Below are 72,089 nucleotides of genomic sequence, written 5' to 3'. Positions count from 1 at the left end.
CCACACTCCAGGGGTGGTAGCCAGAGAGAGAGGGAGTAGGAGTAAAAATCCTAATGCTTCCTCTTCTGCGGCAGCCTTGAAGAATCTCTTTTCACTTCAAACAAGCACCCCCTCACAGACATTGCTATGCAAAGATAAAAACAAAACAATTCTTGCATTCCTGGAGATTACATTCTATAGAAAGGCTATAATATGAATACAGACAAGTTTAAAAGAGTATGGGAAGGGTGGGAGAACAAAAGAGAGGTTAGACAAAGAGCCTTATAAAGATTGGAGGTAGGTGAAAGTTCTAACTACAGGGGGATTAGTAAGGACCTTATGCAACAGGGGACACCTGAGCTAAGCCTTAAGAGAAGGTAAGGATCTGAAAGGCAGAGATGAGGAAGGAAAGTATGGCATGATGGAGAGCCTGTGCAAATGCACAGAGGGATGATGTCCACTTTAGGGAAGAGCAAGTAAATCCTCTTTGGCTGGAACATAGAATGAGTATAGGGAAGTCATGTGAAACAATCTTGGAGAGAATTAGAGACAGATTATGAAGGGCTTTAAAAGCCTTCTTAGAACCAGTAGGAGGTCATTGCCAGTTTTTCTTCAGGGAAGTAACATAGTCAAATCTACACCGAAGGATGATTATTTTGGTATCTGGGCAAAGGTTGAAGAACAGAGAGACAGCAAGACTAATTACCATATTTAATCAGTCAACAAGCATCTATTTAGTGCTTCCTATGTGCCAGGAGAGAATATCTAAGAAGTAAGTGTGATCAAAAGTGTCAAATGTTACAGAGAGGTCAAGGAGGATCAGGTAAATGATGCAGTGTAGGCAAAATGTGCTCAAGCCTGAACCACAGGACCTGGCAACTGATTGGGCAGGGGGGGGGGGTGGAGGGGAGAGGGAGGAAGGGGTTTGAAGAGGAGGAAGAGCCAAAGCTGTGTTTGAGATGATGAGTGAAGGGTCCAACTCTATGGTCTTAATTAAGCCTCAATGAAACTAATTGATTTCTTTTTCTTGGATCGAGCTCTGAGGACTTTTGCCCTTTACCCCCTTGGTTTTTTTATTTTCTTAATAAATTCCTCTGACTATGTCCTCTGAAAATGTAACTGAAACATTTTTTTTCCTCTGTATATCCCTGGGTCCTTGAGCTGGATTGGATCTCTAAATTTAGATAGGTACCACACCTGAACCTGAATTATATGTCCCACTTTATCTTCTACTCCGACCATATAGTGGCCATTTCTAGTATTCCTTACCCTCTTTCCATTCTACCCTATTTCCACACACATAAGATCATAAGAATGTATTTGCTATGGTTTATTTAGAGAAAAGACAATATACAAATTTGAAAATGATACAGCAGGGTAAGGGAATTAGAAGTGTGTATAAAGAAATCTACCCAGTCCTAGACTGTATGGCACCAACCAATGCTGCCTAACCGAATCCTTAAGTGAAGTTCCCCAGATCTAGAATAGGTACCAGTACAGTGTGCTGGCCATTGGCTCTTTAGGGTAGGAATCCCACAGCTTGCTCCCTTTTGGTCCCCATGCCCCAGTGGCATATTCATTTGCACAACCACCCTCTCACTTCCCCCACCCCCATGACCACAATGATGAATTTTGTATTTGCCCAACTGGGCTTCCTAGATCGAGCCCATTGGTCCATTCTCCAAATCACTTTTATTCAATCAAATAGACTTCTTTTTGCATGGCAAGCTTTTGGTGCTCCATCAAAATCTTCCTTCCTCCAGGCCTGGCACTCTATCCCCTGGGTCACCTAGATGCAAACCTGAGGCAAAACTGAGGAAAGTACTCTTGCAATGGCAGCAAGAGAAGGCGGAAGGGGTTGTCACCAGGGTTTCCTGGCCAAAGAACTTAAAGTATGAGGTTCTATGGTATAAACCAAACTCCTAGATGCTTGTGTGGGTAGTAGATAGAATGCTAGATTTGGAATCTGGAGGACCTGAGATTGACTCAAACACTAGTTGTGTGACTTTGGGTGAATCCATCCTCTCACTTGTAAATTTCTTATCTGTAAAATGATGATAATTTTAAGACCCACTTCCCAAGGGTTGCTGTGAGGATCAAATGAGAAAATATATATGAAGTGCTTTGCAAACCTTAAAGCAGAATACAAATGTTGACTGTTATTACTATTGCTCAGTTTACATATAAATGTCAAGGACACAGTCTCAGGTTACTATTTCTTTTTTTCATATTCCATTATTTAATATTTTTAGTTTTCAACATTGATTTCCACAAGATTTTGAGTTACAAATTTTCTCCCCATTTCTACCCTCCCCCCCACTCCAAGATGGCATATATTCTGATTGCCCCATTACCCAGTCAGCCCTCCCTTCTGTCACCCCACTCCCCCCACATCCCCTTTCTCCTTACTTTCTTGTAGGGCAAGATAGATTTCTATGCCCCATTGCTTGTATATCGTATTTCCCAGTTGTATGCAAAAACAACTTTTTTTTTTGAGCATCCACTTTTAGAACTTTGAGTTACAAATTCTCTCCCCTCTTCCCTCCCCACCCACTCTCCTAGGAAGGCAAGCAATTCAACATAGGTCACACATGTATCAATATGCAAAACACTTCCACAATAATCATGTTGTGAAAGACTATATTTCCCTCCATCCTAACCTGTCCCCCTTTATTCAATTTTCTCCCTTGACCCTGTCCCTTTTTGAAAGTGTTTGCTTTTGATTACCTCCTGCCCCTATCTGCCCTCCCTTCTGGCATCCCTCCTCTCTTATCTTCTTCCCCCTACTTTCCTGTGGGGTAAGATATCCAATTGAATGTGTATGGTATTCCCTCCTCAAGTCAAATACAATGAGAGCAAGATTCACTCATTCCGCCTCACCTGTCCCCTCTTCCCTTCCAACAGAACTGCTTTTTCTTGCCACTTTTATGTGAGATAATTTACCCCATTCTATCTCTCCCTTTCTCCCTCTCTCAATATATTCCTCTCTCATTTCTTAATTTGATTTTATTTTTTTAGATATCATCCCTTCATATTCAACTCACCCTGTGCCTTCTGTCTATATATATGTATAATCCCTTCAACTACCCTAATACTGAGAAAGGTCTCCTGAATTACAAACATCATCTTTCCTTGTAGGAATGTAAACAAAACAGTTCCACTTTAGTAAGTCCCTTATGATTTCTCTTTATTGTTTACTTTTTCATGCTTCTCTTGATTCTTGTATTTGAAAAATCAAAATTTCTATTCAGCTCTGTGGTCTTTTCATCAAGAAAACTTGAAAGTCCTCTATTTTATTGAAAATCCATATTTTGCCTTGGAGCATTATATTCAGTTTTGCTGGGTAGGTGATTCTTGGTTTTAATCCTAGCTCCTTTGACCTCTGGAATATCATTCCAAGCCTTTCAATACCTTAATGTAGAAGCTGTTAGATCTTGTGTTATCCTGATTGTGTTTCCACAATACTCAAATTGTTTACAGTATTTTCTCCTTGACCTGGGAACTCTGGAATTTGGCTACAATATTCCTAAGAGTTTTCTTTTTGGTGTGTTTTTCAAGAGGTGATCAGTGGATTCTTTCCATTTCTATTTTACCCTCTGGTTCTAGAATATCAGGGCAGTTCTCCTTGATAATTTCTTGAGAGATGATATCTAGGCTCTCTTTTTGATCATGGCTTTCAGGTAGTCCAATAACTTTTAAATTCTCTCTCCTGGATCTATTTTCCAGGTCAGTGGTTTTTCCAATGAGATATTTTACATTGTCTTCCATTTTTTTATTCTTTTGGTTCTGTTTTATATTTTCTTGATTTCTCATAAAGTCACTAGCTTCCACTTGCTCCACTCTAATTTTTAAGGCAGTTTTTTCCTCAGTTGTCTTTTGGACCTCCTTTTCCATTTGTCTAATTCTGCCTTTTAAGGCATTCTTCTCCTCATTGGCTTTTTGGAGCTCTTCTGACATTTGGGTTAGTCTATTTTTTTAAGGTGTTATTTTCTTCAGTATTTTTTGTGTCTCCTTTAGCAAGCCGTTGACTTGTTTTTCTTGATTTTCTTGCATCATTCTCATTTCTCTTCCCAATTTTTCCTCTACTTCTCTTACTTGGTTTTCCAAATCCTTTTTGAGCTCTTCCATGGCCTGAGACCAATTCATATTTTTCTTGGAGTCTTTTGATGTAGGCTCTATGACTTTGTTGACTTCTACTGGCTGTATATTTTGATCTTCTTTGTCACCAAAAAAAAAAGATTCTATAGTCTGAGTCTGAGTCTGAGACCTTTTGCACTGCCTGGTCATGTTCTCAAACAACTAATTGACCTTTGAGCTTTTTGTCAGGGTATGACTGCTTGTACAGTAGAGAGTACTTTGTCCCAAGCTTTAGGGGCTGTGCTGCTGTTTTTGGAGGTATTTCTACTCTACCACGCAAGCTCTGCCACACCTGTGCTCTTCCTCCCCCAAGAATCACCAACCAGGACTGTTATACAGATCCAAGCAGGGCAAAGCAAGAGAACCCTGCCTCTGCTCCAGCAAGGCCCTCCCTGCACTTGTACTCTGATCTTCCACTTGATTCCTCCCACTGTGTGGGCCAGGGACTCTGGAAGCAGCTGATGCTGGAGCTCTGGAAACAGCCACAGGAGCTTCCTGCTGCTGCTGCCACCACCGCTGCCCCCAGGGCTGGGGCTGGGCTGCTCTTACCCTGATCCAGCAGTTTTCCCACTAACCTGCTCCATGGTCTTTGGTGTTTGTGGGTTGAGAAGTCTAGTAATTGCTACTCAGGTTGCTATTTCTATCCCATTTCCCAAAGCTGAGGCTAAGATGAGTCTATGAAGAGAAGATAGAAAGTTGTGTTTCCAAATTTTGATTTTTGAGAGTTTCCCATCCCTCCTGGGCTAACTTGCTCTGCAAAATTTTAGACCACAGGATTTTACCTATCTTTACTGTTACTAGGCCCAACTTTCCTTTCCTTCTCTATTGCATGTTCTGAAATGAAATAGTCCTCTCAAATGAAATAGTCCTTTCTCAAAAATGTGAACTAATGTTTCTTTGTTCTCCCAATCATCCTCCCCAAGGGATCCACACAATATACTTCTTCTAGGGTTGTTAACATCATCTTCTTTTTGGTAGTAGCAAAGTTTGTGGTTTTCCTTGTCATTTGATACCTTTGACTCTTTCAGATACTTTGAGAATTGCAACCAAACACCCTCAAAATTATGTCACCTCCAGTACTTACCTCTTCTGGGTATACCTAGTCTGGTCTAGTTATTTATATCTTTACACTTTAAAAAAAATAGCTCGATGCTTTTTTATATTACTGGGACTTCCCACTAGGTAGGTATGTAGATAGGTAAATAGATAGGTAGATAGATGGATAAATGCATGGATTGATAGATGAATAGATGGATGGAAAGATGGATGGATAGACAGACAGATAGATAGATAGATAGATAGATATGAAAGTGATTCAAGAAAATCATGAAAAATAAGTCTTGGTAAAGGAGACACAAACCCACAAAAATACTGAAGAAAATAACACCTTAAAAAACAGACTAGGCCAAATGGTAAAAGAGGTACAAAAAAAATGAGGAGAAAAATGCATTGAAAAACAGAATTGGCCAAATGGAAAAAGAGGCAAAAAATTCACTGAAGAAAAAATTTCTTTAAAAAGTAGAATTGGTCAAATGGAAAAGGAGGCACAAAAGCTCACTGAAGAAAATAATTCCTTAAAAATTAGAATTGAGCAAGTGGAAGCTAATGACTTTATGAGAAATCAAGAAACAATAAAACCAAACCAAAAAATGAAAAAAAATAGAAGACAATGTAAAATATCTTGTCAGAAAAATAACTGACCTGGAAAATAGATCCAGGAGAGATAATTTTTTTTTTTTGCTTTTAAAGACTTTTTTTAAATTTAAATTTATTTATTTAACATATTTGGTTTTCAGCATTGATTTTCACAACAGTTTGAATTACAAATTTTCTCCCCATTTCTACCCTCCCCCCCCACTCCAAGATGGCATATATTCTGGTTGCCCTGTTCCCCAGTCAGCCCTCCCCTCTATCACCTCCCTCCCCTCTCATCCCCTTTTCCCTTCCTTTCTTGTAGGGCAAGATAAATTGCCCTACAGGAGAGATAATTTTTAAAGTATGGACTACATGAAAGCCAGGATCAAAAAAAGATCCTAGACATCATTCTTCAAGAAATTTTCAAGAAAAACTATTCTGATATTTTAGAACAGAGGCTTCCAAACAAATATGGCCTATCACCCCCTCTAAAAAAATTACTCAGCAGTCCCCTGGAGATCTATTTTCTTTAACCCGTTAATGGTTTTTTAAAAATTGCATCATTTCAAAAAAACATAAAATAGATTTAATAATTAAATCTTAGATTTAATAATTTATTGTAAATTTGTGGGATTTTTTCCTGCCTTGAAATTTTGATGATACAATATTGCGTCACGTATAGTAATGAATTATAAACAAGTCATTAATGCACATATTCCTGCCTATGCATGCTGGACTTCCCAACAATGTGCAACACACTCACCTGCCAACCTTTGCTTGTTAAGACCTGTTGGTGCACTTGACCACTGATTGGTTATAACTTGCATTTTGTGTGTTTATTTGGAAAATAATGTAATCACTATGACTTTAACTCTGTTACACAACAGATGAAACATGTATGAATGGTTTTTCAAAATTTTATTCTCTTTTCTTCTTTCCTTATGCTTCCACTGCCCCTTATTTTTATTCAATGCCCCTAATTGCACCTGAGGCTACTACTGACCCCCTGGATTGTTTCAGTGACTCTCCAGGGGATGGTGTCACCCACTTTGGAAACCTATAAGAACCAGAGGGTAAAAGAGAAATTGGAAGAATCCACCAATCACCTCCTGAAAGAGATCCCAAAATGAAAACTCCCAGGAATATTATAGCCAAATTCCAGAGCTCCCATGTCAAGGAGAAAATATTACAAGCAGCAAAAAAGAACAATTCAAGTATCATGGAGCCATGGTTAGGATAATACAAGATTTAGTAGCTTCTATATTAAAGGATCAGAGGGCTTGGAATATGATATTCTGGAGGGCAAAGGAACTAGGATTACAACCAAGAATCATCTACCCAGCAAAACTAAGTATAATCCTTCAGGGGAAAAAATGAATATTCAATGAACTAGGGGACTTTCAAGCATTCTTGATGAAAAGACAAAAGTAGAATAAAAAAACTTACTTACACATACCAACCTCAAAGGAAGCATAAAAAGGTAAATAGGAAAGAGACGTCATAAGGGACTTAATGAGGTTAAACTGTTTCATTCCTACATGGGAAGATGATACTTGTAACTCATAAGAATTTCTTCATTATTAGGGCAAATAGAAGAAGTATATATAGAGAAGAGGCAGAGATGTGAGTTGAATATGAAGGGATGATATCTAAAAAATAAAATTAAGGGGTTAGAGGGGAACGCATTGGGAGGAAGAGAAAGGGAAGCATAGAATGGGACAAATTATCTCATATAAAAGAGGCAAGAAAATCTTTTTACAGTGGAGAGGAAGTGGAAAGTGAGAGGGAATGAGTGAACCTTACTCTCATTGGAATTGGCTCAAAGAGGGAATAACATACAAACATACAAACTGGGTATAGAAATCCATCTTACCCTACAGGAAAGTAGGAGGGGAATAGGATTAGGAGTGGGGTGTGATAGAGAGGAAGGCAAGTTGGGGGAGGGGGTAGTCAGAAGCAAAACACTTTGGAGGAGGGACAGGGTGAAAGGAGATAGAGAATAGAATAAACAGAGGGGGAATAGAATGGAGGGAAATATATCTAGGAATCATAGCTCTGCAAAAATTTCCAAGCAAGTTTCTCTGATAAAGGTCTCATTTCTCAAATATTAGAGAACTGAGTCAAATTTATAAAAATAAGAGCTATTCCCCACTTAACAAATGATCAAAGGATATGAACAGTTTTCAGATGAAGTAATCAAAGCCATCTATAGCTATATGAAAAAAAATGCTCTAAAGCACTATTGTATGGAGAAATGCAAATAAAAACAATTCTGAGATACTGCCTCATACCTATTAGATTGGCTCATAGGACAGAAAAGAAAAATGACAAATGTTGGGGGAGACGTGGAAAAAATGAGACATTAATGTATTGTTGGTGGAGTTGTGTCCTGATTCAACCATTCTATAGAGCAATTTGAAACCATAAAACCATGCATACATTTTGAGCTAGTAATACCACTACTAGGTCTGCATCACAAAAGAGATAAAAAACAAAAAGGAAAAGGACCTATATGTACAAAAATTTTTATAGCAGCTCTTTTCTGGTGGCAAAGAATCGGAAATTGAGGGGATGCCCATCAATTGGGGAATGGCTGAACAAATTGTGGTATGTGACTGTGATGGAATATTACTGTGCTACAAGAAATGATGAACAGGATGCTCTCAGAAAAACCTGGAAAGACTTACAGAAGCTGATGGAAAGTGACATGTACCATGTACAAAGTAACAGCAACGTTGTAAGATGATCAGCTGTGAGTTATTTAGCTCTTCTCAGCAACGCACAATCTAAGACAACTCTGAAGGACTTAGGATGAAAAATGCTATCCATCCCCAGAGAAATAACTGATGTTTTCTGAATACAGATTGAAGCATACTTTTTTACTTTCTTTATTTTTCTTGAGGTTTTCTTGTCTATGTTTTCTTTCACAACATGACTAATATGGAAATATGTTTTGCATGACTACACATGTATTAGTTATATTGAACTGTTTGTTTTCTCAGTGAGGGGGGTGGGGAAGGAGGAAGGGAGAGAATTTGGAACTCAGTTTTAAAAACAAATCTTAAAAATTGGTTTTATATGTAATAAGGGAAAAATAAAATATTAAATGAACAGACAAGAAAAGGACTATAAATTGTAGAGAAGATGCAGACTAGACTTTCCTTACCTGGTATTTCCTTCCACCAATGAAATCACAGGCTTAGTCTTTATCCCTAAGATAGAGTCAGTTTCATTTTTTTGTGATATTATTTGGTGCTCATCATGCCCAGCCCCTCCCAATTCTCTTCTTGAAGTAAATATTCATGACATATAGATATGAGGAATATGCATGGCCTATGAGCCTTTTGCCTCTATTATTTCTTAATTCTGAAACATTTGCCAACATTTTTTATTTTCCATACTTTATTAATTTTCATATAGACATCTGAGGCCATGGGTGTTATTGCTAGCTCTCTTCTTGGGTATTATCACCTATGAATCACTGACTCCTTCTATTCATATTCTTTCTGTTTTATTCTTGTTCTTTGAGTAAGCAGACATTTGTGATCAGTTTTCCTCTTTCTGTTCTATTTTCAGTTTTAAAGCCTCTTGAGCCGATTATATTAGGAAGGCAGAATTTATGATTTCAAAGAGAATCTCATATGTGCCTAAAAGGTCCGGAACCGCAGGATATAAGGAATTCTCTAGGCAGAAGGCAGGAGAACTAAAGCATGTATTTACACTCCACAGTAACAAGCCCACAAACCAGCGTCCCCATTTTGATATTTTCATCAAAAGCTTCCAGGCCCAATAAGTCCGCCTCACAAGGGTAACCAGGAGGCCACAGAGAAGTGAGATGGTATAAGGCAAAATCGTATACATGCTTCCCCTCTACGGTAAGAAGATTACCCACTAGCCTCCAGTCAGCTCTGCTACCGGCAGCTCAGCTTTGGCTGTAGGCGTCTCTGGCTCCAACCGGAAAAGGAAAAGGGGATCTTCAAGCTGTCCTCTCCCCTCTTATAGAGTTTGTGACATCATCAAGCACCGCCTGAATGACCAGGGCCGATTGGTTCTTGAGTTGGCCCCTCCCCCTAGCGTAGACGTTAACACCTCCCCTCAGCCAGCCCCATGACTTATCACACAGGAAGTTCTGATTCCTGGCATGGTGGCTGGGCTTCCTGCCCCGGAAGAGCAAGCCCCAGTGTCCAGGGAAGCTCCATGAGGTAAGCTGAGTCATTCAAAGAAAACAAAGGCCACTCTGGCTACACCCATTCACAAGATACTAGGCAAACATATATAACGTATAGAATATAGAGTGTGTGTGTGTGTGTGTGTGTGCATGTGTGTGTGTGCTTACTCTACTCCATTTCTGGCCAAGAGTTCATTATTCCTATTTTTTAAAAATTTATCTAGAAAGGCAAAACCCACTCTCAGAGCCTAGCTGTTCACTTTTCCAACATGCATAGCTTCATATGGTCATAGAGTGTCTGAGACTTAAGAAGTTACAGAATCCAAACACTCTCATTTTACAAATTGGAAAATCAAGGCTCACAAAGGAAATGAGGTTTCAGTAGTCAACTAATTTTCAAAGTTTTTTTAGACTAGTGCTTTTTCTGCCACCTTGTACTACCTCTCCCTGATACCTGGACACCCCACTAAAATAAAAGCTTCCATTTTTATACCACTTTAAGTTTTACAAGACATTTAACTTAGAGTGCTGGGAGGTATGTGACATGAGCATTATTATCCGCATTTTGTGGACGAATAAACTGAAATGCAGAGAGTTGAAGGGACTTTTCTGGAGTTGTGAAGCTAGGGAGCATCAGGAGTAGGTCAGAAAGGGCCTCCTGGTCCTCCTCCAGTCCTTTTTACCCTACAATATGCTACCTTTCTGGGGTACGAAGGGGAGAAGAGGCAAAGACGAATGTAGATGCAAAGGGGGAGGGGCTAGAGGAAGTTTCTCCTATAGGATGTTACTTCTCAAAACAACACACACTGATAATCAACAATACATCATCCTGGATGCCCAGATAAGCCAACAAGTGTAGACATGTACATGCAAACAAACGCATGACCACACATATACAGATTGCTGGCAGGCCTGGTCCCTGGTGTCTATTCAGGCCTTGAACAGCAATGTGGCATAGGCTATTGATTTTATGGCGGGCCCATCCTCCCCCAGCCCAGTCTATTGAAAGGCAGCATTAGCTAATGGGTCCTCCAGTGGGTCCTCTGAGCTCTGCTGCCTGTTAAGTCCTGCTGGGGAGAAGGGAGCTGGGCTCCAGGCTTTCAGAGAGATATTCATATGCAAATAGATCCATTCAAGGAGACTTTCCTCACATAATATGTTTCCTTGGCTTCAAAAGACCCTGGGTTTTACTCAGAAAAACAGGTCATTCCCCAACCCCCACCCTCACATACACACATACACACATATGCTCTAGCTTCCCCCACTCCCACCCTGCCAATCCCTGCAATACACACTCAGGATATACATGCTAGCATCAAGGACAAGCTGTCATGAATGTACAAGTTCCAGTTCTAAAAATAATAATAAGCTGATTGGTTTATAGGACTTTATAGTTTGCAAAGTGCTTTCCACACAACACAACTGTGGGTCTTATGATTACCCTTTTATAGAAGATGAAACTGAAGCTCAGAAAGAGGCCTGAAATCATGAAGCCAATAAGTGGCAATTATGGTTTTCTGATTCCCAGTTCAGGGCTCTGGATTTGGTGTCAGAAAACCTGGGTTCAATCCCCAGCTCTTCTGCTTTGGATGACCTTAGATAATTCTCCTCACCTCTCTGGGTCTTAGTATAAATATCAGGGGGTTGTACTAAATAACATCTGAGGTCTCCATCAGCTTTAAATCTCTGACCCTATACCATTTAGTCAGTCAACCAACATTTGTTAAGCCCCTACTATGCATCAAGTACTATGCTAAACTCTGGGGTTACAAAGAATAGCAAAATGAAACAAAACAAAAATAAAAACAAGTCCCTGTTCTCAATTAGCTCACAGAGGGAGACGACATGCACAGCTATGTACAAATAAAATATATACAGATAATTTGAGGGTAGTCTCAGAGGGAAGCCACCAAGATTAAGGAGGACTAAGAAAGGCTTTTGCCAAAAGGTAGGACTTATATAGAGACCTGAAGGAAATCAGGAGGTGAGAAGAGAGGAGCGAGAGTGTTCCAGGCACATGGGACACAGTCAGTGAAAGCCTTGGAGAATGGAGATTGTGTGTGAAGTGGCGAATGTCTCTTGATCACAGAGTATGGGAGGTATAAGAAGATTGGAAAGTAGGAAGAGGACAGGTTATGAAGGACTTTAAAAACGAAATAGAGGATTTTACCTTTGATCCTGGAGGATTATTGGATAATTTATTGAAGAGAGGGACCTGGGGGCAGTTACAGTTAGAGCTGCATTTTATGAGTATCAATTTGACAACTAAGTAAGGGATGGATTGGAGTAGAGTTGAGAGACTGGAGAGATTTGAGTAGGGCTGGGGAGCCTGGGGAGCAACTAGCATTACAGCGACAGCCCAAGTGAGTTGATGAGGGACTGTACCAGTCTGGTTACAACGTCAGAGGAGAGAAGGGGGCATATTCAAGAGATGTTATAAAAGTAGAAATGACAGAACTTATCACTGATTGGATATTAGGGATGAGGGAGAGTGAGGAGTCAAAGATGACACCTTAGTTACCCTCGACAGTAATAGGGAAGTTAGGAAGAGGTAATCAGGAAAATGGGGGGGGGAGATATTAACTTCTGTTTTGGACATGTTGAATTTAAGACATCTACAGGACATCTAGTTTGAGATATCTAAGAGGCAAGTGGAGATGTGAGACTGGATATCCCGGAGAAGTTAGATCTGAGAGCTGTCTTCATAAAAATGATAATTGAAACCATGGGAGCTGATGAGATCACCAAGTGAAACAGTATAGAGGGAGAAGAGAAGAGAGCCCATCACAGAGTCTCGGGGGAATCACACAGTTAGCAGGAATTATTTGTAAGAATATCCAGAAAAGGACACAGAGAAGTCCGACAGATAGGAAAACTGGCAGAGAATGTTGTGAAGACCCAGTGAGAAGAAAGTATCAAGAAGGAGAGGCTCATCAACAGTATCAAAGACTGCAGAGAGTTCTAGGATAAGAACTGAAAAAAGGCCATTAGATGTGGCAATTAAGAGGTCATTAGTAACTTTGGAGAAAACAGTTGATGGAATGATGAGATCAGAAGCCAGACTGCAAAGGGTTAAGGACTAAAGGAAAGGAAGTGGAATCCCCTATCTTTGATGAGCTTCTTAAGAAGTTTAGGTACAAAAGGGGAGGAGAGATATAGGACACTAGCTAGTGGGAATGGACTGTTCAAATGAGGTAAGGAAGGTCATTGTCTTTGGGCCAGTGATTTCCGCCCCCACACACACATATTTTAATGTCTTCCTCAGAGACCTTGCATACAAGGCTATGCCCTTCTCTAATAGGACCATTTCTTCATTCTTGGGGCTTCTTGCCCTATAGATGTCTCTGAAAACTAGGAATTCAGCTTACAAATAAGAGGATACTCTACTTTATCCAGAGTATCCCTATATTGTGAGATAGCATGGTAGCCTCCCCCAAACAATCCCTTGAGGGACAGGACCCTGGGCTGCAAAGGTTATGGACCAACTTAACAATAAATTGTCTAGGAAGGATTAGTGTAGTGGAAAGAGTACTAGATTTGGAGTCAGAGAATCTGGGTTCAAATCTCAACTCTGCTACTTCCTACTTGAGTGATGTTGGGCAAGTCACTTCACCTTTTTGGGTCTCAGTTTCTTTATCTATCAGATGAAGAAATTGGACTTGAAGATCTGTTAGTTCCATTCCAGTTCCAAACCTGTTATTATTCAGTCATTTGGGGGGCGGGGAGTGTCTTGTAGTGAAAAAGATGCTGGACTCAGAATTAGGTTATATGGATCCCATGTTCCAAAATCAATATGGCTGCTCATCAGGTTGTTGTTGTTGCTTGTTCTTCTTCCTAGAAGAGGACCAATGACATCAGGAAAGTGATGTCATGACTTGCAAGTGAGTTGGATTTAAGTGAGACATTATTGTGCAAAGTCACCAGCCTCATTCTCTCCTGTGGAGCCATCTGGGTCCAGTGGCAAGATATAGATCAGGACAATTGGAGATGGCCTCCATTTATTTTGGGAAAGTGCATGGCAAACTTTAAGGTACTGTTGTACCTAAAGTATTATTGTAGTATGAATTTTTATGATAAGAGTGGTGCAAAAAGGGGTGAACCATTCTTGGAATCTTCAGTGTCTCTTTTGCCTATGACCCGAGTCAATAACTGTCATACTGAGAGGAGTGTGGCAGGCATCTGTGAACCATGAGAAATGAACTTATCTAGACACAGAAATAAGGACGATGATACTCTCAGACATTTTTCAAGTTTAGATCTCCATCTGGGGTCCCAACCTGTGATTTCATTTGGTGTCCAAGCTTCCAGTGAAAAAACTCCCTCTACAAATGCAGAGCTCTATCTTCTCCGTAACTTAAAATCGTAAGAAAATCGCTTGGGGCAATGTCCATGTGCAAAGAGCTCTTGAGTATCTGCAAGAGGATTATCTGCATTAAAAAATACCACCCATAGTCTGGGATCTGAATTAATGTCCTCCATGACACTTCTCCTTCATTCATATCAGAAGGAAAAAACCAATCTAATTCCTATTGAGAAAGATGCCCTGTAGAATGTGCAACAACACCAAGAAATGTCAGTGGTTATTGCTCACTTCCCTATTCTATTTGTGTATAGAGTTGAGAGCTGGTTCATTTGTAGTGAGTATGCTCTGACTCACTCTTCCAGAACCAGGCAGGCCACATCTGCCCCACCCCCCCAGGGTTTTAGGATATTTTGGTGGTGTCTCTTTTTTTATCAGTTTGAGCCCCTACCAGCTATGTTTTCCCATTGTTGAGAGCCAGTTTTTAGTGTTCCACTTCCATGTAGTCACTTAAATCAATTAGCTTTTCCAAAATGCTGTTTATTTTCAAGTTATAGTAAGAACAGGTGTAACGTCATTTCTCCTAGTACCTTAAGGACACATTCTCTCCTACACTAACTTGGTCAGTGGGAGAAGGAGGATCACTCTTAGTTCAATCTTTACATAACATTAATCCCACTATCACAAACAAAGGAATTACTGCTGGATGAATCCATGCCTCAGTAATTGCTGGGCTGAGGTCCCCAAAGGTCACTCTGAAGGTCACTCTTTGCTCCTTGAGGTATTACTGTTGCACTGGCTGCAAACCTAAACTCTGAAATACTGGGATGTGAGGCATCCTCCAGACTGTTCAAACTCATAAAGTCAGGGCGGAGCCAAGATGGTGGCATGATAACAAACTCATAAAGTCAGAGGCTCCATTCCATTTACCAAATAGATAAGAACACATGCAGAGACCAAGGACTGAGACCCATTTCTTGGTGCTGCGTGGCCTTGATGGGGAAATGACTCCAAAGCTTCCCTACAGCATTGTCTCTCATCCTGAGATTCTGAGTGCAAATTTGACCACAAACAGAGCAGTCAAAAAGATTGAGGCAAGAGACCCTGGTGGAAGCCAGGTGGAAACCTTTCAAGTGCCTCCACAGCCAGTCTAAGAGGCTTTCATTCACCATGTGGTTAGCAGACTGACACCAGCCACAGAATGTCTACTCATGCTCCACACTCTAACAAAAGAAAGCTCCTTGGATTCTCCATGTGGGAAAGTCGCATCACATACAACCAAGTAAACAGATACATTCAGAGCATGTACCAGAATCCACAACTTCTCCATGAAATGGAGCTGGACACATCTGATATCTAAAGGTCGGGAGTTCACACCACTGGTTCTGGGCAGCTCTTCCCTTACTGTAAGTGGGTCTGAAGCAAGTTACCACTGTGCAAATTTGTTCTTTGGAAAAGTATTCATCTAATTCATTCTAGCATGCATTTATTAACCAACTGCTGTCATGTTCTGGGATATAAAGATAAAATTTATAAAAACAGTCCTTGCATGATTACACATGTATAATCTATGTCAAATTGCTTGCCTTCTCAATGGAGGAGGGAATTTGAAAAAATTTGAAAAAATAAAGTTCAGATTGTTTTTACATGTAATTGGGAGAAAAATAAAATATAAAATCAATAGAAAAAACAGTTGCTACCCTAAATGAGTTTACAGACAATTGATGTAACTAAATAGTTTAAGGAGGAAGGAGAAAATACCAATGCTTGGGAAGAACAGGAAAAGCTTCCTAGGGGAGATGTCTCAAGAGTTGACCCTTAAAGGAATTGAGGAATAAGAATCAATGGTTGGGAGGAAATGTATTTCAGTATTGAATTTGGAGTGTAGTGAAGAAGCCAATTTGGCTAGAATGTAAAGTACTCAAAGAGAAGTAATGTGTTATAAGTCTGGAAAGGTAGGCTGGAGTCTAACTGTAAACAGTTTTAAATGTTAAGCTGAGGTGTCTGCATTTTGTTCTAGAGGCAATAGGGGGTCACTGAAGATCCTTCAAGCAGGGAGGTCAGGCTTGTGTTTTAAGATGATCTTCACATTTAGGTGAAGGATGGATTAGAGAGCATCTGGGCCCAGTTGCAGTGAGGTCTCTATATTCTCCATAAACATATATTGAATGGAATGATTGCTTCTGCTCAGAATGAGATTGAGACAATTAAGAACTCTGTTCACTCTTGAGCAGGATTTCTTATAGAAGGTGATTTTGAACCCAAAGAAGTTGTTAAGCTGAAGCATTGTTGAAAAAATAAAACAGCAGTAAATGTTTTTAAAAATGGTTCATTTAAGTATGTACTTTGCTGGGGCAGCTGGGTTGTGCAATGGATAGCACTGGCCCTGGAATCAGGGAGACCAGAGTTCAAATCCAGTCTCAGACACTAGCTGTGTGACCCTAGGTGAGTCACTTAATGCTGTTTGCCTCAAAGAGAAAAAAAATGTACTTTGCCAGTTATAGCCTTATTTATTTGGCTTTGGATCTAAATTTGAAATCAAACATTAATTCTGAGCAAGAATTTTGACAAACAGCTCCTGGGAATATGTGTATGTTTATAGAAGGCTTTAAAAATCCTTCCAAACCATCTACACATCTTACTAGGTTGGAATGAGATTGAAATGGATGAACTCAAAACACGAGTTCTTTTGGCCTAAAGAACCTGAAGACATTGAGAGGAAGTGAGATTTGTAAAACTTAAAATAGGACTTTGACATTTGGCTTGCCTAGAAGGGAGCTGACCAGTCCAGTTTTGTGGCTCTACCTTGTACCTGTGACAATAGTCTGGACTGAGCTGTACATCTTGAAAATCATAGCAGTCTTTTCTTCCTTGCTTGCAGAGGTAGGGCGCTACGCACATGGAACATTGCATATATTTTGGACTCTCCTGTTAGTTTTGCTGATTTCTTTCTTCTTTATTAAAAGGGATAGTTTACTGGGTGGGGGGATATATTCAAAGAAGAAAGTGATATAAAAACAAAATATATCAATAAACATTTTTAAAGAAAATAAAATAGCAACAGATTTTTTAAAAAGCATCTTTCAACTAACAGAAATGTGTAAGACCAAAAGCCATTCCCAATAAATAAATGTCAAAGAATATAAACATTTCCCAAAAGAACTGCAAATTATTAACAGCCATAACTCCAAATTAATAAGAGAAATTCAAATCAAAGCATACCAAGCAAACTGGCAAAAATGATTAAAAAATGGGAATAGTCAATATCGGAGGCATTATGTCAGATTAACGCATTATTGGTAGAGGCATGAATTGGTCCAACCATTATGCAAAGCAATTTAGAATTCTGCAAAGAAAGTAAGTGAACTGTCCATACCTTTTGACTCAGCTACTGCATTTTACGTGTACCCCAAGGAAGTCAATGAAGAAAATAGAGGCCTCATATATAGTAAAATATTTATAGCAGCACGTTGTGTAGAAAAGAACTAGAAACAAAACAGATGTTTGTTGATTGGGGATTGGATAAAAGAATCAGTTAATATGTATTTATTAAGCACATATAATGTGTCAGGTGTTGTGTCAAGCTAGGGATACATAAAGAGGGAAAAGATAGTCCCTGGACTCAAGTAGCTTACAACCTTCTAGGTTGTGGTACATGAATGCAATGGAATCTTTCTGCGTTGTAAGAAATGCTGAACATGATAAATATAGAGAAGCATAGGAAGACATAGGAATGGATGCAAAGTGATATAGAACCAGAAAAATAATATGTACAATTGCTACAGTAATCTAAATAGAAAGTTGGACAACAATAACAGTAGAAAAACTCTGAGAAATTATAATGACCAAACTTCACTTTGATGAAGAGATATGAAATGACACCTCTTTCTGTTCCTTTGCAGAATGGGGGACCAGGTAAGTAAGATGCTGCATATATCAGATTTTTTTATATACTATTTAGTTTTGCAGGTTTGTTTCTTTTTTTCTTCCTTCCTTCCTTCTCTTCCTTCCTCCTTCCCTCTCTTCCTTTTTGCCTTCCTTTCTTCTTTCCTTCCTTTCTCTTTCCTTCCTTCCTTCCTTCTTTCCTCCCTTCATTCTTCCTTCCCTCCATCTTTTCCTCTCTCCCTGTCTCTCTCCCTCGTTCTTTCCTTCTCTCCCTCCCTCCCTCCTAACTTCCCTCTATTTTTCTTTCTCTCTCTCTCTCTCTCTCTCTCTGTCTCTCTCTCTCTCTCTCTCTCTCTCTCTCTCTCTCTCTCTCTCTCTTTCTTTCATTTTTTCTTTCTTCATAGAAGGATCTCTGAGAGAGGATTGGAGATAAATATACAGTGGGAAATACAGATGTTATCAAATCAGAAGATACCAACAATGTTTTTAAAATGCAAATGTTTTTTGTAAACAATCTGTCTGCACCTCATGTTCATGAACAGGTCTTTCAGTCTTCTTCTGCATTGTTCTGTTGGTCAGGGTCCGAGTGCTACACTGGATGCCAACACTCCATATGACAGACCTGCGGTTCGCTTCCTAAGAGGATGATTTGAAAGCCAGCAGCTCAGTAACAGAATGATTCCACAAAGTCCTTGTGATTCAGACGGGTTTTTCATGTAGAAGGTGGGGCACAGGGGAAAACCACAAACTGTGGTCCCTTCAGAGAACCTGTCATCTAACTAGTCATTACTTTCAAGATTCATGTTCCCAAAAACACACCAAAAACACCTCCCCTCCTCAAAAACCCTTGTAAGACGATGTTGCCGGGGGATTTTGGAGAGTGGAAATGCTTGAAGTGTTGTTGTTGGTGTGGGTGAGAGGGAATTTTCTCTCATTTGCCACAGTGTGCGTTTTTGGATGCAGACACAGAGTATCTCCCAAGCTGGCCAATGCGGTGCCAGTACCTCCCTTGCTCTTAATTTCCTAAGGGGCAGGGGGAGGGGAAATGGTTCGTGGGGCCCTTTTTTAACGTACTGGTTTCTGCATTAGGACTCATGCTGTGATTCCCAGGGTGACGAATACCCTTCTCTATCAGGTGAGAATCAAGCCAGCAAACAAGAAGCATTTATTACGTGTTGACTGTGTGTCAGGCTCTGTGCCAGACTCCGGAGGTACAAAGATAAGAATAGCCCCTGGCCTCATCGAACTTACATTCTATAAGGGGAAACAACAGGTACACCCCAAAGTACCTCCCCATCCATGGGTCCAAAGAGGACCCAGAAGGGGAGGGGGAGGGTTTCAAGAGTGATAAGGTGTTTCTCCTAGTGTGCCTCCTGATTTCCGTCCCCACCTTCCATCCAAATGGGAGCTGTTTAAAGTGTCAGAACCTCCTGCTGTTTGCATGACTAAATTGAGGCCTGTTGTTTTTGTACACTTTTAAGCTGACAGTGGCCAAGAGGCTTTGCATTAGAATAAGAGCTTTCCTCTTTCCATCCTCTGACATGGCCAATAGGGTCTTGAGTGTTGAGATAAAAGAAAAAAACAACCTCGTTCCTTGGGGAAATCTGCTGACTTGGGGCCAATGAATGTAGGCTTGTGTTTTTCTTTTAAAATTCAATTTAATTCTATCTTCATTCTTTCCATCCCATCTCCCCCTTCCTCACATTGAGAAAGCAAGAAAAACAGTACTATTACAAATATATATAGCCAACCTAGCAAATTCCCACAATGGCTATGTTCAAAGAAAATGCCTCAGTCTGCATCCTGAGACCTTCACCTCTCTAACTGAAGGTGGGGAGCATGCTTCTTCCTGAGTCCTTTGGACGTTTGGTTCATCATTGTGTTGATCAGAGTTTCTAAGTCTTTCAAAGCTGTTTTTCTTTACATAGTTGTAATTGTAGAAATTGGTTTTTTTGGTTCATACTTCACTCTACATCAATTCATATAAGTCTTCCCAGGTTTCTCTGAACCATCTCCTTCATAATTTCTTATAGCCCAATAGTATTCCAGTATAGCCATACATCATAAATTATTCAAACCATTCTCCACTTGATGGATACCCTTCAGTTTCCAATTTTTTGGTACCAGAAAAAGTTGCTATAAATATTTTTGTACAGATAGACCATTTTTCTTTTTCTTTGATTTCTTTGGGATATAGATATAGGCTTATATCTTTACTCAGAAATTTTCTTTGCTTCCAAACTTCTCTTCAATGTGTAGAATGACCATCTGGAAGGTCATCCAATTAGGATTACTTCAGTAACAGTCAATTCTGACTTGTAGGAGCATAGCTTTAGAGCTGGAAGGGACCTTAGAGGCCATCTAATCCAAACCTGTCATTTTACAGATAAGGATACTGAGGCCTGAGAGAGAGACTTTCCCAAGGTCACACAACCAGTAAGTGGCAGTCCGGATCTGAACTAGGGTCCTCTTCACTCCACTATATCACACTACCTTTACTTGGGCTTTTTGGGGCCTCAGGACCTGAAAAAAAAAGCCTGATTAATGGTTAAAAGGGCCCAGGACCATAATTAGGAGACCCAGCTTTCTCTCCTATCTCTTTCATTAACTTGCCATATATGGCTTTGGATAAGTGCCCCTCCCCGGACTATATAAAATCCATAAAAATGAGAGGTCGGATTAGCTAATTCACAAGGCTCCTAATTTTAACATCTTATTAATCTGTAATGCTATGAGTGAACATTGGCTAACTATGCTATCCTTTCTCCTAATCTTCCTAGGTGACTCAGTGGATGGCATGAAGGGCCTGGAGTCAGGAAGATGGGAGTTGAAATCTGATCTCAGCTATTTACTAGCTTGTGACCTTGGGGAAGTCACTTTACCTCTGTCTGCAGTATCATCAATTGCAAAATGTTCAAAATCCTACCTCCCAGAGTTGTTGTGAAGATCAAATGAAATGATATTTGTAAAGCATTTTGCATAGTGCCTGGTGCAGAGTAAGTACCTGATAAATGCTTGTTCCTTTCCTTTTATGCTCCCCTAGGAGATATGGATGTTCCCTGGATCCTAGTTCTGATGAAGTTTTGGGGGAGACCATGGTTTTCCTCTCTGATATGACCTCATAGATTGAGGTTGTGTCCCCAGCATGCTGAGGTTCCTTTAAGAACCCATTTGACATCAAAGATAAACAAAATAACAAGCATTCTGTGTGAAACATGAACCACAAAGGAAAAAACAGAATTGTCAACCTCAGAAAAGGCCTTGCTTGGGTGAGGCCACCAGCCAATTTGGAGAACTGATTTTCATTAGCTTTCTCAAAAGCTCAGATGTGGTAGGGGTAGAAATGCATGTAAGACAAACAGCTTCCTTACCTGAGCTGTGGTTCAAAGTGGGGAACTGCCTCATAGGCATGGAGCATGGCTTGGGAGCAAGGCAGGAAACCAGAAGGATGAAAGATACCCACATTTTTGATAGCTCAAGATCAAGTGCTTCGGGAAGGGGGGCCATCCATTAAATTTCTACAGTGTTAAAAAAATTTCTCCTTTCAATAAAATTTTTATTGATGCCTTTTATTCTTTATACCACAGGTATTTCTGAATGCCCCACCCCCACCAACCACAAATAGACCTTCCTTTGTCACAAAGAAAAGCAGTTAAACAACTAACCAACCTTGTGACCTCATCTGACAGCAGATACAACATTTGGCACCTGTTGTTGACCACTGCTTCACAGAGAAAAGGGTCATTAGTTTCATTCTCTGCTCTCCAAGACCGATATTGGGTCATTAATGCAAAGTTTTTTTTTTACATATATACTTAACAATGATTGCCCTTGGCTGAGCTAGGCCTTTCCTGGATTCAGTTTGTGGAAAATGTCTTAGGTTTTCAAAAATTAATCAATCAAAAAACATTTATAAAGTACTTACCGTGTGCCAGGGATTGTGCTAAGCACCGAGGCTACAAAGAAAGACAAAAATGGCGCCTGCCCTCAGTGAACTCACATTCTAAAGGGAAGGACAATATGTAAATAAGTAGGTACAGACAAGATATAGAAAAGAGAGTTAAATCTCAGAAGAGAAGTCCCTAGCTGTTAGGAGGACTAGAAAAGGTTTTCTGCGGAATGTGGGATTTGTGCAGAATCTTGAAGGAAGCTACGGAAACTTAGAGGTAGAGGTGAGGAAGGAAAACATTCCAGGTATTAGAACCAAGTGCAAAATTGGGAGGTGGAATGTTGTGTTCAAGGAGCACCAATGTAGCTCAATTGTAGAATATGTTACAGGGAGTAAAGCTTAAAAAGACTGGAAAGGTAGAAAGGGGCTAGGTGATGAAGAACTTTCAGTACCCAATAGAGAATTCTGTATTTGCTCATGGAGGTAAACAGAAAGCAACTGGAATTTACTGAGTAGGATGGTGTCATGATCAGATGGATGTGTTAGGAAAATCATTTTGGCAGCCATGTAGACTCAACACAGATACAAGTAGAGGGTGGAATGGAGTTAGATGAGACTTCAGGTAAGGAGACCAGTTAGAGGGCTATTACTGTAGTTCCGATGAGAGGTAATGAGGGCCTGAACTAGGGTAGTGGCTGTATGGATGGAGAGAAGTAGGTATATATGAGAAATGTTTTCAATTCACTTTACTATCCGCTTCCATTTTATGGGTGAGTTTATCACATTCACATTCACAGTTATTACTAATTGTATATTTCCCTCCATCCCAGTTTTGTCTTGTTCATCTCTCTCTCTCTCTCTCTCTCTCTCTCTCTCTCTCTCTCTCTCTCTCTCTCTCTCCCCCCTCTTTCTCTCTCCCTCTCTCTCCCTCTCTCTTTCTCCTTTTACCCTGTCCTTCCTCACAAGTACTTTGCTCCTGATCTGCATCTGCCTCCCTCAATCTGCCCTCCCTTCTATCAGTCCCTCCTCTTTTCTTATCTTCCTCCCCTCCTACTTTCCTATTGGGTTAGAGTTCTATACCCAATTAAGTGTGTAACTGATGACACTGTACTGATGACAGTAAGGTTCAAGTGTTGCTTGCCACCCCTACTCCTGCCATCTTTCCCTCCATTGTAATAGATCTTTTGTGCCTCTTCATGTGAGATAATTTACCCCATTCTACCTCTCCCTTCCCTCTTCTGCCAGTGAAATCTTCTTTCTCACCCCTTAATTTTGTTTTTTTATTATCATCCTATCATAGTCAATTTATACTTGTGCTCTCTGTCTATGTATACTCCCTATAACTGCTCTAATAATAATAAAGTTAATAAGTACCATCTTCCCATGGAGGAATGTAAACAGTTTAACCTTATTGAATCCCTTATATTTTATCTTTCCTATTTACCTTTTTATGCTTCTCTTGAGTCTTGTATTGGAAAATCAAATTTTCTGTTCACCTCCAATCTTTTCATCAAGAATGCTTGAAAGTTATCTTATTTGTTGAATGTCCATTTAGGCCCCCTGCCCCAGAAGGATTATACTCAGTTTTGCTGGGCAGGCAATTCTTGATTGTAATTTCATTTTGGGATCTCTTTCAGGAGGTGATTGGTAGATTCTTTTGATTTCTATTTTACTCTATGATTTTAGGATATCAGGGCAGTTTTCCTTAAAAATTTCTTTAAAAATGATGTCCAGGCTCTTTTGTTGATTATGGCTTTCAGGAAGTCCAGTAATTCTTAAATTATCTCTCCTGGATCTATTTTCCAGGTCAGTTGTTTTTTCAATGAGAAGTTTCAGTTTCTTCTACTTTTTCATTCTTTTGATTTTGTTTTATTGTTTTTTGATGTCTCATAGAATCATTAGCTTCCACTAGCCCATTTCTAATTTTTAAGAAATTATTTTCTTCAGTGTGCTTTTGCACTTCTTTCCCCATTTGGCCAATTTTGCTTTTTAAGGAGTTCTTTTCTTCAAATGAAATTTTGTACCTCTTTCTCCATTCTTTGTGCTTTCTTCACCAAGCTATTGCCTCTTTTTTTCATGATTCTCTTGCATGACTCTAATTTCTTTTCCCAATTTTTCTTCTACCTCTCTTATTTGATTTTTTAAATCCTTTTTAAAAATCCTCTTGCAGGATTTCTTTTTGGGGGGCTGAGTACAATTCATACTTTTCTTTGACTCTTTGCATGTAGCCATTTTGACATTGTTGTCCTCTTCTGAAGTTGTGTTTTGATCTTCCCTGTCACCATAGTAACTTTCTATGGTCAGGTTTTGTTACGTTTAATTTAGTTTTTTGTTTTGCTTATTTTTCTAGCCTATTTGATGATTTTTAACTTTATATTAAAGTTGGGCTATACTCCTGGGGTGGAGGAGGCTCTCTCCCCAACTTCTTGCCCAGAGGTGTGGGGCCTTGCTATTGGCTTTCTAGGGCCATAACCTGTTGCTCACTTACCTGGATACCACCTGTACTTTTACCCCTGTGAAACAGACTTTTCTGCTGACCTTCTAAGTTATCTTGGACTGGAAAATTGTTCCACCTCATTCTTTTGTTGGTTCTGCTGCTCCAGAATTCATTTTGAGGCATTATTTTATAGTTGTTTGGAGTAGAATTTGGGAGAATTTAGACAAGTTTTTGCCTTACTCTGCCATCTTGACTCCACTTCCTCTCCCCATACATGAGAAATGTAAAGCTAGAAGTGACAAGATTTAGCAACAAATTGTATATGTAGCATGAGAGTGAGGAGTCAAGGATGACACTGAGGTCGAGAACCTGGGTGACTGTGAGGATAGTGGGGCCCTTGACAGTAATAAGGAAGTTTGGAAGAGGGGAGGTTTTAGAGGATGGGGTGGAGGAAGATAATGAATTCTATTCTAGATATGTTGAGCAGAGAAGTCTATAGGACATTCTATTCAAGATGCCTAAAAGGTATTTGGTGATGCAGGACTGAACCTTAGGAGACAGTTTAGGGCTGGATATATACATCTGGGAATCATCTGCAAGGATAAGATAATTCAACACAAAGGAGCTGATGAAATCACCAAACAAGATAGTATAGAGAAAAGGGGTCTCAGGGTAGAGCCGTGGGAGACACCCATAGTTAGTTGGCATGACATGGTTGAAGAAAGAACCAACAAAGGAAACGGAGATAGGATGATCAGGTATACAGGAAGAGAATCAGGAGAAAGCAGTGTCATGATAACTTAAAGGTGAGAGAAATGATTAACAATGTCAGCGGCTGCAAAGAAGTCAAGAAGAATGAGGATTGAGAAAAGACCATTAGATTCGGTAAGTAAGGAATCATCAGTAACTTTTTCTTCTCTGCTCCAGTCAAGTTTGTTCCTGATAATTCTACAATTACGTAAAAATAATCAGTTTCAGGCTTACTTAGACTAAAATAATAAAGCCAGATCAGGTCATCTAGTCTAACCCTTTCATTTTGAGATGAGGAAACTGAGGCCCAGAGACATAACTGCTTTGCCCAACGAGCTGAGTATCAGAGACAGGACTAGAAATTCGAGTCCTCTCCCTCTCAACCCAGAGCTCTTTTTGCTGTTTCCACTGACCTTCCTATTTTCAGCTTCTTTCTTCTCTAGCCTGCCCTCTACAGAGCAACTAAAGTAACAGCACAATTGCGATCTTCAGTGACTTGCCCATGTTTACGTCAGCCTTTAAAGCCATCACAGTTTGCTTCCAAACTCCCTTTGCAGTCCTGTATTGCTCTAATCTTCATTATAAGCTCTTCATTTTCCTTCCTCAAATTGAGAGGCAGCAAGGTAGCAGATTAGATAGAACACTGGAGTCACAAGGCATGAGTTCCAAATTAGCCTTAGACTCTAGCTGTGTGACCCTGTTCCAGTCACTTAACTTTTGTCTGCCTCAGTTTCCTCATCTGTAAAGTGAAGATTATAGTAGCACTTGCTTCCCAGGGTTGTTGTGAGGATAAAATGAAAAAAATATTTGTAAAGTCCTTTATAAACCTTGAAGACATATAAATGCTAAATATTACTATTCTTAAAAAATTGGAATCCCAACAATTCCATTATATCACTCTTGTTTTGGTGCATCAGTACAGGCCAGCCCTCAATCCCACCCCATGCCAGAAATATATTCCTTTCTCATTGCCACCTATTGAAATTCTTCTCTTCCTTCAAGCCCCAGGGTAAGTGTCATCTCCATGAAGCCTGAAAATTTTCTCCCTCCTTAGATTTTCCTAGATCACTTTGCCTGAAGCTCTCCTTCATCCCCATCACCCTGTCCTTGTATCACACTTGTCCATGGGTTTCATATTTCCCCCTGACCCCAATAGACTATAAATTCCCTGAGAGTACTGTGATGTTAGCCTTTATAATCCCAGTGTCTAATAGGGCACCTTGCACATAGTAGATAATAAATATTTGCTGAGATTAATTTAATTTTATTATGACATTTTAGAAAAATAAATTTTAAGCTGGCTTTTTGTATGATTTTTATAAATCTCTGGAGTCTGCTTGAGAGATGAAAATCTTTGTAACCTGCCTGTGCTTCTGGTGTCAAGTCACTCTGTTCCTGACTTTTTGGTGGGCTTATGTCCTTCGTTCAGAGAACAAGTGAACCTTGGGGATGATTCTATAACCAGTCACCTGTTGTGTCACCTTTGCATCAGACTGAGTAAGAGAGTATCAGAGTTAGGTGCCCCATATGGCTTTGCTAAAAAATCACATCCACATGGACTTTGGTGAAATGCAGGGCATGGTCACAGCAAAATGGACTCAAGGAGATCTTACTGCTTCTGAAGCACACTGACCTATCACTTCTAGGGCAGGATTTTTAACCTTAACAGACCCCTTAGATTTCAGGGAGTTTGAACGGGAACTTGGATGGGAAAAAACCAATATCTTTATTTTCACTATCCTTTGGTTTCCTTTGTAACTCTATGCATTTTATTTTATGCATTGAAAACACTATTCTGAGATAAGGTTCATGGCTTCACCAGACTGCCAAAGGGGTCCATGAAACAGAAAAAACATTTAAAACCCCCTGGTCTTGAGAGAAAGCTTTTTGGACAGAAATTTGCATTGTTAAGCTGTGATGGATAGGTCACTGGCATCATGGTCAGGCAGGACTGAGTTCAAATCCCACCTCAGGCACTGCCTAGCTGTGTTACTCTAAGTCACAACCTCTATTTGCCTCATCTTCCTACCCTGTAAAATGAAGGGGTTAGACTGCATCAGCCCTAAGGCCCCTTCCAGCTTTAGATGTATGGCTTCTTGGACAAAGGAGAATACTAATGGAAAAAGCCTATGGGATTCTGACAAAGAAAGACTCCTTTGGAGGATTCCTGTGCCACTGGGGTTGACAGCAGAGGAGCCAGACAGCCCTGTGAGCCCTTGTATATAGAGATTACAGCTTCCAGGGGAATGGGCCAGCAACTTCTAACATTTCATCGATATTTTTCTTAATTCCCTGCAACAGTTTGGAGTACCCTGGCACGTGAACTCTTTAGGAGTCTAGCATTCAGCTTGCTCCGTGCTGGTTGGTAGGATCAGAGAGAAGTACTGCAGTGACCCATCACTCAATAAGTCAATTAACAAGCACTTATGAAGTGCTTACTATGAGTCAAGCTGTGTGCTGAGCTCTGAAGATACAAACACCACAACAGCAGCAACACTGACAACAACAGTGCCTAGACCACCAGGAGAAGCTACGCAGAAGGTGGGGCGTGTGTGCCTGTTTTATTTTAAGTGAATCTTAATGTGAAATGCAATAACGCTAGATTGGATGACTCTTAATACCCATTCATTCATTTATTTTTTAATTCATCCAGAAAATATTTATTAATCACCTATCACGTACCAAGAGAGAGAAAGCCTGGACGTTGAACAAGACAAAATTTAGACAAGTCAGTCCTTGCTTCATGGAATTTATAATCTAGGATGGGATTATAGCATATACACAGATTATAGAACTACACAGCATTTCCTAACAAGAGCATTAAAGAAATACAAAACGAAAATGCTTTGTGATGTTCCTTTTAGCATTGAAGGTCAAAGCTTCAGTAAAGGCATTTACTCTAATGAGAATCGCTGACAAACTGGCTTGTAAATAGCATTTCAGGGTTTTCAAAGATCTTTTCAAAGCCTCCCATTGGAGCCTCCTAATAATCTAGTGAGGTCGGTTCATTGTTATCACCCCCCAGTTGATTAAGCTGAAGCCCAGAGAAGTAGTGCCAGGACCACAGATCATAAGTTTAGAGCTAGAAGAAATATTAGAGATTGTCTAATTCTCCTACCCTCCCCATTTTACAGATGAAGAAACTAAGGCCAAGATAGGTCGAGTAAAAGTGCATACAGCAAGCATGTGACAGGGACAGGGCTTGGATCCAAATCATCCTGATTCAAAAGTCTGTCTACAGGAAGTTAGTGTTCCCTGAAGCTGGTTGTAGTACATGGTTTAGGATTATTTTAGGTTTATTCAGCATGGGCCAAATTCACTCATCACTTTGGTTGCTTTGTCTGAAAATCCACATCAGCTTAGTTCTAGCTTAACCTTGGTCCCCCTCAGCCTTAAATGTTCCCCTCAGTCACCTTTGGTAACATCATAAACTTTTTTAAGACAAGAGAAAAAAATTTTAAGGCTCACATAATCAATACAACATTTTAGACAGCTGGCTTTGAGGAAGTTTGGCTGGGGGTGTTGGCTTACTTTCATGGTTACCACAAGAAAATGGCTGAGTCTTTTGAAAAATCTAAGAACGCATGGTGAGTGAGATCTTTATGGAGAAATGCTGCTTGGTAATTGTGTCAAGATTGGAAGCAAACTCTAATTCTCCTCCTTGGATAAGAAAGACGAGGCTAGGCACCCCAAGAGCATCCTTGTGCTATCACTCGGGATCGTAGATCACCAAGTCAGGAAAGACCTCCGAGGTCAAGGACTCCAATTCTAGCATTTTACAAAGGAAGAAACTGAGTGCCCAAAATCAAAGTAAGTATCATGGGAGAATTGGAACCCAAGTGTTCTCACTTCAGAGAAGTCATTTTCCTACTGTACCATGCTGACTCCTCCAAGTACAGACATAATCCTGGGTATTACGCCCCATTCCTCCAGGACAAAGAGAAAGAGAGCACTTTGGTTCTGACCCCTGACTTACTTGATCACCTCTCTTCCCCTTGCTTCAGAGGGTCCCCTTCCTGCATGGTGACACCAGTTGGCTGTCACACTGAGGAAAACAGAAGTAAACCTTGACTTTCCCTGGGACGCTCCCTCGGAGTTTCACTTCGTATGCCGAAGCACCTAAATGCTTTGCTGGTTAGTTTCAGAAGAACCCAGAAAGTGCTATCAGAAACTGGAGTTTCTCCTGACTTGGGGGTGGGGAGAGGGTCATAACCACAAGCCTTCAGTCTTGGGAGAATAGGCTAGTGGAGGGAGGGTGTTCAGAGCCTCTCAAGGAAGACTTGCTCAGCTTCTTGAAACCTTGACCTGATTTTACTGAAGTAAACTGAATTGCATCGAATTTATTAGAAGAAAAAGATGCAAAAAACGCATACAAGGAGGAAAGTGAAAAATATATACAAAGTAAGAAAAAAGAGATCGGGTGGAAAGCAGTAACACCTGGGAGAGGGGGGAGGAGGACTGGGATCAGGAAAAGCCTGATCATCATCAGCTTCCTATACTAATAGGAAGTGGTACTTGAGTCTCACTTGTTGAGTATGATGGGCTAGAAGGCTATCCAAACTACCCTTCCTCTCCCCCCCCCCCACAGTGAGTTCAAAGGTTTATTCTCTGAACTTTCCTACCTCAACCATTATAGGCTCCTCAAAAGTGTTTTCGTACTTGTCCATCCATCCTCCTCCCCCCACCCCATGTATCCTTCGTAGCCTTCACATCTTTGCCTAATTGGCTGACATGAGGTTGGTTTGGGTACAACCCTATAATTTGTGACTCATCCTTCTCTCCATGGACCAAGGAGACACAGATCATTCCAATGACTGGTGACTCATTTGGACTTGTCTGTTCTAGCCAAAAACTTTAAAGAAAACTGCCCCCCTCTTGTGTACCTTCTCACTCTGACTCAGGTTGTTATAAGCTATGCTTCTGTCTAAGCCTTTTGGTTGAGGTTGGGAGGCCTGTGGGGAGAGACTCTCGGGTGGTGCCCAAGCTCAGTCAAGGCTGCTGGAGCCAATCTGTCCTTGGTATGGCCATTGCAATACCTACCTGGTGGCAAATGCTTGTGTGGAAGACTGAGGTCAGGGCAGGTGTTATACACATTGGATGATTATAGTGGAGGGGGCCCATTGCCCAGGTGGAGGTTCTCCCCACCCTCCCCTTGCTGGGGTTCGGTAGCAAAACTGCTCTTTATCCCTCACCGTACTCTGGCTTAGATCATCATCATCATGGTCATAATAGGGTTGGGAAAAGATAGAGCACCTTTCTTTCCAGGTGCTGGAAACAATCTTGGCAGACCCAGCCTAATTAGAATAGATCCTGAGGTAAGTAGTATGGAGCATGAGGAGAGTTGCTGTTTTAGATATCACCATTCAGGACTATCAGAGGCAGCAGGTTACTGGACAAGGTCTGTTCCTCTTTAGGGAGGATCTGCTCCTTGAGTACAAGGACTCTTTTCTTTTGGCATTTATACTCCTAGTACCTAGGATGGCTCCCAGTAGATGTTTAATAAATGCTTTTGAAATGGATTTAATCTTCAATTCATAGACTGTCAAAATTGGAAGGAGCCTTAGAGACCACCACATCCAAAACCCTCAATGTATAGATTTAGGAAGCTAAGGCCCAAATATCACATTTTTCTAAGGACTCTTAACTAGTCTGACTAGAGTCAGATCCAAATTCTAGGGTTTCAGTATTATCAGCTGTTTTGCCTCCATCTGAAAGAGCAATGCCCTTGGTAGTAAGGAAAACCTGGGTTGATGTCCTGGTTCTGACATTTATAAGCTGTATGATATGATACAAGCCATGTCACCTCTCTTTGCCTCAGTTTTCTAAATGAATGAATATATGAGTGAATGAATGAGTGGAAAAATATTTATTAATCACTTATTGTGTGCCATGGACTGGGGATACAGATACAAAGTAGAGATGTTCCCTGACATAGTAAGAGGGGATGATGTCATTCCCCAATTAATAAATGGTCAAAGGATATGTACAGATGGTTTTCAGAAATCAAAGCTATCTATAGTCATATTTAAAAATGCTCCAAATCACTATAGATCAGAGAAATGCAAATTAAAACAACTTTGAAAAAACCCTCATGCCTATCAGATTGTCTAATATGACAGAAAAGGAAAATGACAGATGTTGCAGGGGATGTGGTAAAATAGGGACACTATTGCATTGTTGGTGGGGTTGTGAACTGATTTAACCATTCTGGAGATTCATTTGGAACTATGCCCAAAGGGCAATCAAACTGTACATACCCTTTGACCCAGCAATATTAGGTCTATACCCCAAAGAGATCTAAGGAAAAGGAAAAGGATCTACACACACAAAAATACGTTAGCAGCCTTTTTCTGGTGGTAAAATATTGGAAAGTGAGGTGATGCCTATCAAATGGGGAATGGCTGAACAAGTTGTGGTATATGATTGAGGTGAAGTACTATTGTTCTATAAGAAACGATGAGCCAGATGCTTTTATTTATTTTAGTAGCAGTTTATTTTCCCCCTAGTTACATGTCAAGAAAATTTTTAGCATTCATTTCTACAAGATTTTGAGTTCCAAATTTTTCTCCCTCCTTCCCATCCTCTCTTTTGAAAATGGTAGGCAGTTTGATATAATTTATATGTGTACTATCATGTAAAAATATTTCCATATTAGTCACCATTGTAAAAGAAGAAACAGAGCAAAAGGGAAAAAATCCATGAGAAAGAATAAAGTGAAAAAATAAGCTTCGATCTATATTCAGAGTCCATCAGTTTTTTATCTGGATATGGAAAGCTCACGCGTCCTTTGTACTTGTCTTGGATCATTATATTGCTGAGAAGAGCTGTCATTCATAGTTGATCATCATACAATGTTGCTGATACTGTGTAAAAACTGTTTTCTTGGTTCTTTTCATTTCATTTTGCATCAGTTTGTATAAGTCTTTCCAGGTTTTTCTGAAATCTGCCTGTTCATTATTTATTATTGCACAATAGTATTCCATTACATTCATATACCACAGCTTGTTCAGCCATTCCCCAATTAATGGGCATCCCTTCAGGTTCCAACATTTTGCCACCCCAAAAAGGACTGCTATAAATATTTTTGGACGTATAGGTCCTTTCCCCTTTTTTTATGATCTCTTTGGGATACAGACCTAATAGTGGTATTGCTGGATCAAAGAGTATGCACAATTTTAACGCCCTTTGCATATTGTTCCAAATTGCTCTCCAGAATGGTTGTATCCGTTCATAACTCCACCAACAGTGCATTAGAATACTTATTTTCTGGTGGTGGAGTGTTTCTGTGTTTCCCTGGGGCTACACCGAAGCACATGGAAGTCTGGCTGCTGGAGGATGCCTGTTTGCCCAGGGCTACGCTGAAGAACATGGTGGTTCTGGAGAGGGAATTGGCAGGTTCCCTTGCCTGTGCTAAGGTACATGAGGAATCCTGGTGTTGGCATCTCCCTGCTCCACCACACTGGGGCTCAAGATCTCCTGCTGGTTTGCTGAGGTGGGGCTTACTGCTGGCTTGCTGGTATGCTTCCTGTCCTGGATGCAATGCCCTCTACTTTTAGCCAAGTGAGACAGACCTTTCTTGCCAGTCTTCCAAGTTTCTTGGGCTAAAAGATTGTTTCACCCCATCTTTTTATTGGTTTTGCTGTTCCAAAATTTGTTTTGGGGCACTCTTTTGTGGTTGTTTGGAGATGAACATGGAAGAGTTACAGCGATTCTATGCTGGAATTACAGAGAATTGCTCACCAGATGCCCTGGCCACAGTCCAACTCAGATTCCTAATCTATTCTCCAAATCCATTGATATATCAAATCTTATTTATGGAGTTCTTCGCTAGAATGGAATCAGCGCCAAGATCTTTGCCACATGAGAGGAGCCTAATGGTGTTCGATAACTTTTCTTCAGTTGGAAGTTCAGCTAGAGAGGGATTGACTTCACCTGAGGCATTCAATCAGTTGCTTCAGTATTGTTTGATGACAATCTGTTGAGAACACTGTGGAAGTGTTCAGCCCATCTCTCCAGGATCATGTCCTTATCGCTGATCAGTGTGCCTCCATTAACACTGAACAGTTGAGATGTACCAGCAGTTTTTTGCCCATAAATAGCCTTCAGGACATCATAGAAGTGCTTTGGATTGTTGCTCTTGGCAAAAAAAACCTAAATCTCATCTGCCTTCTCACTGAGCCAAGAATCCTTTGTCTCCCTAAGCTTCACTGGCACTTTACTTTTGTTGGAGTGAAATGCTGTCTTAGAGATGGACAAGCTGTCCTGCTGGTAAATCCTGTGGAGGTCTTTTTTTTTTAATTTAGTAGCTTCTGAATTTCCCCCAACATTTTCATCAAACCAGTCCTTATGTTTGTGAGTGTTCTGGCCCAGATGACCAAATGTGATGCTGTACAACAGATCTCTGAAATCTGCCCACTTATTTTCTGTTCCACTGTTGCTAACTGTGTGCTGACTCAGTTTTCCCTCCAGGTCAGCAATAAACTTGAGTCTCCTGATAGCTATCTTGCCTTGGGACTGCTGTTTTTGTTGGATACAAATGTTTAGCTTGGAGATGAGTCTATGATTGGTTCATCACTCTCTTCCACACATTGACTTCATCGCTTTCACATTCTGCCCGTCTCTTCTTGCAATATTGTAGTCTACTAAATGTCAGTGCTTGCTGTGAGGGTGCATCCATGGTATTTTGTTGCATCTAGGTAAATGGAAGATAGTGTTGGTGATGAGTAGGTCTAGAGATGCACAAGTCTTCAGTAGTAAGTAACTGTTGCTGTTGTTTCCTACTCCATTCCTCCTAAAGACTCCTTGCCATATCAGATGGTCTATGCCTACTCTGAGATTAAAGCAGTATGCTTTCCAGGAATGTCCATATAGATGATGAGATCGATACACACATTACCAGAGCTAGCTCAGCGTTTGAGAGGTGCCAAAAGGAAGTATGGGAGAGTAGAGGTATGAGGCTGCATACCAAACTGAATGTCTACAGAGCTGCTGTTCTGATCTCATCATTGTATATGAACCCTGGACGACTGCCAACATCATGCCAGAAAATTGAGCTGCTTCCATTTGGACTGTCTTAGAAAGATTCTGAAGCTCACCTGGCAAAAAAAAGTTCCTAGACACTGAGGTCCTCTCTTGAACTGAATTGCTAAGCATTCAAACTCTACTGCAGGGATCATAACTCTCTGGACAGGCCACACAATCTGTGTGCCAAATTTATGTTTACCTAAAAGACTATTTTGTGAAAAACTCACACAAAGTTAAGTGCTCACACATAGGTGAGAAGAAGTACAAAGACACTCTCAAGGTCTCTCCGAAGAACTTTAGTATTGATTGCAAGACATAGGAGACACTGGCACAGGACCACCCAGCATGGCATGCCTACTTTAAAGAAGGTGCTATGCTCTATGGACAAAGCAGAAGCATAGTAGCACAAAGGAAATGTGAGATGTGCATATGTAGAGACACCTCCATCCCAAATGTTCAAACAGACTATTTCCACCAGACCTGCATAGAGCCTTCCCAGCTTGTATTGGACTGATCAGCCACAGAGGAACATACCTTGACCCCAACATCATGATGTCATTTGTTCCCCTTCAAGTGAAAATGATGAACAACAGCAAGTATGGAGAAGGAAAGTGATGAGGAGTAAGAGCTATTTTGGAGCACTTTTCTGGCTAAATTCATAGTTTTTCCCGATTCCTGAAAAAAAATGCTTTACAATTGCTTCATTTTGGTATAGAAATGACCCTAGGGTGCTTAGTGGTTATAAGGTTAGACTTCATATAAGGAAGACCTAAGTTTGAGTTCTTCCTAAGACATTTACTGGTTATACTACCCTGCAAAAGTTACTCAACCTCTGTCAGTCTCAAATTCCTTTTCTGCAAAATGGGTGTGATAATAACCACCTACCTCACAGGGTTGTTTTGAGGATCAAATGAGGTAATATATGTAAATAGCTTTCTAAACCTTAAAGCACTATGGAAATGCTAGCTATTATTATTTATGAAGGCTATGTCAGAGGAGCAAAAGCTGGACCTAGCCCCTAGATAGGTCCGACCAAGCCAGAAAGACTGGATCTGCTATTAGAAGAATAGCCTGGGGCAGCTAGGTGGCACAGTGAGTAGAGCACAGGCCCTGGAATCAGGAGGACCTGAGTTCAAATTTGGCCTCGGACACTCGAAACACATACCAGCTGTGTGACCTTGGGCAAGTCACTTAACCCTAATTGCCCTGCCCCACCCCCCAAAAAGAATAGCCTACCTAAGCTTTTCACAAAAAGATTGGCTTCTTTTTAGCCATGACAACCCATGATAAATCAACAAATCCAAAATGCCCCTCAGTCCTCTGTGACCTCCTTCCTTTATCACAGAGGTGAAGGAAGAACAGTAGAAAAGTCTCATAGTATCATACATCTATGACTGTTAAAGACCTCAAAGGATGATTACCCCATTTTACAGAGGAGAAAATGGAGGACTAGGAAGGTTAGGAGACTTACCCAAAGTTGCACAAGTAGTTAAGTGTTAGAGAATACCTATAAACATTATTTAACTGTGGGGGCTCTAATTATAGGGTTCTTGTCTAATGACCATTAAGTTGGTATACTGCTGAAGAACTCAACCACATCAATACTGCCATTTACCAGGAATGATGAAGGGGATGGCTTCAGAAAAACCCGGGAAGACTTGTGAATTGATGCAACATGAAGTGAGCAGAAATAGGAGAATAATCTATATAGTAACAAGAACATTGTAAGGATAATCAACTGTGAAAGACGTAGTGACTGATCAATGCAATGAGGCACCACAACTTCAAAGGACTCATGATATAAAATACTATTTGCTCTAGAAAAGAACTGATGAACTCATAGTACAGACTAAAGCATATTTTTTCCTTTATTTTTCTTTCCTTCCTTTTGGGGTAGGGAGGAATCATAACTAATGTGAAAATATGTTATGTATGACTGTATATGTATAATAGGTATTGTATTTCCTGCTTTCTCAGTATGGAATGGGGGAAAGGTAGAAGAAGGGAGAGAATGCGGAACTGAAGAGAAAAATAAAATTTTAAAGAATAAAATAGAAATGATTTTAAAATATTGCCATTTACTCTAAAACTAAAAGCAGAAGGCATAAAGAAGTTGCAGGTAAACTGAAGTCTGACTTCCAGGCTCTCTTTGGAGAGGCATTGACTTCACCATGTGCCCAAAGGCAATGAGCAATGTGATTTCTTGGAACACCTGGCTGTCTCATATTGTAGTCCCCAGGATAAGTAAAGGCAGGAACACTATTTTGCATGTAAATTTGTTTCCACATATGTGCTGATGTGTGTTACTAAAGATGATGGAATAGAGAAATTCCACATTGAAGTTGATAATATACTCAAACCAAATCGACTCATACTTTGATACTCAATGACTTCAATGCAAAAGTGGGCACGAAATGGTTGAGGGGAAGGAGTGTAAATGGTAAAAATCCCAGTATAATTTGGGATTAAGAAAGAGACAAAGGTTTATGGGTCATTTGAAAGCTTGGTGCTTGTATATCATGAATACTATGTCTTGGATGTTCATAGTTACTTGCATGTTGGCTTTCTCATTAGAATGTGAGCTCTTTGAGGGCAAAGATTGTATTTCAATTAATCAATCAAACAAATATTTATTAAATACCTACTATTTGTCAGGCACTATGCTAAGTGCTGGAGATACAAAAAGAGGCAAAAGACAAACCCTGCCCTCATGGAGCTCACAATCAAATGGGGGAGACAATAAACAAATAAATAGAGGCAAACTATACATAGGATAAATAGGAAATAATTGACAGAAAGAAAGACTTCTCATTAAGAGAAGTTGGGAAAGGCCTCCTGTAGAATATAAAATTTTAGTTGGGAAGCCAGGGAAGTCAATAGGCAGAGATGAGGAAGGAGAGCCTCCCAGGCATAATGGACAGCCTGAGAAAATGCCCAGAGCCAAGAGATAAAGCGTCTTGGTTGTAGAACAGCAAGGAGACCATCATCACTGAATTGAAGAGGACATGTCAGGGAGTAAGGTATAAGAAGACTGGAAAAGTAGGAGTGGGCTAGGTTATAAAGGGGTATGCATGCTGAGCAAAAGGTTTTGTAATTGATCCCAGAGGTGATATAGAAGAATTGGAGCTTATTGAATAGGGGGGATGATATGGTCAAACCTGTGCTTTCGGAAAATCACTTTGGTGACTGAATGGAGAGTGGATTGGAGTAGGGACAAGTTTGAGGCAGGCAGACCCAGCATAGAGTATTTCAGTAGTCCAGGTGTAAGGTAATGAGATCCTATACTGGAGTGGTGGCAGCATCAGAGGAGAAAAGGAGGTGTTGCAAAGCTGAAATAGACAGGCCTTGGCAACAGATTGGGTGGGGATATGTGGTGAGAGATAGTAAGGAATCCAGAATGACTCCTAAGTTGTGCTTCTGAGGGACTTTATAGTAACAGGGGAGGTAGGAAGTGGAAAAGGTTTAGGGGAAAAGATAATGAGTTTGTTTTTGAACATATTGAGCTTAAGATGTCTACTAGATCTCCAGTTTGAGATGTCTGAAAGGCACTTGGAGATGTGAGATTAGAGGTCAAGGAGAGAGAGGTTGTGGCTGATACGTAGATTTGAGAATCATCAGCATAGAGATGGTAAGCAAATCTATGAGATCACCAAGTGAAGTAGTACAGAAGTTAAAAAGAAGAGGGCCCAGGACAGAACCCTGTGGAACATTTATGGTTAGCCTGCATGGTCTGGATGAGGATCCGGCAAAGGAGACTGAGAAAGAGTGGTGAAATAGGTAGGAGGAAAAACAGGAGAGAATAGGGCCCTGAAAACCTAGAGAGAAGAGACCATCAAGGGGGAAAGAGTGATCAAGAAGCATGAGGATTAAGAAAAGGCCATTGAATTTGACAACCAAGGGATGAATGGTAACTTCAGCAGTTTTTGTGGAATGATGAAGTTTGAAGTTGGATTGTAAAGGATTAAGAAGAGAGGGAGAAAAGAGAAAGTGGAGGCATCTGTTGTAGAATGCCTTTTTGAGGAGTTTTGCCACGAAAGGGCAGAAGGGATATGTCAATGACTATTAGGGATGGAAGGACCAAATGAGGACTTTTTCAGGTTGAGGGAGATGTGGTAGTAGTGAATGAGTCAGTAGTCAGGGTGAAATTAAAAATTAGTGAGAGAATGGGGGTGGCAGAGGGGGCAATCTGTTGGAGGAGACAGAAAGGAATGGGATCTCTTGAGAAGGTAGAGGGCTTACCCTTGGTAAGGAGTAAGGTCAGCTCATCATGTGAGAAAGGGGTGAAGGAGGAGGTAGTGGTGGAAGGCATCTACGTGATAGGAGATGAGGAAGAGGGGAAAAGAGGGAGCTCACCACGAATGCCCTCCATTTTTTTCTGAAAAAATATGAGGGAAAATTCTCAGCTAAGAGGGTGGGGGGAGGGTGAGCCAGGGGAGGTTTGAAGAGGGATGAAAAGGTTTGGAAGAACCACTATGGAAAGTGAGATAGTGAATTGATAAGGCAGGTATAGAAGGACTGCATAACAGCAATAGGCCCAATTGAGGTCGCATAACATTTATTTGTAGTTGACCCAGACAGAATGATTGCATGACTTCCTTCACTTTAGTGGCTGAATGCAGAATTGATTGGAGTGGGAAGAGACTTGAGGCATGCAGACCCACCAGCAGGCTATTGCAATACTCCAGATGTGAGATGATGAGGGCCTGCACTAGAGTGGTGGCAATGTCAGAGGAGAGAAGGGGCACATTCAAGAGATATTACAAAGGTAAAATCAGCAGGCCTTGGCAACAGCTTGGATGTGAGGAATGAGAGATATGGACAGTGTAAAACTGAATTGATTCACTAAGGGGTCAAGATGAGAAAAAAAAAGGAGAGAGTAACTAGTACAAGAAGGATGGCCTGGGAGACAATTGAAGAGTCAAGGGTTGTGGTTCAAATGAAGAGTAGGGTTTTGTAAGGGAAAGCAGAGGGAGAGGTGAAAAGTCAACAGGTTATATTCAGAAAATGGGATTTTGGAATTCTTGAAAATGGAGGTGATATGTTTTTGGGTGATGGCAAGATCAAAGATGTGACCGTCTTTGTGTGGAACTGAGGTGGGGTGGAAGAATGGGTCATGGGAAGTGAGTTAGTAGAGGAACTAAATAGTTTGGGTGTTTGAGGGAAAGTCAATTTGTATGTTCTTTGTCTCTCCAGTGCTTAGAACAGAGCCTGGTACATAATAGGTGATTAATAAATGCTTGCTGACTGACTGAAAAGAAGAGTTGGAAGTTACTGTGATAGGTACCAAACAACATCATAACAAATGCAGTTGGCTTATATTTTAACAGACAGGAAACACCTGGTTACTGATGTGGGAGCCATTTCAAAATCAGCTGTCTGTGTGCAGTCAGGTTATTGAGTGGTTAGAGCAGAGATAAAAGAAAGGGTAAAGATAAGAAGAAGCAACAGCTCCAATCCAACCTAATTAAATACGTAGCTAACTCTGAAAAATTAGAAGTGGATTAAAGCAGATACTGGCTCTGATTCTTGACATTTCTTAGAGAAAATTAATGAGTGTCAAACAATTGCCACAATGAATAAAAAGAAAAGAGCCAGAAACCACCTTCACCAACAATTACTTGCTTTTCAGGCCAAGCAGAAAGATGGTAGGCAAGGCCAAGAATAGTTTACAATAAAAACTCATTTATAAGATATTATGAAAGAGGATAGAAGAAGCAGGATAGTTAGGTGGATGGAGTACTGGACTAGGAATCAGGGTGACCTGGGCTTGAATCCTTGCCTTAGTCATCTACAAAATTAAGGATTTGAATTTAATTACTTCTAGGGTCCCTTCTAGCTCTAATTTTATAATTCCATGATGACATGATTACAGCAGTATTAGCTTATGAAGCAATGGAAGGGAAAACCAACCTTCATAAAACTTGACACGAAAACCAAAGAGATCACCCTAAGTGCATTTATAGATGAAATTAGAAAGAGGACAATAAATAGATGTATTTTATAGTGGTCTGTATTTGGAAACAGAAATAGTTACTGGACCTGACCAAATACACAAAAAGGAAATCTATACATGAGAAGACAAAATATTAAAGTCTCTACAGTATCAATTTTCAAGATTTCTCAGAGAGGAAGGATTCCCAACTAATGGGAAAGATCACAGATTTTATTATTACCCAAAAAAGTCAACTACTAAGAAAACGGATATGGTTACAGCCACATATGTCTACTTTCTTCTATCTATAAAGTCTTTATTAGACTCATCTACATAAGCATCAAGGATATCATTGATAAAAATATGTGAAGGGAACAGGCAGTCTTCTACAGATGATATTTTTTAGCAGAAATCACACTGAAATACAGAAAATATAAGTATTACCATTTTTCTTTGCTGATTATAAAAAGTAAAGCATTTGACTCAGTAGAGAAAAACAGCTTTTAAAGTCACTTCTAACAAGCCGTCTCTTATCCGTACAGTTAGATCTTACAAGAGTCCTTGGAAGATACAACCCAGACAAAACTTTGCTCAGTGAAGCTCTGATTATCAAGAGTAATAGTGAAATAGACAGGCATGCTTGCCAAAAGCATTAAACACTGTTATGGAGAAGGTCTTACTTAATGTTAAAATGAAAAATGATTCTTTATAAATATGGAATAGGGTTCCCCAGACGTTGCTTTTTGCATATGATATTGTGCTGATTACACAAAGCCCTGGCACATTACAATGCCTCCTTAATGAATTTCAAGACCTCTTTAAAAAGATTAGGATACTAATCCATCCACCCTGGAAAAACCAAATGAATCAAGAATGCATATTTCCCAAATTATGACATACAGAAGCCCATTGAGTTACTCCATCAGTGCATATGTCTTGGACAGACATTATATAGGTGGACAATTACCTGGGCCCGTAATTAAGAAAAAGGCAAAAGTTTGAATCACATTTGGGACATTCTGGAACACTTTCAATGATTATTAACTTACATTTAAGTAGATACTTTAAAGTTTTTTTAATCACTTCACATACATTATCTCATTTGGACTTCATAACACCATATGAGATAGGTACTAACTAGAGAGAATAGGCTCTCAATAAATGTTGATCAAAACTGTGAATGACTTAGCTATTCTTGGCAATACAATGATTTAAGACAACTCTGAAGGACTTAATGATGAAAAGGCTACCCATCCCCAGAGAAAGAACTGATGGGGTCTGAATACAAATTGAAGTATACTTTTTTAAAAAAACTTTACTTTTCTTGGTTTTTTGTCTATGTTTTCTTTTGCAACATGACTAATATGGAGATATGTTTTGCATCACTACGTATGTATAACCTATATTAAACTGCTTGCCTTCTCAATGAGGGGGAGATTTCAGAACTCAAAATTTTAAAAATGAATGTTAAAAATTGTTTTTACACATGATCAGGGAAAAATAAAATACTAAGTAAGAATTTGGCAAATGCTAAAAAAAAAAAGTAGAGGATGGGAGAAGTATGGCATGACTGGACAAGGAGGAGGCATCACTGATACTGAAATGTTGCTAACCTTCAATTGACTACAAGGACTAATGGTGGTCCCAGAGATCAGAATAGGAAATTTGCCACCCTTGGCTCAGTGGAAAAGTGGGGAATTATGGGGGTAGAATGGTGTCTGCCCATTATACACAGTCACTCTATCAGTTTATTTTTCATTAGGGAAGAATAAATGAAAGAGAAGGTACTGGGAAATAATTCTCATATAATAAAAAATAAAATTCATCACTGAAAAAAAATGTTGACCAAATAACCATGGAAATACCTCCCAATCATAAGCTCAAGAGCCAGCAGCTGCTATGTTACCTTCTATTCTCTGTGGCAGATTACTCAGAACTCAGTTAACATGTCTAAAAATAATAAGATCTCAATGAATCAATGGAGAAATATTGTTAGGAAGGTTGTAACTTCCCATAAATTAAAAATAGGAAAGGAAAATTGAATAAAGAATCATTTACTTTCTTATTATGGTGGTGATCATTAATCACAAAACCATTGCTGAGGAGTTAGGACACTAGCCTACCTGTCAGAGGAATTAATAAGAATTGGATCCCTACCATGAAACATTTCAATTGTGGAATTTCTGAAATATCTCTGCTTATTGGTTACAGACGATTGCCAAATATTTCTTGTCATTTCTAAACATGACAACTTCTCAGTATAGTAATTTTCTGAATGAATCTACCTTGAAAAATAAAATCCTCCATTTAGCTTTTAAAGTCCTTCATAACCTGACCGCTTTCTACCTTTGCAGTCTTGGTATTGACTCCTCTCCATGCACTTGACCATCCAGCTACCCTGGTCTCCTTGCTGTTCTTCACACAAGACCCCTCATCTTAGAACTCTAAGTATTTGGGCTCTTCCCTAATGCCTGAAATTCTCTTCTTCTTCTGACTTCCCTGACTTCTTTCAGGGACCAACTAAAATTCCACTTTCTACACAATCCCCCTTAATTCTAGTTACTTCCCTCTGTGATACTCTCCAATTTATTTTGTGCACACCTCGTTTTAAATAATTATTCTCCTGTTGTCTCCCTGATTAGATCAGGAGCTCCTAGAAAGAAAGAAATCGTTTTTGCCTTTGTTCATATCTCCAGTGCCTGGCATATAGTAGGTGCTTAATAATTAACTGTTGCCCTCAGACATTAATTAGTTTGTTTTTAGTGAGTAATTTCATTCTGCCCACATGGTGTCCAGGAGTAGGTGTGTAAGCAGAAAGTCTGGAAAAATAGCAGGGGAAAGTTAATTTGGCTTAGGAAACTGAGTTTCTTTTTCATTTCTATCTCTCTAGAATCAGTCTACCAAGAACCAATGTGTTGTTCAGGGTCTTTGAATTATCCTGCCTTGATCACAGGACTATAGATTTAAAACTAGAAGGAACTTTAAAGGTCATCTGTTCCAAGCCTTTCATTGCACAGAGGAGGAGAGTGAAGTCCAAAGAACTTTAGTGATTCACACAAAGTCACTTGGCAGCTAGGTGGCACAGTGGATAGAGCACCAGGCCTGGAGCCACGAGTTCAAATCTGACCTCATACACTTATTCGCTGTGTGACCCTGGGCAAGTCACTTAACCCTGTTTGTTTCAATTCCTCATCTGTAAAATGAGCTGGAGAATGAAATGGCAAAGTCTTTTAATTGATCTATTTTTAGTTTTCAACATTCACTTCCACAAGGTTTTGGGTTCCAAATTTTCTCCCCATCTCTCCCCTCTCTCCACCCCAAGATGGTATGCATTCTGATTACCCCTTCCCCCAACCTGCCCTCCCTTCTATCACCCCCACCCCCCTTCTCTTATCCCCTTCCCCTCTATTTTCTTGTAGGGCAAGACAGATTTCTATACCCCATTGCCTGTATGTCTTATTTTCCAGTTACATGTAAAAACAATTTTCTTTCCATTGGAGCATTTTGTTGGTATGTTTGTTTTACACCCTTAGAAAAAGAATCCCAGGATTTTTCCTCCTGTGTGTTTTCGTCTTGCTTCCTCATGGTCCATGATGCCACAATAAACCCAAACTGACAGGATGGTAGGAGATTATTCTTCCACTTTTCCAGATCTTTCAATTGAACATCAAATCTGGGGCTGATTACACCACACTTGTTTAATCTGCCCGTGAGGTTCACAACAATTTTCCCTGCTCTGTGATCATCAATGATCTCAAATTCGCCAATATAACCATGCTTAATCATCAGAGTTAAGAACCGGACGATTACTTTGGAGCACGGCCTGATGAGAACCTGGCATCTTCCTCGCTTTTCTGCACTGTTGATGCTTTTGAGAGCATCTGCCAGGACATTCATGCGCACCACGGTGGCAGCGCTGCAAGATGGCGGAAAGAGCTAAAAACAATTTTTGACATTCATTTTTAAAACTTGGATTTCCAAATTCTCACCCTTCCTCCCTCTCCACCCACTCCCATTAAGAAGGCAAGCAATTTGATGTAGGTTATACATGTGTAGTCATGTAAAACACTTCCATAACAGTCATGTTTTAAAAGATTAACTATATTTTCCTCCATCCTATCCTGCCCCCCATTTATTCTATTTTCTCCTTTGACCCTGTCCTTCCTCAAAAATGTTTGCTTCTGATTACCCCCTCCTCCCATTTGCCTCCCTTCTATCATCCCCCCTCTTATCCCCTTCCCCCCTACTTTCCTATAGGGTAAGATGGATTTTCATACCCAATTGGCTACTCCAATATCTTTGCTAAGAAAACTCTAAATGGAGTCACGAAGGGTTGGACATGACTGATAAAGGACTCAACAACAAAACAAGGTCACTCAGGAAGTAAATGGCAGAACTAGGTTTTAAATTTTGGTCCTTTAAATTCAAATCCCACATTCCTTCCATGATGCCGTACTGCCTTACTTCAATGAATCATATCCTTGACATAGGGATTCCCTCCACCAATACAGATAAGAATATATTTACAACTTTTCAATCCTGCAAATCTTGTCCATGTCCTTCCATTCATCCTCCATGAAGGATCTGCTAGTATAAAATGTGGTTGTCTATCTGTTATCTCTCACTTTTGTCGTATGACCAGCACACCTGATTGTCTGGTCATGCAAAGTCAGCTACAGAGTATTTGTGTTTTTTTTTGGAGGGGGGAAGGCAGGGCATTTGGGGTTAAGTGACTTGCCCAAGGTCACACAGCTAGTAAATGTGTCAAGCATCTGAGGTCACATTTAAACTCAGGTCCTCCTGACTCTAGGGCAGATGCTCTACTCGCTACACCACTAAGTATTTGAATCACTAAGCATGTGGTAAGCATTCACAGGTACTGTTCAAAGCACTAGGGATATGAAGAAAAAAAATCAAGTCATCCCTGTTCTCAAGGAGCTTATCTATTGAAGGAAACAACATGTACACATGTATGTATGTAAATATGTGTGTATACATAGATACTCACAAAGTAAATATGAAATAACTTGGGGGACACCAGCAACTGGGGGGCTTCAATTAGGAGATAACACAAGCTTAGATTTTAAGGTACTAAAGAATTTTAAGAGTACAGGTGACGATGGAGTACATTCCAGGAATGGCAGACAACCTGTGCAGAAATACAGTGATGGAATGTCATGAATTAGGACTAGTAAGAAGGCTGGTTTGGTTGGCTAAAGAATGTATCAAGGGAAGTAATGAGTAATAATCCTATAAAAGTAGGTCAGAGTCTGGGCATGTAGTACTTCAAATGCCAAGTAAAGTTTATATTTGATTATAGAGGCGATAGGTAGCTGCTCAAACTTCCTAAACAGGAGAGTGATATGATCAGCTCCGTGGATTAGTCCTTTGGATACTGTGTGGAGCATGGATTGGAGAGGCCAGAGACTTGAGGCAGAGAAACCAATGAGGAGGCTATTGCAATAATTGTGGTGAGAGGAGGTGGAGACTCTGCTAGTGGCCATGTGCAGAGTGCAGAGAAGATGGATCTGAGAGGCGTTTGGAGGTAGAATTGATAGGACTTGGCAACTGAATGAAAATGTCAGACAGAAGAGCGAAGAGTTGAGGGTGATTCTGAAGTGTATCCTAGAAGACTGGAAGGATGGTGATACTCTTGATAGAAATAGGAAAACTAAGAAAAGGGTTATGTTTTGGGGAAAAGAGTTCTGTTTTGGATATATTGAGTTTGAGATGCCTATGAGACTTCCAGTTCAAAATATCCAATAGGCAATTGATGATATGGGACTGGAGGAGAAGTAAAAGATGGAGGAGGAGGAGAAGGAGGAGGAAGAGAAGGAGGAAGAGGAGAAGGAGGAGGAGGAGGAGGAGGAGAGGAGGAGAAGAAGAAGAAGAAGAAGAAGAAGAAGAAGAAGAAGAAGAAGAAGAAGAAGAAGAAGAAGAAGAAGAAGAAGAAGAAGAAGAAGAAGAAGAAGGAGAAGAAGAAGAAGAAGAAGGAGAAGAAGGAGAAGAAGAAAGAGGAGAAGGAGGAGGAGGAGGAAGAGAAGAAAGAGGAAGAGGGTCTTGTAAGCCATATAATTTTATCCACGATTTGGGTTTACGCTCTACTTTTCATGTGCGTAGGTCTTATTTTCCTGAGACTATAAATCCTCAAGGACAAGGACTGTGTCTTCTCTTCTCATATCCTTGCAGTTCCAGCCCAAGCCTGGGCAAATAGCAGACATTCAAAAATGTACTTTTAGATGCTATAGGGTGGTTAGATTGATAAACCAAAAGGGGCTTTAGTAATCTCATCCAATCCTTTTATTTTACAGATGGGGAGCCTGAGGCTCACAGAAAGGATGTTACTTGCTTCAGGTCACAGAATAAGTGAGTGACCAAAATGGGATGGGAATCGATTTATCTTGACTCTCCATCTTAGTCCACAAGACTCCTTTATTGACTCCTCTAATTTGTCTGACTTCAAGCCCTGTACTTGAGAAGGATGTAATGCCTGAAGACTTGAAAGGATAGTTCTTGATCCCACAGAGAGCTTGTACACTTTGCTGGTGAGATGAAGTATGCAGAGAATTGACTCTTAATTAATGTCATTGTTCTGAAAGGCAGAGTGGCACAGACTAGGGTTTTTTTTTGGCTCTCTACCTTTATCCAAATGATCCCAATATAGAACCTACTTCATGGAGAGAAACAATGACTGGGTTATTTTAAGCCTTTCAGCTCCAGGAAGTTTGTCCCAACTTCAGTAACAGACACTAGACATTTTTTCCCCAGGAGAGTGGGAAGAGACAATCAGTTCAGAGGCCTCATCCTGCTGCCAAGGATGTCCAAGTTCCTTCCTGGATGTACCATAAAGAGTTAATAGCTTCAACAACCTTAAAAAAACCACCCGAATCCCAAGATACAAAAGTCAAGTTCTCCCCACTTTTCTTGTGGGTCTATAGCCAGGAAATGATTCTTAAAGAACAGAATGGGGAGGGGGAGAACGAAACAAATACCAATATCATACTGAAGTGCTTCTAGAGAAATGAAGGAGCTAGTTCAAAATATAAACTTCAGGGGGTTGGGAGAAGGAACTGAGTGTTCTACTTTGTATCTCAAGAACTGACTGTTCATTCCACAGTGGCACCACAGACCTGAATCACCTTGCCCAACATAGAGAAATTGAAAGTTGCAATGGACTTTCTGAGTATTGGAGAGTTTTTCTTTTTTCTAGAGAGAAGTACATCCTGGAGATAAGTGTGAGGGAGGGAGATTCTGGTCAAGTGCTTCAAGATGCTGTTGTGTAGAACACATTAATATAAGCACCACATTTGTTCCTCTTAACAGAAACCTCATCTAATTCTTCATAATTTTCATGGAATTTAATCACCCTCAAGGCCCCAAACTAATCCTTGTAACTGTTCTTATGTCCGTAGAAAATGCAGGCCAAAGCCTTCAGAAATTTCCTCCACTTTCCCTCTGAAGCCACTCAGAGTTATTTTGGATGTATTGGGGTTGGAAAAGTATGAGATTCCCCAGAGAAAGCAGCTACCAAGAGACAGGTGCATTGGCACTGCTGTTGAAATGTGCCATGGAGAAAATTGTATACTCAGTTCCCAACAAGGTCTGATCAAAAGAGCTGAGCACTTCACATCCAACAAGTACAGAAGGCAAGGAGATTTTGCATCACTCTTCCTTCTGTGCTTGTTTTGTGACTCTTTCACAGTCAATTAGTGTCAGGATCATTGCTTAAAGTGGAGCCTAGTCTTTCTCCTAGAAGAGAAGATCTGTTTACTTTTTAGATTATTAGGGAGAATGGAGTGTTCCCTGAATAATAAAAGTTCACATTTATGTAGTGCAAGGTTATAAAGTTTTGCAAAGCATTTCCATTGGGGAAAATGGAAGAAGGACTTCAAGGTTAAAACAGAGAAATTAAAAGGAGCTGAAGAAGCAGAAAAAAATACTTGGCTGGTTTTAGGAGATTGGAGGAAAAAAAAGGACAAGACAGAAGAAAAAGGAAGATGATCATTGAAAGCTAAATTATGGATATGGAGCTCTTATGTGAAGAGAGGACTTAGTCAGGAGCAAGCAGACACTTGAAACCCTAGGGGTGATGTTGAGGACCCAGTCATACTGTCAGGAGAGAGATCACAAAGCAATGGTTGGAAAAAGAAGAAGCAAGTGGGGGTAAGTGATGATAGTGACAACTCCCAGCCGAAGGGTGCCAAGGAAGCCACTTGTATACCTGACATCACCAAAGGAGAGGTATGCTGCTTCTGCCATAATGTGACAGAAAACTTCTTGACATACCAAACCTGATAATAGAGTGATGGATCAGTAGAATATATTTAGGTACACAAGACACAGTAAATGGCCACAGTAATCTAGTATTCAATGAACCCAAAGACCCCAGCTTTTGGGACAAGAACTCACTATTTGACAAATCTACTTGGAAAACTGGAAAGGATTATGGCAGGAACTAGGTATAGACTAACATCCTACACTGAATACCTAGATAAGGTCAAAATGGGTACATGATTTTAGCCACAAAGGGTATTTATCACATCATATCAAATGAGCCAATTAGGAGAGCAAGGGATAGTTTACCTGTTAGATCTATGGGGAAGGGAATTATTTATGACCAAATAAGAGATGGAGAGCATTACTAGATATAAAATTGATAATTTTGATTATATTAAATCTAAAAGTTTTTGTACAAACAAAACCAATGCAACTAAGATTAGAAGGAAAGCAGAAAACTGGGAAATAATTTTTACAGGCAATATCTCTGATAAAGGCCTCATTTCTTAAACATATAGAGAACTGAGCCAAAATTATAAGAATACAAGTCACTTCCCAACTGAGAAATTGTCAAGGAATAGGAGCAGGCAGTTTTCAGAAGAAACCAAAGCTATCTATAATCACATGAAAAAAATGCTCTAAATCAGTATTGGTTATAGAAATGCAAATTAAAACAACTCTAAGGTACCACCATATGCCTATCAGATTGGCTAATATGATGGAAAAGAAAGATGATAAATGTTGGAGAAGATATGGGAAAATTGGGACACCAATATGTTGTTGGTAGAGTTGTGAATTGATCCATCCATTCTGGAGAGGAATTTGGAGCTATACTTAAAGGGCTATCAAAGTATGCATGCCCTTTGATCTAGCAATACCATTACTAGGTCTGAATCCCAAAGAGAGTTTTTAAAAAAAAAGGTGGGGGGGAAGGGTTTATTTGTACAAAAATATTTATAGTAGGTTTTTTGTGGTGGCAAAGAATTGGAAAATGAGGAAATGCCCGCCTTTTGGGGAATGGCTGAACAAGTTGCGGTATATGATTGTAATGGAATACTATTGTGCTGTAAGAAATGATGAACAGATCCAGAGAAAGACCTATGGAGTCAGAAAGCAGAGTGAAGCAGATTCTTTTCTCTTTTGTTTTCTTTCTCATGGTTTCTCCCATTCGTTATAATTTTTCTATGCAACATAAATAATGTGAAAATGTGTTTAATAGGAATGTATGTGTAGAGTACATATTGGATTGCATGCTGTCTTGGCAGGGAGGTAGGGGAGAAAATTTAAAACTTATGGAAATGAATGTTGAAAACTGAAAATAAATAAATTAAATATGAAAAAGAAAGCTTTTCCTGAAAAAAAAAGAAATGATGAACAGGCTGATTTTAGAAAAACTGGAAAGACTTACATGAACTGATGCAAAATGAAGTGAGCAAAACCAGGTGAATACTGTACACAGTAATAGCAATACTGTATGATGAACAACTGTGAATAATTTAGCTCTTCTCAGCAAAACAATGATCCAAGGCCAAAGGACTTATGATGAAAAATGCTATCCACACCCAGAGGAACTGATGGGGTCTGAATGCAAATCAGAGCTTATTATTTTTCACTTTTAAAATTTTTTTCATGATTTTTTTTCCTTTTGATCTTTGTCTTCTTTCACAACATGACTAATACGAAAATGTCTTGTGTGACTGCACATATATAACCTATGTTAAATTGCTTACTGTCTCAGGGAGGGAGGTGAGAGAAGGAGGGAGAAAATTTAGAACTCAAAACTTTTTTAAAAAAAAGGTGAATGTTAAAAATTGTCTTCACATGTAACTGGGAAAAACGTTATTCAAAAAATAAAAAATAAAACACTAAAAAATACCAAATCTAATAACTACTACCCATTTCTGGTGATTCTCATGGGAACAAATGATGCTTCCAGGAGCAATCTGAAAACATTGCTAAGGATTATGAAACTCTGGGCAAGAAATGTATGTCTTAGGGGCATATATGATGTTTGTGTTGCTACTGACAATCAAAGAGATCATTGACTCATTGACTGAGAGCTGAAAGGAATCTTAGAAGTCGCCTGTCCAACTCCCTGATCTTTTAATTGAGAAAAGTGAGTCATAGGAAGGTTAACCTCTGAGGCTTCCTTGACATAAAGAGGCCCTAAAGAAAGCAATCCAGCTGATTAGGCAAGAAAAGTGACTTAAATCGGAGGATAGGGAGAAGAAGGGCCCTGGTAAGAGAGTCAGGTGATCTTTAGAATGGATCACAGGGGAAGCCTAAAACACTTTGGAAGAGGAAGAGAAGAAACTAGCTTGAGGATTTTCTTTTCATTTTTTGACTATTTTTTTTATTAAATAATTTTTTTTTCATTTTCAACATTCACTTCCGTAACATTTTGAGTTCCAATTTTTCTCCCCTTCCCTAAGATGGTATGCAATCTGATATAGGCTCTACATATACATTCATATTAAACATATTTTCGCATTAGTCATGCTGTAAAGAAGAATTAGAACCAATGGGAGGAACCATGAGAAACAAGAAACAAACAATAAAAAGAGAGCAAATAGCCTGCTTTGATCTGCATTCAGACTCCATAGTTCTTTTTCTGGATGTGGCTAACATTTTCCATCATGAGTTTTTTGGAGTTGCCTTAGATCCCTGGATTGCTAAGAAGAGGTAAGTCTATCAAAGTTAGTCATCACACAGTGTTGCTGTTACTGTGTACAATGTTCTCCTGGTTCTGCTCAGTTCACTCAGAATCAGTTCATGTAAGCCTTTCCAGGTTTTTGTGGTCTGCCTGCTCATCATTTCTTATGGAACAATAAATAGTATTCTATTACATTCATATGCCACAACTTCTTCAGCCATTCCCTGACTGATGGGCATCCCCTCACATTTCAATTCTTGGCCACCACAAAAAGAGCTGCTATAAATATTTTTGATGATCTCTTTGGGATACAGCGCTAGAAGTGGTATTGCTGGGTCAAAGGGCATGCGCAGCTTTATAGCCCTTTGGGCATAGTTCCAAATTGCTTTCCAGAATGGTTGGATCAGTTCACAATTCCACCAACAATGCATTAGTATTCCAATTTTCCCACATCTTCTCCAACATTTATCATTTTCCTGTTTTGTCATGTTTAGCTAGGCTCTAACCCTGTTGTTTCCATCTCCCTCCCAGGTAGGGGAAGAATGCATACCCCAGATGTCTGCCTTCTATCCTGACCTCAAACCTTTCAATGCCACAGTTGCAGTGGAACTATTCTAGCCTATAAAATGGATTGTAGTGGCAACCCCTATTGAAGAATGTATCATAGGCATAGACTTGTTGAATCTCCTTAAAGGGGAAGATTAACATGCCAACTGACCATAGTCTACTACTATTGCCCATCTCCTTGAACTAACAGTGGGGTGGGTAGCTGTTTATGACCACCCTCCCCCCAGTTGCCATCTCCCACCAATGTGGTCCATCACCAGCAATATAGCATTCCAGATGGGGGAGAGAGAGATCACTGCATTAATACAATTCTGGAGTCATACTTCTGGACTATCTACCAGTTTAATAGCCCATGTGGCCAACGAATAAAATCAATGGTACTTGGTGGCTAACTATAGACTATTGAAAGCTAATGCAAGTTGTGGACACAGTTGCCCCTCTCATAGCGAACATGGTGACTGTGACTGAAAACCTGGCAGCCACACCCAGTGAATAGTATACATTGGTAGAGCAGACCTTGCCAATGTCTTCTATTCTCCTGAAGGGGGAACACCAAGCCTAAAGTGGTTTTTACTTGTCAGGGAATGAGGTGCACCTTTACTATCCTACCCCAAGGATATACAAATAGCCCAGCCATCTACCACCACTGAGTAAGGTGGACAGTGGCCAAATCTCCGGCTCGACTCTGACATTACAGTCTTCCATTATACTGATGATATTATTATAGTGAGATTGACTGAGATAAAAGTGACTGCAATCCTGACTGCCCTGAGGGCCCCAATAGAACAAGATATGTGGGCAGTTAGCCCAGACAAGATGTAAGGACTGTCTCAACAGGTCAAGTTCCTAGAGACACAACGAGCAGGGTTTTGGAGGGACATCACTGAGGTCAGGACTAAAATTCTGACTCCGAAGTCCCCAACAACCAAGAAAGTGGCTCAGGACCTGATTGGACTCTTTGGCTATTGGTGTCAGCACATCCCACATCTAGGAATCATCATGAGGCCCTTCTATGCAGTGACTCAACATGTTGTCCAGTTTGAGTGGGGACTATAGCAACAAAATATATCAGAAGCTACCCAATGAGCCATCCAACAAGCCCTTGTCACCTACTGATGTCACAGAGCTCCAAGTATCAATTGCTTCAGTGGCAGCAGACTAGAACGTATGATGCAGATGAAATCCAGAAACTCTAGAGTTCCAGACCTGAACAATTATAGGATAAATGATTAATTATACAACCCTCTGAGAAGCAATTATTAGCCTGTGACTAGGCCCTGGTTGAGAGAAAAACTGATAGGGATGTTCCCATCATAATAAAACTTAAGATTACCATACTTCAGTAGGTTTTGACTGAGACCAGATCCCACCTAGTGAGGTGAAGACAGGAGGCATCAATTGTAAAATGGAAATAGCACTTTCAAAGCTGAGCAAAGCTTGGGCCCAGCAAGGTGAGCAAGCTTCACGAGTTGTGGCCCACTAAACCATTATAGAAGATGTGCCTGAAGCTAACCCATTGCCTACACCCCTAGTGACTTGGGGCCCTTGTCTGTCTGATCTTCCAGAGGATATGGAGACCTGGTTCAGTGATGCAGAGGTCTGAAGTTTATTAAACTTCTTGCATTAAAGATGTTTGTCCAGTGCAGCACAGTAGTGATCGAGAATCCACAAGGTGAGAGTCACACTAGTCTTGGTAATGGTGAGTCAGCCCAATTAGCAGAGTTATAAGTAGTATAACTTGCCCTTGAAATGAATGCTCCAAAGGAGATATTTACCTGTATCGACCCTTGGGCCATGGCTAGCTGTCTGGTCCAGTCAGTGGCAGACAAGTAATAGGAAAATCAAGTACAACCTAGCATGGCAGACATCTGTGTAGGCTTGCATAGCAGCTAACCTGAAAAACCAACAGCTATACAGTGATCATATATCTGTCCTAAGGAATCCAAATGGAATGACGTGGCTGACAAACTGTCTCAGCAGCACAATGGATCCTTGCCCATATTGGACATGGAAATGGCCACACTGTGTGGGATTGGGAATGACCACAATATGCAGGATACCAGAGAGGTCCCACTTCACCCAAGAAGAAGCAAAGGAAATGAAATCAAGTTGTACTTTTTACCAACTCCATTATCTTGTAGAAAAGGGAACCCTGAGGGCCAGCTAGGTGGTGCAGTGAGTGGAGCACCAGCCATGCAGTCAGGAGGACCTGAGTTCAAATCTGGCCTCAGGCACTTGACACATTTTCTAGCTGTGTGACCTTGGGCAAGTCACTTAACTCTAATTGTCCTGCCCTCCCTTCTCCAAAAAAAAGAAAGAAAAGAAAGAAAAGGGAACCCTAGGGAAGATCCCTCATGAAGTGTAGCTGGCCAGATCTTGGGAAATGGATTATATTGGTCCTCTTCCATTGCACTGATAATCTGTGATATATCTTGAAAGTGGTTGGTATCTATATAGAATATAAGGTAGCTGCATCTGTCATCCACACTGATGTGCAAGGGCTAGTGTCTCAGCCCTTGAAAAGAATATCTGCTTTCTCTTTGGCAATACTGATGATCATAGTGATAATAGAATTCCATTTACTGACCTCAAGACTTAGCAGTGGGCCCCAAATAAGGGTATAAGACGGGTCTTCCATGCCCATATCACTCTCAAGCGGTATGTATTGTGGAACAATGAAATAGACATTAGAACAAACCCTACGCTCCAATAATAATAGAAATCCCTTTAAGCCTCAGTAGATCAGGCAGCTTATTCTTTGAGTACTCCCATCCCCAACTAGGGCAAGTCAAATGTTAGCTGGCCCATTATCATGGGGCGGAGGGAAGGGAGCCGGTAGGTTGCAACTAGTTGTGTGTAACATAACATAGAAGTGGCATATCCAGACTTATCCTTCTTTTTTCCATCCAAACCACATTCACCAGGACAGTGGACGATCTGCTCTGCAGGCCCCACAAGTCAGGGTGGAGTTGATATCACGTTTTCTGCATTGATCCTTACTGACTGTGTGCTGATAGTCTGACCAGCAGACTAACCATCTTTTTACATTCACCCTGCGGGCCCCAAATAAGGGTATAAGATGGGTCTTCCATGCCCATATCACTCTCAAGCGGTATGTATTGTGGAACAATGAAATAGACATTAGAACAAACCCTATGCCAGGGTCCCACTTATATTCTCTAGGAAAGCAATTTACAGCCCAGGGAACATACTGGGAACATACAACCAGAGTGAACAGGAATCATAGAAATAGTGGGGGCCCCAGGGGAGACTGGGGGAGCAATTGGGTAGAAACCATCAGTTAGTAATAAATGAGTCCTAGCTGAGATAGTGGGCCAGGGGACTAGGGAACAGGGTATAGTGCCCCTATAAGCTGGAAGCGACTAGATCACTGGTGTGATCACTAGTACTAGAAGGGAGGATGTGGGCTGGCAGAAAGGAGGATCCTAAACTCTGGCCTGCACCCTTTGTTTTGTTTCCACAGGGCAAATAGAGTCAAGTGGTTCCCAACCACTTGACTCTATTTGTCCTGTTTCTGTTGGTCTGATTTTCTACTTAACCTTTGACCCTGCCACCACCTATATAGTAGGGGCAGCAAGTCCCAGGTATCGCTATGTTCCTGCTTTTTGTGGGAACTCTCTTGTTTTTGTGGTTTTCCCCAGGTACATCATTTGAGGAGCCAACCATGCTGATGTAACAGCAACGAACTTTAACAACACCTGGATCTGTCACCCAGCTCTAAGAATGCCTGATGAGTGGAAACCCTGGACCTCTGCATGATAGGAATATCTATCATCCTGACCAAAATCCACTGTGTACGACAATGCTCCACCTCACTAGTTCCTTCTCTTCCTGTCTTATCTACGCCCAGGACTGGAGAACTTTAAGCTTGATGATGAAGCGCTGGGGTGGGGAGGAGGTGGTTGGTCAACCAGTGAAAATTGGTTTGATTGGTAAAGCCTCAATGAACAACCCTGCCCCCGCCACGCCCTGCCCCTTCCCAGGCAGCGAGTATGCCAAAGCTAATAAACTCAGGGACTGGGCATTAATTTCATTTGAGCCTGTTGCTGGAATGGTATCATTTCCTGACGGTACCACTAGAGCTATCTACTTCCTTATTCCCCATTCCTATTTCCCTGCTCCTCATTCTTCCTTCATCATTTGGTAATTTAGAAAATGCTCTTGTTTCACCAGTCCTGTAGATAACAGGGCAGTCTCCCATGATCATACTGTCTCTTTGTTTGAAATGACATGTAAAGTTGGACTCCAAGCTGCTCTGGGCTTTTGACAGGATATGGATACCCCAATCCTTGCCCACTGTGGGCATGGAGGTTACGTGCTGAGACTATCCATGCTAGTAGCTGTATCCTTCTTCCCTTGTGAATAGCAGTAAAGTTTGTTAAAGCTTCATTTATGTGGGACGACGCTTCTCCTCTGGTCTCCCCTGCACTACACTCACCTAACCTAGATATCAGAGGGACCTAGGGAACTTCTTGTTGGGGGTGGTGACAATGAAGTCGGTGAAAAAAAAGCTGTTTGTTTTTATTTTCAAACAACCAATGGGCCCTTTTGTGTGCAGCTGTGGGCCTGACCAACCAAAAAGCTTAAAATGTGTTGGTTACATCTTAGAAATGTTTGGGCTCTCACAAAGGTGAATATTCCCTTTGGGGAACAGCTCCAGCGATAGCTCAAGCACATTTCAGTTGCTCATTAGAGAAGAAACAAACAGCAGCTTCAGAGGTAAAGCCAGTAGCTGTAAGACAGCACCAGCTGCCTGGGAGGTGCGCCAGCCATAATGCAACCCTAGGAATATTAGTTCATAGGATCATAAGATCATGGGAGTGTAGTCTGAGAGCTTGAAGGGAACTTAGAGTCCAATCCCCTCATTTTATTTCTAACCACCTGGGGGAAGCTCATAAAAGAGCAGTGATAGGTTGCTGGGTTGCTATGGTGATGCTGCTAGGCTAATCGCACATGCTCAGTTGGAACCTTCTCTGTTAGACTAACAAACCCACATGCCTAGCTCCTTCCTCTCCCTACCTTTCCTCCAGAGATTAACATTTTTTAAACAGTTACAGAAAAGCCCTAAGCCTGTCACTTAAACAGCAGGAGCATTCTCTTCTCAAGATGGTTTTATGCTCTCATGATAAAAGGAATAAATCCAAGGGTTTGAGGTATTTTTTCAGGGCTTGCATAAGTCCATCACCAGTCCTTCCATTTATAGTTCATCCCACAGACTCAGGTCATCTGAACCAAAGATGCTTCTGTCTCTGCTAGGAAAAAGCATCTCTCTATAATCCTTCAAATAATAATGATCTAAAAAGTCAGAATCTTTGGTCAATACATTTTATGACAGGCAAATAAAATCTAAATAAAAATTAATAGATAAGAAACAAAAAGGCTAGCATACCTGGGTTACTAACTGTCATGAAGGACTTAAAGGGCTTTTCTCTAAGGGGTGGAAGAACCCTGGAGAATGGCTCCTTCAGAGGTAAACGGATAAGAGGGAGGGACAGTCAGACATTGCTCATACATGCAAATCTCTTACTATCTCAGAGGCTATAAATGACTGGCATATCTAGTTGCGACTGTCTTTAATCTGGGAACCTTCTCCTTCTGGTCATCACTGTCCTTCATGCCATGTCAGCCCTTTGGCTGTTCTCTCATACGTCCTCATCAAACTTTTTTCATATCTTCTTTCCCAGAGTCTTCTCATAATCTCATAAATTTGAAGGAATAGCCCTTGCTACTTGGCTAATGCTGGGTAAATCTACCCTGGTCAGCAGGACAGGTACTTGAGTCCCAAGTTGCCCAAGTCCGTGCCCCTTGTGGGTGGGGGCAAAGATGGATTACTGTAATGTTAATGGGTTAAGAAGATCTGCTCCATCCATTAGCAGGCCTATGTGACCACATGTGTATAATCACATCTGTGTTACATCCTGAGTCACATAGAGCCCATTGGGGAAGGAACTTGCCTAAGGAGGAACTTGCTTAAAGGGGAAGCTTGCTTAGGGTGAGGCTTGCTTGCAGGAAGGCTTTCATACCTTTTGGTACTAAGCTAATTAGGCACTGAGTCAAGAGGGTTGTGATGCTCTGAGACTATTAGCCAAAAGATATATATATATATGTATGTATGTATGTATACACACACACACACACACACACACACATACACATACACACTCTGAGGTGAGATTTTGCTTTGGGGGGCTGCCTATAAGAAGGACCTTTTGATTCCCTGGATGGGATTTGTTCAGAGCCCCCTGACTATTTAAATGTGTCTGAGCTCCCCTGATCCGGTGGTGTATGTAGGTGGTTGTATTATTTTGTTCAGACAGCTGGAGCCCTGTCTGTTGGTCTTTGTGCTAATTTCTCTGTTTCTATTTTCTCCACCTTCAGGGTGCTGACCTTTCCCCTGAATTAGTGAATGTAATTAAAGTAAGATTATTGACCCCTTTAAAGTTGCTTTCCTTAAGAAAAGCAGATCAAAGAACCTGGGCTACCAGGCCACCCCAGGTCTGTCAGGGTGCTTGCTGTTACAACCGCATTCACATGAGCAAAGTCAGGCCCAACAAGTTTATGGGATGGTGGATTTAGAGCTGAAAGATATTTTAGAGGCCATCACGTCTACTCTGCTCATTTTATAAGAGAGGAAACTAAGGCACAGAGAGGAGCAGTGACTTGTCCAAGTTGCACAGTCTGTGTCTGAGGCGAGTTTTGGATTCCAATCTTCCTGACTACAAGTCTGGTGTTGCAGCCACCGTGCTGGTTGAAAGCCTCAGGCTGTCCACAATTCTTTCATAGGTGTGGTTGGGCTACTAGCTCTGTGCTGCGTGATAGAGGGGAGACAAAGGGGATGAGATCATTTCTTCCTTCACCTTCAAGGAATCCATTTAGAGAGATATGACTCACATTCATTTGTCAGTGAGAGAACAGTGTATAACCTGGCATATTAACAGCTCTATCATGAAACTGGTGTCTAGGAATTTATCTGTATCTTTTCTGAGCCTAGGATCCAGATATTCTAGGGGAAGCAGGAATGTCTGGAGCCATCCTCAATCTATTAGGTGACATTAGAAGGGATAGGTCTGACCTTCCCCAACTCTGCCCCTCAACGTACCAACCCACCAGCCAACATCCTGAGCTAAATTTCTTAGGGTCTCCCATTCTTTCACTGGGAATTGCTTTTACTAAAGCCTGAATAATGTCTAGGGCAGGTAGGTGGTGCAGTGGATAGAGTGCTGGACCTAGAGTCAGGAAGACACATTTTCTTGAGTTCAAATCTGGCCTCAGACATTTATTAGCTGTGTGACTCTCGGCAGGTCACTTAACCCTGTTTGCCTCAATTTCTTCATGTGTAAAATGAGCTGGAGAAGGAACTGGCAAACCAATTTAGTATCATTGCCAAGAATACACCATGCAGAGTTGGACACAGCTTAAACAACTGAACAATAACCACAAATAATGTCTCATGAAGCCTATAATCCTCGGTATTTCTAGTAGCTGCTACTAGTATACATGCTAGTGGTAGCCATATTAACATTACAGCCTGTAGTATCCATACTAGTAGTCGCCATACTGACATTATGTTATGTAGTAACCCAAATAAGATCCAGGCAAGAGGAGGAGTAAGGTATACCATTCTTCTGACCAGAATTAGGGGTAGACATTTCACAAAAGGAACAGAACTAAAGTCACCTTGGTCTTCTCAATTCAATTCGGAAATATTTACTAAGCATCTACTATGGATGTAGTGCACTGGGCTCTGAGCTAAGGAAACAAAAAGGAAAAACAACATAATCCCTGTACTCAAGGAGATCATGGTCTACTAACATGGAATAAGATCTAATGACACAGATAAGTATAATAGGAAGAACTAAAACATGCATAAAACATTTTAAAATGTGTAAAACACTTTTCACTTATTCTCTTGTTATCTTCACAAAAACTTGTGTAGTGAGTACTATAGATGCTGTAGTGTACTACTGTGGGTAATATTATCCTCATTTCCTAGGTAAGAAAATTGAGTGATTTGCTCATGGCTGCACAGCTCCTGAACATCTTGGGTCCAGCACTCTTCCTACTAATCAACACTTCTTTAACATTAAATTGGGTGGGAGTGGGGAAGGAGGTTGTCAAGAAAGAGAGCCAGACAAAGTGGTATATAAAAATCTAAGAGAGAGAGATTATTTTCATCTGGGGATATCAGAGAAGGATTCATGGAGTAGGTGACACCTGAGGAAGGATTTTGATTAGTAGAGATGAGGAGGAAGACCATTCTAGGTGGAAGCCAAATGAATGGATGAGTTTTTAAAAAAAACCCATGTATTAAGTACTTATTAAGTCCCAAGTACCGTGCTAATTTCTATAGATTAGATACAAACAGAAAAATAAGGCAGTCTCTACTCTCAAGGACCTCATCTTCTAATAGAAGGAGACACCAAATGTAGGAGGTTTTAGCTGCAAGTCAGATCCCTTCAGTGCAGTAGCCAAGTTGATGATAAAGCATTTTCTTTAATGCCATTTCCATTAATAAAGCCATGTTGATTTCTACTTATAAATCATTCGACAGTGCCAAGGACTTTAGAGATAAGAACTTTCTTTTCTGGGACTTCAGTTGAGATGTCAGGGGCTGCAAAGCACTTACAGACGAAGTTGCCCAGTTACATTTCCAAAAGTATTGCTTCTCTGATAGATTTGGGGACCAGACTGAAAGCAGGATTGGGAGTCCAAGGAGGGCTGTTGCTGCTGACCTCAGGGTTTGGGGGCTTGCTCATAGTTGGTTGGCAGTTGGTGTTGAGGATGGTAGGATGATAGTCCCTTCTTCAACAGGGGTTGCTCCCCTTAATAATGGTTGTGGGGGCCAGGCTGGAAGCAGGGCCAGTGGGGTGTGTGTGTGTGTGTGTGTGTGTGTGTGTGTGTGTGTGTGTGTGTGTTACCCCAATTCCTGGCTCTTGGGCTCAGGATCTTGGGAAGTCTCCATATGGGAGGGTAATGGTTGAGATGGCTTGACTTAGATGGTCCATACCACCTTCTGTCTCTGTCTCCAGGTGTCTCAGTGTCCCAGCAAGACTGATTTGCCTTTCTGGAAAGTGGCAGTTGTCATCATTTGGTGCTGTTGTTGGTGCCATCTAATGACAAGAAGGGTCCCTGTATACTTAAGGGGATTTCTCACACTTTAAGCTAGTAGCTTATCACCTAGGAAACCAACTGCTGAACCAGAACCGAAGTGTATACAAAAGACTTCAATAGAGAAACTCACCTGCTGAGTTTGTGGCCTGCTGGCCACAAGGCATAAGGATGACTTGCTGAGCTTGAGAGAGCTAGTGGGAGTATCCTTCTCCCTGACCTGTGAACTCATTACCCCCTAGGCCAGCAAGTGTCTGGGATGGGACTGCCTCCTGTTTGGGGTTTTTTCTTTTAATACAGAACCTTGTGTGACTTTGAAGGACCAGAAGAGCAGAGGTCCAGTGACAGGAGCCCATGCTAGAGTTTGTTGCCGGCTGAGTCCAATGCACAACCACAGCTCTAAGGAATAATCTATTTTATCCAGCCCAACACTGAATCAGTCTGGGAGTGGAGATGCTGTGTCCTACAGCAAGGGAATAACTTATCCAGTAGCTATGCTTCATTTAAAAGTGAGCCAAGTGGGTTGAATACTTGAATTGCAACTATTAGTCCCATAGGTGTATACGAATCCTGTCACTTTCTTTCCCACAATTATTGTCTGTGTTTTATTCTCCCTGTTGCTTGAAGGAGGAGAGGGCGTGACATTTCTCGTTCCTTGCTTCCCTCTTCTCCTCTCCTTTTTTCTCCTCTTTCCTCCCTTCTCTTCCTCCCCTCTTCTCTTTTCTCATCTCCTCTCTCCCTTTCTTCTTGCTACCTCTCATGGTTCAGTGTGGTAACACAGTCGATCAGTCCATAAAACCAGCAAGTCTCTTTAGAGTTCAGTCTTTCAATGCTGTTTTCCTGATGCAAGATAAAGGCAAAAAACCAAACTAAAACCAAACCAAAACCAAACCACCAGCCTTTCTCCCCCTCCCCCCCATCTGGTTGCAACTGCTTTCTTCTTGTATCCTTTTCCTTTTCTATGTTCTTCAGTCTTATGTGGACACATATCTTTACCACTATTTGATTCCCATTATTTCTTCCATCAGTCTTCTAAATTTTACCAGATACTGTATAAAATCATAACACAAAATACACTTACCCACTGTACATATTATAATGTACATGATACTCCTGCATAGTAAATTTGTACATAGTGACCTTTACATTCATTCTAGCATTCCTTCATCACACTCCCCAGGAAAGAGGAGCTGTTTATCTAGGGCTTTAATGTTTACAAAGCACTCTACATATTTGATCTTCACAACCACCCTGGGAAGTAGGTGCTACCATCATCCCCATTTTGCTCATGAGAAAATTGAGGCACAAGTTAAATGACTTGCCCAAGGTCACAAAGCTAGTAAATCAGGTTTTCCTGATCCACTATGCACTCCACTATCTAGCTGCTTCCTAGATACAAGATAATTTCTTGAGGGAGGCATTAGAAGCTGGGGAATTTTTGGGGTGGTGGTGGAAGGAGATCAGGAAAGCTCTCATATAGGAACATCTGATCTCAGCTTTGAAGGAAACTAAGGATTTGAAGAGGGGAAGATGAGGAGGGAATTCATTCCAAGAATAGGAGGAACATTGATAAAATAGGTTTGACTATCATGTTGATCACTTCCTAAAATAATCCCACTGAATTTTCTCTTTAAGAAAGAAAAATCTAGGCCTCGGCAGCTGGAGGTGAGAGTGAGCGCTCGTTTCAGAGCTCCGAGCCCCAGGGGGATTCACCCGAGTCTAATCTGCCCCTGGAGAGGAGCTCTAGGCCTGGCTGCTGCCGCCCTCCCAGAGGGATGAAATTGGCTTTTCCCAAGTGACACTGAGACCTGCTTCCAAATTAGATATCCTGGGGCAATATAGCATTGTGGGAGACTGGTGTTTAACAGCCACAGAGGAGGTGGAGCTATAGGAAATCAGAAGTTTGCTCAGCCTGGGACATCTCAGCCATTGAACTAAAGAACAGGGAGAAGTGGCGCAGGGTGCCAGTGTGGAGTGCTTCACCAAGCAGAAAGGAAAGGATGCTAGAATCTAGCTGGGACCAGTTCTGTGCTCACTGAAGTCACCTGGTGGAGGGACTGAGGCTAGTGAAAAGTGAATTCCCCAGTGTGGTGTGGGAAGAGGCAGAGACACCTTTGAGTTCCAACTTTCAGGGCATCTGCCATCAAAAGAAAAAGAATCAGAAACTGAATGATAGGGGAATAAAAGAAAAAAGACTGACGTTACTAAAGATCCTAGAAGAAAATTCTGTTTACAAAGTTGAGGGCACACAGAAATATTGACAGGTTCTCTGTTAATAACAGAAGGGAAGATGGCCTCTAAAGAAACCCAGAAATCTCTGAGTAAATATAACAAGTCAAAGAAAAATGAAGCAACACTGCGATGAGGCAGCAAAACCTTTGGATTCTCAAGAGAGTATGGAATCACAGCAGGATGTTCCTGAGTGGTACAAGAGAGAAATAAGAATCTTCAAAGCAGAATGTATGGCCTACACAGGAGAAATAATTGACAGAAATGAAAAACTTGAATCTGCCTTAGCAAATCTCTCCAAAGAAGCAAAAGAGAAAAGGCTTTAATTCTATGAGGAACACAGAATAAAGAAGAAATAAAGATATATAAAGACCATGAATGAAAGAATAAAAGTTTAGAATAGACAGAAAAGAGAATTAATGAAGATAACAAAGAAATCCTGTTTAGAAAAAGACACAAAATATTTAAAAACTAATAAAATAAAGTTAAAGGAGAGAAGAGGAAGGGAGCATTTCAATCAACTAATGGAGAAAGAAAAAAGAATCAAATCATGTAAAGGGAAGAATGAAAAAAAGAATGAATAAACTCTAAAAACTAAGGGAAAAGATGACAGAGGAGGTGGGGAGAATGGAAGAATATTTATTTATTTATAGCATTCTTTTTTTTATATTTTGAGTTCCGGGTTCTCTCTCTCCCCCACCTATTGAGAAGGCAAGCAGTATCATAACCCATCATACCTGTGAAGTCACTCAAAACATTTTCGTATTAGCTGGCGGGGGGGGGGGGGGGGTGCGGTGGGGGTTCAGGGGGTGGGGGGCAAGGAGGGTGAGGGGAGAGCAAAAAATAATGAAAATGAAAAACCTCATTCAGTTCATCATCTGTCTCCAGAGGTAAATAGCATTTTTCATCAAGAGTCCTTTGGAATTACCTTGGATCCTTGTATTGATCAGAGAAGTTAAGTCTTTCATAGTTGACCATCATTATAATATTGTTGTTTGTATGTGTAATATTTTGCTAGTTCTGCTCACTTCACTTTTTATCAGTTTGCTTATGTCTTCCCAGGTTTTTCCGAAACTGTCCTGCTCATCATTTCTTATAGCATGATGGTATTCCATCACAGTCATCTACCACGGCTTGTTCGGCCATTCCACAGTTGATGGGCATCCCCTAAATTTCCAAGTCTTTGCCACCACAAAAGGAGCTGCTCTGGATGTTTTTGTACATATGAGGTCCTTTCCCTTTTCCCTTGATCTCTGAGATACAGACCAGTAGTATTGTGAGGGCAGAGAGTATGCCCTTTGGGCATGGTTCTAAATCGTTCTCCAAAATGGCTGGACCAGTTCAGAACTCCACCAGCAATGCATCAGTGCCCCTATGTTTCCACATCCTCTCCAGCACTTATAATTTTCCTTTTCTGTCACATTAGCCAATCTGATAAGTGAGGTGGTACTTCACAATTGTCTTAATTTGCATTTCTCTGATTGGTAGTGATTTAGAGCATGTTTTCATCTGATTGATAGCTTTGATTTCTTCTGAGCGTTGCCTGTTTATATCCTTTGACTATTTATCAATTGGGGATGGAGGGAGGAATTTAAGAGTGAAGAGAGGAGAACCTACAGAAAGAAGGCTTCCTTAAAATAACTAAAGCAAAAATAACTTAAGAAACAATGATATCTTTAAAGATAATGCATTTTTTTAAAATCCCAATTCAGAAAAAGAAAGCCATATTAGAGACAAGGATAAAAATAGAAACCTAATTCATAATGTTACATATGAATGGATTAAATAATCCCATAAATTATTAAAATTGAATAAGAAAACAGAACCCCCAAATCTGTTGCTTACCAGTCTTGTTAAGAGTTTTTTTCCCTCTTCGTTCTTTTTTCCTTTAAAAAATGGTCTTTGTTCTATGGAGGGACCCTGTGAAAGGAGAGGGGTAATAGAAGAAATTAGTCAATGTGACAACAAATTTATCGATAAAGATTTTAAAAGAAAAAAAAAGAAAAATCTAAGCCAAATCCACCCTACAGAGTGACTATATCTATATTTGACACTATATGCAACATTCTGAAATGAGTAGAAGCCTTGCAAGTGATACTTTTGGCAGCATTATAGTGTTGTTTCCCTTGTGTGTATCGTTCTGTTGACTATACTTTCTTAATAACCATCCCACTTCTGAACATTTATTACAGGAGTCCACGACAGAGAAAGGTTCCATAAATTGCACCCCCTCTGGCCTCATTCTCCAAACTCCCATGCGTATCCACACTTATTCTTTGTAACTTTGCAACATTGTTACTTTTTTATTGTTTTGTTATTGTGCTTTCCACGTACATTTTGGTAGTTATTTTGTATATCGTTTTCTTGACTTCCCACAAACCCTCCAACACTGACTATTCCCAAACTTTATTATTTTTGTCAATTTTCTGGGTGGTGAGGTGAAACCTCAGAGTTGTTTTAATTTGCGTTTCTCTTATTTTTAATGATTCAGAGCATTCTTTCATACGGCTGTTGATAGTTTACAATTCTTCTTTGGGGAAATATTTGTTCATACACTTTGATCACTTATCTATTGGGGAATGGATATAAATATACATACATGCATATATGCACATGTTTATGTGTACATATATATTATGTGAGTAGAAAATGTAATATATGTACACATATACAAATTTGTTACTTATCTATATCTTGGTTACTTGGTTACTGATAAATGTTATACAAAGATTTTTCCCCCATTTGCCCATTTCCCCTTCTTGTCTTCTGTACATTAATTTTGTTTATGCAGAAGTTCTTCAATTTCATGTAATCAAAGTTATCTATTTTATCTTTTGAAATTGCCTCAGTCCTCTGTTTGATTAAGAGCAGCTAGGTGGTGCAGTGGATAGAGAGCCAGACCTGGAGTCATTTGAGTTCAAATATAGCTTCAGATACTTTCTAGCTGTTACCCTGGGCAAGTCACTTAAACCTGTCTGCCTCAGTTTCCTCAACTGTAAAATGAGCTGGAAATGGAAATGGCAAACCACTCTAGTACCTTTGCCAAGAAAACCCCAAATGGGATCACAAAGATTCCAACACAACTGAACAACAACAAATTTGTTTGATTAAGAATATGTCTCCTATCCATAGCTCTGAAAGGTATATGATCTAGTTGACTTTTAAGTTTCTTATGACATAATCTGTTACATTGATGTCATTTATTTGTTTGGAATTTATTATGGAATAGGGCATGAGACCTTGCCAAAAGCCCAATTTCTGCCAGAGTGATTTCTAGTTTTCCCAGAAGTTCTTATCAAATAGGGAATTCTTTCCTAAATCATTTATGTTTACAGGTTTATCTGACACTGGATTATTGACTTATACTATTCCTGGGTTTCTTTCATTTTTTCTGTTTCTGTTTAGTCCACTCCATTGATTTATTTCCCTGTTTTAAAATCAGTATTAGGTGGGTTTGTCAACTATTACTTTATAATATAGCTTGAGGTGTGGAAGTGCTACTTCCTTTTCATCCCTACCTCTTTTCATTGTTTCTCTGCATCTTCCTGATCTTTTGTTTCTCTAAATGAATTTTGTTATTATTTTATTGAGTTTTGCAAAGTGTCCCTTTGAAGGAAAAGTGGGAGAGGGAAGGCACAAGCATTCATTGGGTGCCTACTATGTGTGACGCGTGGTGCTAAATGTTTGCCAAATATTATTTGTATACAAATATTATAGTTTGATTGGAATGGCATCAAAATTGTAAATTAACTTAGGTAGTTTGTCATTTCTATTATATTGTCATGACCCAGTCATGAGCACTGAGTATTCCTCCAGCTAATTCAGTTCTTTATTCTTTAAGGAATACCTTGTAATTGTTCTTTATATTTTGTGTATTTAGGTAGATTGATCCCCAACTATTTTATGCATTTTGTAGTTATTTGGAATGGGAATTCTTTATTATTGCCTCTTAGATTTTATCATTATATAGAAATGCTGTTGCTTTTTGAGGACTCATTGTGTAGCTTGGAATTTTACTTAAGTTATTCATGCCTTTTTCCTTTCTGAAGAAGGAAGAGAGGTGAACAAGAGCTACCTTGGACAGTGACCCACAATGGAATCTTTCCTCCTGGATCCTTTCCTCTAGGGCAGGATTAAGAGACTGGCAATAAAGATTGAAGGGAGAAGCTTCCAGGTCATATGACCAACAAGGTGAACGAGTAGGTATTTTCTCCAGTGCACAAGATCTCTCAAACCACTCCAAAATAGGAATTATGCACAAGAGGTAAGGCAATTTCAGTTGTCTTCACAGTCTGATATCAAGAATTCTGACAAAGAAATAAACTGATGAACTAACAGCGGAGAATACAAATCCCTAATCCATAATAGGCCCCCTCAGCATCCCCATCCCCAACAACTATCACACTCTGCAAGGGCTGCACAATCCTCCCAATAGGCCTGTGCTCTAAGATCCAGCCAGCAATTCTTCATCAATTTCTGATGTGGTTTCTGGCATATCATGAGTTGGATCTCTTTTTAAGTACACTCAGAACGCAAATGTTTAGACCATCCATACAAAAGCCTAGTAAGAACCAATTCTAGAGACAACAATTGATTCTTGGGATTGAATGGTTTCTTGCTACCAGTCCAAGCACTAGTATCATAGGGAGTGAGGATCTGACCAATTTAGCTAACTTTAATTTCTTCCCATTTCTCTTGTTACTGACTTTTCTTTCTTCTTCTATTTTGATTGATTCTTATCTGTTATGAGTAACTTGGAGGCTATACTTGCTTCTCAGGCAGCTGTGGTTGAGATAATTCATCATTTAAGGTTCTCCTGAGCATCAGAGCAAGCCAAACATACTTCCAAGAGTGTTGTTCACCACTGTTTTAGGCAGTAACTTTTCTAACCTCTGTATGTAATTGTAAACTTCTTCACCTTCCTTTTGGGCTGTAGTTAGGAACTTAAAATAGAAGTACTTAGAACTCTCCATATTTCTAAACTGATTACTTAGTGCCTTTAAGCATTCATGTACTGTAACAGATGGGGTTTTCATTTTTAATGGAGGAAGCACGTCAAATGTAAATTCTTTGAACCTTTCCTTCAGTCATGTTTTCTTTTCTGTCTAACATGTGAGACTTGCAGGATCTTGATGAAACATGTCAATCATGGCACAAGTTGTACATCTTCTTCTGGGTTTTGGGTATTTTTGTTTTAGCTGTGGTTTGGTCTGAGCCTATGCTTTTATTTGTGTAGTGAACTGCCAGATTGAAAATCCCTTCTGCCAATGCAAGGCAGCAGCTACTATGCAATTTATAGTCTCAGAGAGTTTTGGAAATGCATGGATATATGTGAATTGCCCACAATCACGTAGTCAGTATGTGTCAAAGGTGGAACTTGAATTCAAGTTTTCTTGACTACAAGGTCATCTATTTATCCACCTCTCCATGTGGCCTCTCTTTATGGTAATTAATTATGTTATTTCCCCCTGCTAGTGTTGAACCATCCTTTTGATCCTTTTGATCAGACTTCATCACAATAACTTTCTTAAAATGTTGCTATAGAAGAAATATTGTTTTAGCCATGCTTAGATTTTGTTTACTGTTTTTATATTAACAATCATTAGTGATATTGGTCTATAGTTCCCTTAAAGGAAGAAGGCAAAGAGCTTTGTACTTTTCTGAATTATATGCTAGGTATTAGGATTATATTTGTCCCATGGTAGGACTTTGATGGATTATTTTCTTTCTTAACTTTTGTGACATCTTTCCCTTCCTTCCTCCCTCCCTCCCTTCCTTCCTTCCATCCTTCTTTCCTTCCTTCCTTTCTTCTTTCCTTCTCAGATTTCCTGAATTTTATTTTGTGAAACTTCCATGCAATTTTCCTAGTTCTATCCTCAGAAAACAAACAGAACAAGTCTAATCTCTCTTCTGAATGATAGTCCTATAATACCAGGTCCTCCATCCCTGAATTTTCTCCTCTCTTGGCTAAAAATCCAAGTTCCTTCTCTGGTGCAGAGGCAGGGTTCTCTTGCTTTGCCCTGCTTGGATCTGGGTTGCAGTTCTGGTTGGCAGTTCTTGGGGGAGGAAGAGCTCAGATGTGACAGAGTTTGCAGTGACTGAGGAGTAGAAGTAGCTCTGAAAACAGCAGCGTAGCCCCTCAGGCGTGGGACAAAGTACTCTCTACTCTACAAGCACTTGTACCCCAACAAAAAGCTCAAGGGTCAAGTTGGCTGGGAACATGAACAGGGAGCAAAAACACTCTCAGATTCAGATTCAGACTTTGGAATCTTTTTTTGGTGACAAAGAAGACCAAAACATACAGCCAGAAGAAGTCAACAAAGTCAAAGAGCCTACATCAAAAGCCTACAAGAAAAACAAGAATTGGCCTCAGGCCATGGAAGAGCTCAAAAAGGATTTGGAAAAGCAAGTAAGAGAAATAGAGGAAAAAATGGGAAGAAAAATGAGAGTGATGCAAGAAAACCATGAAAAACAAGTCAACGACTTATTAAAGGAGACCCAAAAAAATACTGAAGAAAATAACACCTTAAAAAATAGACTAACTCAAGTGGCAAAAGAGCTCCAAAAAGCCAATGAGGAGAAGAATGCCTTGAAAGGCAGAATTAGCCAAATGGAAAAGGAGATTCAAAAGGCCACTGAAGAAAATATCACCTTAAAAATTAGATTGGAGCAAGTGGAAGCTAGTGACTTTATGAGAAATCAAGAAATTACAAAACAGAACCAAAGAAATGAAAAAATGGAAGACAATGTAAATGACTGAGGCTGGACTTGAAATCAAGTCTCCCTGACTCCAGATGTAGCACTTTATTCATTGTGCCACCTAACTGCCTTTGGTAGACATCTAGTGATTATTAAATAAAAATGGAAGGGAGTATATATATTTCTTAACTATATATGACACCTTGACAGAAACTGATCACATCTTAGGATATAAAAACCTCACAAACAAAGGCATAAACGCAGAAATATTAATATACAGCCCTTCTTAATCACAATGAAAAGAAATTATGGTAAATAAAGGATAATTGAAATACTGAAAATCAATTGGGAAAGAAATTACTTAATTCCAAAGAACTGGTGGGTCAAAGAGCAATTCATAGAAATGATAAGTAAACAATGAGATGATGTGCAAGCATTTGGGGGATGTAGTCAAAGCAGTTCTGAGGGGACCAAACACTTTTATTAATAAAAAAGGGAGAAACAGATCAATGAATTAGGTATGCAACTAAAAATAATAGAAAACCAAAACATTTTAAACCTCATTTAAACACAAAATTAGAAATTCTGAAAAAAAATCAAAGAAATTAACAGACCTAAAAATGAAAAAAAATATTGAATTAATAAATAAAACAAGCCATTTTAAAAAAATAAACAAATCATTAGTTAATTTGATTAAAAAGAAGAAAGAGGAAAAGCAAATCACCAATATGAAAAATGAAAAAGAAGTCACAGCAAATGAAGAAGAAATAAAGGATATTATCAGAAATTATTCTCAGATGTCTTTGAAACATAGGAAGAATTGTATGAACTGATGCAAAGTAAAATAAGTAGGGCCAGAAGAACAATTTATACTGTAAGCTCAATATTATGAAAAGGGATAATTTTGAGTGCTTTTGTAAACTGGCAAAGAATGAGGTGAACAGAAGCAGGAGGACAATTTGCACAATAAAACACTTTGAAGACAAAAGTCTTTGAAAGCTTTAAGAACTATTATTAAAACAATGACCATTCATGATTCCAGTAGACAACTAATGATAAGACAAACCATAGTATGTCACCACCTGACAAAAAGGTGATAGATTCAGGTTGCAGAATAAAACATGTATTTTAGTATGTAACCAAGGAGAAAATTTATTTTGCTTGACGATATATATACATATGTATATGTATATATATGTATATATATATATATATATACATACATATGTCAAAAAGAATTAGTTTTCTTTCTTTTTTTCAATGGAGTGGGAGGAAAGAAAATAGATTTCTATTAATTTATTTTTTAATAATGGGGGGTGGAGTTGAATACAGATGTGGAATGTAGCATACTCTTCCAGAGGAGGTCACTATATCATTACTTTTGTTTAACTGTTTTAGCTTATAAGAAATCTCTCGCGAAGTGAGGATAATCTGTAAATGTCTGCAATATAAAAAGACATATCAATAAAACTTTAAAATAAAATGATATGTGTATGTAGAAGAGTCTATGTATAATATTTGTACATGCACCTATATGTATGTTTATATGTATAATTAATCATCTTTAGAGAGGTAAGAGTTGAATCCATGAGAATAAGTGAGATCACCTAGGAAGAGTAGTAGATAGAGAGAAGATCCAGGAAAAAATATTGGAGGATACCTATGATTAAGCGGTGAGAAAAGGATGACAATCCAGCAAAAGAGACTGAAAAACAGAGATCAGACAAGTACAAGAACCAGAAGAAAGCAGCGTGAGAGAAGTTAAAAGAATTCATTCAGAAGGAGGGAGTGGTCAGCAGTATCCGGTGCTATAGGGAGGTCAGGAAGGAAGAAGATAGGGAGGAGGAGAGAGACGAGTATAGCAGCTCAAAGCCTACTGGTTACTTTGGGGGAGTTTCAGCTGCCAAAGCACACTTAAATTCCTAGCTTATCACCTTTCTATCTTGGGTGCCAATTTCTGCCAACTCATCAGGTTTTCCTATTGTCCAGTCCCCAGTATTGTCGTTTTTATTTTCATTTTCTCAGAGGAGACTCTTGGCATCGCTGTTGTTGTTCAGTTGTTTCAGTCATGTCCGACTCTTTGTGAACACATCTGGGGTTTTCCTGGAGTGGTTTGTGATTTCCTTCTCCAGCTCATTTTATAGATGAGAAACTGAGGCAAATAAGGTTAAGAGACTTGCCCAGGGCCACACAGCTGATAAGTGTCTGAGGCCAGATTTGAATTCAGAGTCAGGAGTCTTCCTGACTCCAGCTCTATCCAGTGTGCTACCTAGCTCTCCTTAGCATTGTACCTGTGTCATTCTGAAGCTCTTTCTCTGAGCTCTGTTGCTCTGTAACCCTCTTGGTGTATCTCTTAGTCAGTTTTCCAATTGGCTGCTCTGTCTGGTTTCCATAACTTA

At 40.1% G+C, this 72,089-nt stretch overlaps 1 pseudogene; it reads right to left on the bottom strand.

Moving 5' to 3' along the window:
* Positions 1 to 43,649: 43,649 nt before the first annotated feature.
* LOC118841975 lies at positions 43,650 to 53,429 on the bottom strand (annotated as a pseudogene).
* Positions 53,430 to 72,089: the final 18,660 nt, after the last annotated feature.

Source organism: Trichosurus vulpecula, chromosome 3 (genome assembly GCF_011100635.1).
Source record: "Trichosurus vulpecula isolate mTriVul1 chromosome 3, mTriVul1.pri, whole genome shotgun sequence".
Lineage (NCBI taxonomy): Eukaryota > Metazoa > Chordata > Mammalia > Diprotodontia > Phalangeridae > Trichosurus > Trichosurus vulpecula.
The sequence above is the reverse complement of the archived record's forward strand: the minus strand, read 5'-3'. Positions and strand labels throughout refer to the sequence as shown.